The following is a 72,089-nucleotide window of genomic DNA, read 5'->3' on the forward strand; positions in this document are numbered from 1 at the left end:
CTCATGCATTCACTTTGCAGCCAGTCAAACCATGGACAATGTGATACAGGATGATCAGTTAATCTATTTGTTGATGAAGGAATATTGACTCCAGGACACCGGGAACTCTTCTTCCAATATTGCTGTGGGATTTTTCACATCCATCTGAAGAGGTGGATAGGGCCACACCTCTCTTGAAAGATGAGACTTCTGACAGTACCGCACTCCCTCAGTACTGCAGTGGAGCACCAGCCTCAATAACATGCTCTCATCCTGGGGTGAGACTTGCAGTGTGTAGCATATAGAGGAGGCACTGATATGATAACAGCCATCCCAGGAGATCTACAACTGAACAAATGGATTTGATGCCATTTGCAATGAAGCCCTACACAGGCCTTAAAAGATCAAAAGCAATAAATTGTCTGGGATGAGCATTTTATAGAAAAGGTTAATTGAATGCATTTATGTAGCATCTCCCATGACCTTAGGACACCCAAAAACACTTTATAGCCAGTGTAATGCTATCACTGTTGTAATGCAAGAAACCTGACAGCTGATTTGCCCACAGCAAGGTCCCACAAACAACAATGTGATGATCTGTTTTAGTGATGTTGGCGATGGGGGATAAATATTGGCTAGAGCACTGTGGAGAACTGCCATGTTCTACCCTCAAAATAGTGCATCCACCTGAGAGGACATGCTGGGAGTTCTTTTAATGTCCCCTCTGAAAGACAGTGCCCAGTCTCTGGAAGGTATCAGGCTACATTTTGTACTCAAGTCATTGGTTTGGAGATTGAACCTTGTGACACAGGAAAGAGTTCTATCTACTGAGCCGCAGGTGTGCTTTCTGAGCTCTTTTCTGTCTCTGATGTAGAAATTAAGCCTACAAAGTGCTGCATGTTTTTATGAGAGATTTGGTGAGTACAGGGAAGGTGTCACTGGCTTGGACAGAAGCTATTTTTAGAATTCCGTTACTAGACTATAGTAATCCAGAGGCTTGAACTAATGAATTGGAAATCAGGAGTTCAAATCATAGCACCAGGGAATTTAAATTCAATTAATGAAAAAATCTGGAATAAAAAGGTAGTCTCAGTAATGGCAAACAAGATACTCCCAGATTGTCATAAAAACCCATTTGGTTCACTAGCGTCCTTTAGAAAAGGAACTCTGTCACCAGTTCTGTCGAAGGGTCATGAGGACTCGAAATGTCAACTCTTTTCTTCTCCGCCGATGCTGCCAGACCTGCTGAGTTTTTCCAGGTAATTCTGTTTTTGTTCTGTCACCCTTACCCGGTCTGGCCTATACAGTATCTGACTCCAGATTCACCATGACGTGATTGACTCTCAACTACCATATAAAATGATCTAACAAGCCACTCATTTGTGAAGAAAGCAGCTCATCACAACCTCCCAAAGGCCAGTTAGGAATGGGCTATAAATGCTGACCTCACCAGCGACGTCCACATCTCCTGAATCAATAAAAAATGGCAACAAAACTCAAACAGCCAACAATTATACATCAATAATTGGCAAAACATTGGCATTGTTCTTCAGGAACAAATGTGATATTTATAAGTGCCAGTCACTGTGATTTCAGGAGAAGAGATCCTTCCTTGAGTTTTCTGGGGAAGTGAAGTTCCAGGTAAACACTGGAAAACCTTGAGTTATGCCAACTGAGCCTTCCAGAAAGCTTTCAATAAAACTCTGCATGAAAAGCTTTTAGAAAGGTATATGTCCAGGTATAAAAAGAGAAAGACTTGCATTAATATAGCACTTTTCACAAGCTTTGGACAGCTCAAAGCACTTTACAGCCAATGAAGTACTTTTGAAGTGCAGTCACTGTTGTAATGCAGGAAATGCAGCAGCCAATATACAATCAGCAAACTCCCACAAACAGCAATGTGATACGAGCAGATAATCTGTGGTTTTCATTGGGGATAACTCCTCTGCTCTTCTTCAAAAATAGTGCCATGGGATCATCTACATCCACCTGAGCAGGCAAATGGGGCTTTGGTTTAACATCTCACCTGAAAAATGGTTCCCCAAACGGTGCAGCGGTCCCCCAGGGGGATAATGTTGTAAGGTGGCCAAGTTGTGCTAATAGTGATGGAGTTGATCTGCAGACACTTCTTGGGTGGAAAAAATTAAGTTTATTTACAGTGTACTCAGCAGCAACTACACACGTGCTTCCAACTCCAACTCTATCTCCACACTGTTGAGGTAGCCCGCGCTATTCTCCTATTGGTTACTACAGAACATGTGATCTTCCTTAACCAGTATTATTCTTAAAGGTACATTGCACACTAAATAAAGCCATAATTACTACAGATAAGGAATTGATTGAGAGAGAGAACAATGGGCATTAGCTGGAGAAGTGGTAGCATATTAAATGTACTGACAAGAGGAGCTGCTACTTAACTTTGCTGCAGCAAAATCCTGAAACTCTGGAGCTGATTTATTTTATTTTCATGTTTTATTTTAGCATGTGCAGCTCACTCATATGACATTTTCATCTGTGACCATAAATAACAAAAATTAATCCTCTGTTTCGTGTGCACCTGCAGTTCTCTTGTCTTAACCTTCTCTTTCAAGGCTGAGTGATCTATCATTGTTATGTCTCTTTCTCCCCATCCTTGATTATTCAAACTTCCTTTTAACTGTGTGTCTGACCTCTCCTTTTGGTTGAACTTCTCTCTGTCTAAACATCTCTCTTTTTTGTCCTTCCTTTCTCTGAACCTATTTTGCACTCTATCTTCTGAAGTTCTTTCTGCCTGTTTAAACCTTTCCTCTCTATCTCACGATCTGAACTTCTATATCTCCCCTGTGTTCCTGCAATTGTTATTTATCCCCATATGATGAAGTCCTTTTGGCTTCAGTCGCTCTCTGTGTAGAACCAGATACAGATGAGCTGAGTAGGGGACACTGGTGGCAACAGCAAACATCAGAACCGATGCAAAACTCTGCTGGCTACTAAAACAAAGAATTTGCATTATATAGCGCCTTTCACAACCTCTGGATGTCCCAAAGCATTTTACAACTAATGGCATTGCGCAAGTGTCAAATTATCACAAAAACCCAACAGGCTCTCTTATATCTTTTAGGGAAGGGAGCATTTCATCCTCTGGCCTGGATGGGACTCCAGCAATCAGGTGATTGTTTCTTAACTGCCCTCTGAAATGGGCTAGCAAACAACTTATTAAGCAGAAGGCTTCCCATCCCTCTCAAGGCACTACAGGGAGGGGCAATAAATATCAGCCTTGCAGCAATGCTTATTTCCCACATCACCCCTATTATAAGAAGACAAACTTTGATGGATCAAAACGTGCAGGATTTGAATATTCCAAGCCATGAAACTATCCCGGGAAATTCTCATGGGCCCCACTTTGAGAAAGGAGAATACTGTTTGCTTCTTTTTAATTTATTTTTTCTTTGGATATGGGAGTCTCTGGGTAAGGCCAGCATTTGTAGCCCATCCCCAATTGCCCTTCAATGGAGTGGCTTCCTCGGCCTTTTCAGGGGGCAGTTAAGAGTCAACCACACCACTGGGGAGGTAAGGATGGCAGATTTCCTTCCTATTGGGCATGAGTGAACCAGATGGGTTTTTATGACAATCAATGATAGTTTCACGGTCACCATTACTGAGACTCACTTTAAGATTTTTATCCATCGAGTTTCAATCCCACCAGCTGCCAAGGTGGGATTGAATCCACATCACCAGGGCATTAGCCTAGGCTCCGGATTACTAGCCCAGTGACATTATCACTATGCCACCGTCTCCCTCTTGTCTTTTATTTTAATTAATTGTGATGCCAACCCTCAATCTAATCCTAAAACCGATTTATCCCTAAATCGAACTCTTCATCTAACTCTGAACCTAACTCAGCCTCACGCTAAACCAAGCCCACAACCTGCTCCTGAACCTAACCCCTTACAACAATCTCAATCTAATCCTAAATTCTACTGTCTGTAAATGATGGAAATTTCAGTTTAAAATAAAATCACTAAACTTTTCTATGTGGTGGGGTGGGTGGATGCAGTGTGTGTGGAGGTGAGGGGGGGCTGAAAAATGCACTTATTTCACAACACCCTTTACCTCGTGAAACCCGCTCCTTTTCCGCCCCATTCTGCACTGGGTGTAGTCATTATTTCTTCCGCTGGCTGTTATCACTCACTGAATCTCCCTCTGGGTGAACTCAGTGCTTCCCCCAAAGGCTGAACTCAGTACTACTTCAGCATGATGTTGATCCAATCTAGACCTGCAACTTTTCACAAAGTGTTTCTCACTTCCATACTACGGAAACAATGCACTCCACAAGCAGTTACAGATGTTCGCTCTATATGTTTCCTTAAATGATGGACACAGGTGATCTTGTTGGTACTAAATTCTTAACTTTCTAAAATGATTATTTTTGGCATGATCGCAGGTTCTTTCAGTATCCCCCTTTAGTAAGTCATTGGATGCAAAATGGATGACATTTCTGTCAGAATCCTATGCAGTTGATCATCTCTAAGATCTGTCGTAATTAAGTTGATACTCCTGCAGGCATGAAATGGGCATGGATTTAGGATTCATCCACAAATATCTGTGCAAGCAACAACTCCAAACCTCCAGACTGAGGAATTCAACTTGTTAAAACCTTTGCAGTGAGGAATAGATGCAGGACTGCGTACAACCACAGTCTGTAACCTCAAGGCCCGGCATATCCCTCCACTCTACCATTACCATCAAGCCGGGGATCAACCCTGGTTCAATGAAGAGTGCAGGAGGGCATGTCAGGAGCAGCACCAGGCATACCTAAAAATGAGGTGTCAACTTGGTGAAGCTACAACACAGGATTATTTGCATGTCAAACAGCATAAGCAGCAAGTGATAGACTGAGCTAAGTGATCCCATGACCAACGGATCAGATCTAAGCTCTGCAATCCTGCCACATCCAGTCATGAATGGTGGTGGACAATTAAACATTTCACTGGAGGAGGAGGCTCCACAAATATCCCCATCCTCAATGATGAAGGAGTCCAGCACATCAGTGCAAAAGATAAGGCTGAAGCATTTGCTACAATCTTCAGCCAGAAGTACTGAGTGGATGATCCATCTCGGCCTCTTCCAGAGGTCCCCAGCATCACAGATACCAGTCTTCAGCCAATTTAATTCACTCCATGTGATATCAAGAAATGGTTGAAGGCACTGGATACTGCAAAGGCTTTGGGCCCTGACAATATTCCGGCAATAGTACTGAAGACTTGTGCTCCAGAACTTGCCGCGCCCCTAGCCAAGCTGTTCCAGTACAGTTACAGCACTGACATCTACCTGGCAATGTGGAAAATTGCCCAGGTATGTCCTGTACATAAAAAGCAGGACAAATCCAACCCGGCCTGTTACCGACCCATCAGTCTACTCTCGATCATCAGTAAAGTAATGGAAGGAGTCATGGACAGTATTATCAAGCAGCTCTCACTCAGCAATAACCTGCTCACTGACGATTAGTTTGGGGTCCACCAGGGCTACTCAGCTCCTGACCTCATTACAGCCTTGTTCCAAAAATGGGCAAAAGAGCTGAACTCCCGAGACGAGGTGAGAGTGACTGCCCCTGACATCAAGGCAGCAATTGATCGAGTGTGGCATCAAGGAGCCCTAACAAAACTGGAGTCAATGGGAATCTGGGAAAAAACTCTCCACTGGTTGGAATCATACCTACCAGAAAGAAAGATGGTTGTGGTTGTTGGAGGATAATCATCTCAGCTCCAGGACATCACTGCAGGAGTTCCTCAGGGTAGTGTCCTCGGCCCAACCATCTTCAGCTGCTTCATCAATGACTTTCCTTCTATCATAAGGTCAGAAGTGGGGATGTTCGCTGATAATTGCACAATGTTCAGCACCATTCACAATTCCTCAGTTACTGAAGAAGTCCATGTCCAAATGCAGCAAGACCTGGACAATATCCAGGCTTGGGCTGACAAGTGGCAAGTAACATTTGCACCACAGATGTACCAAACAATGACCATCTCCAACAAGAGAGCATCTAACCATCGCCCCTTGACGTTCAATGGCATTGCTATCGCTGAATCCACTATCAACATCCTGGGAGTTACCATTGACCAGAAACTGAACTGGACGAGCCATATAAATACTGTGGCTACAAGAGCAGGTCAGAGGCTGGGGATTTTTCAGCAAGTAACTCACCTCCTGACCCCCCAAATCCTGTCCACCATCTACAAGGTACAAGTCAGGAGTGTGATGGAATACTCTCCACTTGCCTGGATGAGTGCAGCTCCCACGACATTCAAGAAGCTCGATACCATCCAGGACAAAGCAGCCCCGCTTGATTGGCACCACATCCACAAACATTCACTCCCTCCACCACCGCTGCAGAGTCTACAAGATGCACTGCAGGAATTCACTAAGGCTCCTTCAACAGAACCTTCCAAACCCACAACCACTACCATCTAGAAGGACAAGGGCAACAGACACATGGGAACATGGAAGTTCCCCTCTAAGTCACTGACAATCCTGAATTGGAAATATATCAGCTGTACCTTCGCTGTTGCTAAGTCAAAATCCTGGAACTCCCTCCCTAACAGCACTGTGGGTGTACCTACACCACATGGACTGCAGCGGTTCAAGAAGGCAGCTCACCACCACCTTCTCAAGGACAATTAGGGATGGGCAATAAATGCTGGCCCAGCCAGCGACTCCCACATCCCATGAAAGGATTTTAAAAAGTAAGCACTGCTGTACAAGGATGCAAATTTGCATTTTAAATTTACTTGCTTGCAAAAAAAAAGCAAACTTGCAGCCAATTGCTCCTATCCGACTGAACACTGTGCCCCAGCAATCAGAGTTGGGATCTCTACAGCTTCTAATCTACATGAAATATTAGAAACAGTAAACTTGCTGCCAGTCATGCAGCTCAGTATGTAACATTCTCGCCTCTGAGTTAAAAGGTTCTCCACCGCTCTAAAGACATGAGTGAATAATCTAGGCCAACACTCCCAGTACCTGCGCTGTCAGCAAGTCATAGAGTCATAGTCATTACAACAACATCTTATATTTATGTGTGGCACAGAAGGAGACCATTTGGCCTGTCGAGTCCATGCCAGCTCTCTGTAGAGGGTGTTCCATTCAGTTCCATTCCCCCGCTTTGCCCCCACAGCCCCTGTAAATTTATTTCCCCAAAGTGCGTATGCAATATCCTTTTGAAATCATAGATCTTCTCCACTTTCACTATCCTTGTAGGCAGTGAGTTCCAAGTTATTGACACTCGCTGCGTAAAAAAAACTTTCTTCCTCACATATCCCTTGTAACTCTTTCCCAAAACCTTCAACCCTTGTCCTTGTACCGCGGTGCCGTGTTTTGGATGGGATGTTAAGTTGAGGCCCTGTCTGCCCCCTTGGATGAATTTGGAAGATCCCATGACACTTTTTAAGAAGATGCAGGAAGTTCATGCTGGTGTTCTGGTAAATGGAAAGGATCAACAGGCTGGGTCTCTTTTCGCTTGAATGAACAGGCTGAGGGGTGACCTAACAAATTCTTTAAAATGATGAAAGGTTTTGATAGAGTGGATACAGAGAGAATTTTTCCTCTTGGGGAAGAGCATAACTAGAGGCTTCAATATAAAATAGTCACCTAGAAACCCAATAGGGAATTCAGGAGAAACTTCTTTACCCACAGAGTGGTGAGAATGTGGAATTCGCTACAGCAGGGAATGATTGAAGCAAATAGTATAGATACATTTAAGGGGAAGCTAGAAAAGCAAATGAAGGGGAAGGAAATAGAAGGTTACGATAGTAGATTTAGATGAGGAAAGTTGGGAGGAGGTGCGAGCAGAAACATCAGTATGGACTAGTTGGGACAATTGCCTTGTTTCTGTTCCAAATATCCTATGTAATCCAACATTTATCCCTCAACCAACAGCACTAAAAGAGATTACCTGATAATTATCACATTGCTGTTTGTAGGAATTTGCTCTGTGCAAATGGGCAGTTGCATTCCCTCTATCACAACAGTGACTACACTTCAAAAATATATAAAGCTCTTCGGGATGTCCCACAGTTGTGAAATTTGTTGCATTATGCAGAGTTGCTGCTTTCATTAAAGGCTTGGAACTGGGTTTTCAAAGCAGGATCAGGAACCTGATATCTTAATGAATTCTGGGTCCCGACACCACACCTGAAGTGTGTCACACTCACTATGCTACTTTTAAATCTAAGTGGGCTGATTGGATAGCAGGCGAGCCCTGTACTCAGTGAGAGGTGCCAAGCACCTAGAGGAGGTGGGAGCTGTCAGCCTGGCGCCATATTGGAAAGGAAGGCAGCAGCCATATTGGGGACCGACATGTACCAGACTGTTCAGCTTTGTCCAGAAAAGTTATTGAAAACCCCATTCTGCCCTGGATGGCTGCCTTAACAAGCTCCTTAAGGAACTTAAGAGACCATTAATTGGCATCGAGCTGGTTTCCCATTCCCTCCCTCCTCTGGGCCCTTCAAAATTATGTTTCTGGAGACAGTGGGATCCAGTGCCACCCTCCAGCAATGCAATTTTCAAATTGCACCTACAACCATTCCTGCCCCCACTGGCAAATGAAAACCCAGCTCTGGGATTTAAAAACTGCAAATTATATTAAATTCCAGAGGGTAGGGGAAGGAGGGCCTAAGTTAATATGCAGGGCAGCTAAGAAATTACAGGAGGCCGAAGACAACATTTACAAGTGGGCAAAACCACAGAAAACTTTAACTGAATGACAGAAAGATGCCAGTCTTACACTGGAAGAAAAACCATGGACATAATTAGTCAGTGAATGATGTTGAACCATCAGGAGAGAGATGATGGATTGACAGTACACTCACCACATAGCCAAATGGAGCACTCATTTCACCAAATCAATAGAGTATCATTCTGAAGCTGCATCCAACTCTAGCCAACGACACCTCAAGCACTGAAAGAAGAGACAGAATACCCCTAAGTGCCTCACAGCCAATTAAGTACTTTTGAAGCGTAGTCGCTGTCGTAATGTAGAAAATGTGGCAGCCAGTTTGAGCAGAGCAACGTCACAGAAACAGCATTGAGATAATGGCTAGATAAGGTGAGGGATCAATATTAGCTGGGACACTGTGCTTTATTCTGGTCAACTCAGCACAAAGGATATATCTCATCCGTGGAACTGATAGAGAGAAGGGCCTTAAGGTTGACCCCTGTAAGACTGACTTACAGGGAAAGGTTAGAAGAGATGAGACTCTTACCCACATTTAAATAAGACAATGAGAGGCTAGCTCACGGAGATGTATAAGATATTATGTGAACCGGAAAAGGTTCATTCTGAGCACGAGAGAAGCTGTGACTGTAAAACAAAAGGAATACGCTGAAGGCTAAGTTTAAGACTGCTGTCAGGAAGCACTTCTTTACAAAAAGAGTGATCTTTATCTGGCATGGCCCTCAGCTAAGAGAGGGGGCAGTAACTCAAATCATTGCAGAATCAGAGGCTGTGATGGGAAACCAGAGTTTTCAAAGGTAGATAAAAACAAAAAAACTGAGGATGCTGGAAATCCAAAACAAAAACAGAATTACCTGGAAAAACTCAGCCGGTCTGGCAGCATCGGCGGAGAAGAAAAGAGTTGACGTTTCGAGTCCTCATGACCCTTCGACAGAACTTCAGTTCAACTTCAGTTCTGTCGAAGGGTCATGAGGACTCGAAACGTCAACTCTTTTCTTCTCCGCCGATGTTGCCAGACCTGCTGAGTTTTTCCAGGTAATTCTGTTTTTGTCTTCAATGGTAGGCTGAGTTTGCTGGACTGAATGGCCTCTCATTTCACAGGGGATCTCTCTATCCCTTCATTTTACAGTGAATCTTCTGTCCCTTTACATGCCTCGTTTTTCAACTTCACTCTCTCAACATGTCTATCAGCAACAGCTTTCATTTATATAGAGCCTTTAATGTAGTACAATGTTGCAAAATGCTTCACAGGGACTTTATCGAACAAAATTTTGCACTGAGCCATTTGAGTGACGTGACCTAAAGTTGGTCAAAAAGGTAAATTTTAAAGGTATCTTGAAGGCAGAGAAAGAGGCAGAGGGGGAGAAGGAGGAAATTCCAGAGCTTAAGACCCAGGCAGCTGAAGGCAAGGCTACCAAAGGTGGGGCGATTAAAATCTCAGATACCCAGAATTGAGACACCCCAGCAGAGAATATGTAGAAGATGGTAGGTCAATAGAATCCCAAAGCAGTGATTTTTAAATTAAGCCTGATTCTCTGATGGAATTTTTCACTCTAATTCCCCCAGCTTGTTGGGGCCCCCCCCCTTCCACAGAAACCACTCGGAGCTGCACACCAGAACTCTAGGCCCAACCTCCCTCTGAGTTTTCCCAATGGGGAAAGCACCTGAGGCTGGTCCCTGTCACCTGCCCACAGATACACACCTGAGCTGAGTAAACAGGTGACAAAAAGCACAGGCACAAAACTCATCATTCCCGTCCAGACACCCAAACTCAAATACCAGCCTGAAATAACCTTTCGCTTTAAAATACTGGCCTCCTCCCCTGTTTACCTGAGGGCATTAACTCCTTGCTGAGGTATACAATTCCAAAGGTAGTTCCTCAAGTTGGTGTCTTGGACACTGATTGTGGGCAGGGTGTTTCATAGGGGTGGGGTAACAACATCATGTTTCAGCCTGGTTCTGTCTTCACCTCATGTCTGTACAGGTGTAAGGGTGCAGGGATTGGCTGGGGGAGGGAGAGACCCTCATTGACTTTCTTCTCTCCCCACCCACTAGCCCAAAAGGTACTGAGGCCAGGTGCAATCCTCCTCACTGTTCCTCACCTGGAAATACCTGGAAACCCTCTTGATTTTTTTTTTTGTCTGTGTTGCACACTTTTAAATCAGCCCAGATGCGAAATATTTTTTTTTAAAGTGTGACTGTAAGAAAAAAACTGTGATTTAATTTACTGCGGCTGGTTGGCTGGCTCCACAACGATAAAATCCAACCCGATTTACGCGTGAGGAACCTGTCTGCATCTCGGGTGTGTATTTTTCTCTTTTTACTTTGGCAAATAAAATCTGTCTTTTGTATATATGTGTGTGTGTGTGTGTGTGTGTGTTTGTCTTTTTAGTTTTCTCTTTTGGAAGAGGTGCAAACAGAAAGGGGGCTGCACATGATAACCAATGTGAGCTTGGATCAGAAGGGGAGGGTTAAGAAGTTTACAGCAAACATTGCAAAGGCGATTGGCCAAAAGTGGGTCAACTCCGCCTTTTTCATATGACTTGGCTTCAGATCCCCTGCAGTCCCAGAGTGACAGAGAGGGAGAGAGAGAGAAAGAGAGCGAGAAAAGGCGTCAATGTGCTCACTGGCTGGCAGAGACGATTAGTACAGAGGGAGAGAAGAGCAAAATATTATTCTCCCAGATCCTTGACGTCAGGTTTTTTTTTGGGGGGGGGAGACACAGGGAGGGAGGGGTGCGAATGGAAGCGGATTGAAGAAACCATCAGATTGAGTCAACCTCGGAGACTCAGCACTTTTATATACCTCCTTTTTTTTGTTCTTTCCGTTTGCAGTTTTATTGAACCTTTTCATTATTTTTTTTTTAAAAAAATACATTTTATTTCGTGCATTCTGGATAAGGTCTTTTTTTAAAAAAAAATATATATATAAAAAAATGTCCCGGCCGATCTCTTTAAATTCCCGTTTTCTGCCTCCAACCCACGGAGTTCTGAAATCTCTCCTGGAAAATCCAGTGAAACTGCCGCTGCGTGAGGAGGAAGGTAAACGGGCTCACACTGGAGAGGGGTGGGGGGGGGGTGGTGGTGGTGGAGGGAGAGAAAGAGAGAGGAGACAGTGAGGCAATAGATGGGGAGATGTACGGGAGACAGGGAGTGGGAGAAGGACATGTTGGGGTTGGGGGGGGGGATTGGAGAGAATATAGAGTTAAGATCGAGGGGAAGAGAAAGGGGGACAGGGAGAGACACCAAGGTAGAGAGAGGGATGGAGGGAGAGAGAGAGCTGGGGGAAGGGGAGAAACAAGGTAGAGAGGGAGAGGTAAGGGGGAGAGATGGGGAGAGGGATGGGGATAGAGATGGGGGGGGTGAGATAGAGATGGGGTAGATTGAGGAGGATGGGGTTACGGAGAAAGGGAGGGCTGAGTGAAGGAAGAAGAGGGGATGGGAGGGAGAGGGAGGGAGGGCTATCTGTGTCTGAGTGTTTAAATGAGCTGGCATGGTTTGTATGTAGAGATGCATTGAAGCAACTGACCCACAACTCATCTACTGGTAGCACAGCCCAAGGATGAGGCTCTGGCAGAAAGATGCCAGTCCTATAAGTAGCTGAATACTGGGCAGGCAGTGGGCCTCAGCCTGAGAGATGGTGCGGGGAATGTCTGCTACCAGCTGTGGCAAAACCTCTGGGCATGAGAATACAGGACAGTGACTGTATGATATGGTGTGACCCTCAGAGAGAACTGTCATCCTGTAATATATATAGTGTGATTCTAATACAGGACCATGTTCCTAATAATATATTGTGATCCTAACACTGTCCCAGCAATATATTGTGGGATGATTTTCACTGAATATTTTAGGTGATGAAGAAGTGCCCAAGGTAGAATCTTAAGCTAAAACACCATTTTTTCCTGTTTAGTGTTAAGATAGCATCTTGATAAAGGATTTGAAACCAGTGTCAGTCATGGTGCCCAGAAACTTGTTAATCAGTTGATTTTCACTTAAAATGCCTGCTCGTGCTCATTAAAGAAGCTACAAAGCATTTTGGTGGCTAATGCTTCAACTTATGCCCTTTCCTAACAGTGACCAGCTGTTTGGGGATAAACTGTGTTGATGTCAGTTTTGAACGCTATTTAAAGGGATACTCACCATTCCACGGTTACTACTGCTGGAGCTGTGAGGAGAACCTTGAAACACATCGGGAGACTTTCTGGGACACTTTACTTCACCAATAGATCAGCAACGTTTATTCTGGAAAATCCTCCGAGGAACTCGCCTAAAAAGATGTGCTACTCCATCTTACAGGAGTCACTAGGGGAAAGTGAACACTTAGTCATGGACATCTTCCACAGGTCCCATTTGGTTTGGATGAGAAATGGGAGGAGGATAAGAAGCCAGGTAATGCAGCACCGGGTGCTGCAGGAGAGAGGGACAGGAGGGTAAGGTGGACCCCTTCCCCACTGCGGCTACTGGACATTGTCCTTTCCCCCCCGCCAAGTGCAGCATCTGACAATTTGTACCCTCTCCCTTGACCCCTGAGCTGGTCTCTGTCAGCCAGAGCACTCCATACCTTCAGCGCAAGTGCATTTGAAGAGTCCACATGTACTGCACCATGAAAAATTGCAACTTATCAGCACTCAATGCTAAATCTGCAGGTTCCTGGTTTAGCATCTCCAGACAACATCAACTCAGACCAAAATTGTGATCTAAATTCGGGTTTTTAAACAAATGTGTCTTATTAGCGCTGTATCCATTTAGTGCCTGTTATTATTCTTTGGCTAAAATTAGCCCCTGTGATCCTAGTATAGGACCATCACCCTAAAACATAGTGTGATCCCACTACAAAACCTATGGGTAAGAACATAATCATGATCCACTGTTAAGCCTGATCCAGTCAGAGAACCTGCCAGGAATCTTGCCTTTTTGGCGCTTTCTGTTATGATAAAACTCCACAAAACACTGTTCTGCCTCAACTGGAGTATTGCATCCAATTCCAGGCACCACACTTTAGCAAGGTTGTGAAGTTATTGGGGAGGGTGCAGAAGAGATTTACAAGAATGGCTTCAGGGAATGAGGAACTTCAGTAACCTGGATGAATTGGAGAAGCTGGGGCTGCTCTCTTTGGAGAAGAGGAGATTGAGAGGAGATTTGAATAGAGGTGTCCACAAATGTAAGGGGTCTAGACAGCATATATGGAGAGAAGCCGTTCCCATTGGTGGATGGATCAAGAACCAGAGGGCACCGATTTGAGGTGAAAGACAAAAGAAGCAACAGCAACATGAGAAACTCTTTGACGCAGCAAGTGTTTAGGATCCAGAATGCACTGCCTGAGAGTGTGGGGGAGACAGGGTCAATCGAGTGGTTAGGATCCAGAATGCACTGCCTGAGTGTGAGGGACACAGGGTCAATCGAGTGGTTAGGATCCAGAATGCACTGTCTGAGAGTGTGAGGGACACAGGGTCAATCGCGTGGTTAGGATCTGAAACGCTCTGTCTGAGAGTGTGAGGGACACAGGGTCAATCGCGTGGTTAGGATCTGAAACGCTCTGTCTGAGAGTGTGAGGGACACAGGGTCAATCGCGTGGTTAGGATCTGAAACGCTCTGTCTGAGAGTGTGGGGGACACAGGGTCAATCGTGTGGTTAGGATCTGAAACGCTCTGTCTGAGAGTGTGGGGGAGACAGGGTCAATCGCGTGGTTAGGATCTGAAACGCTCTGTCTGAGAGTGTGGGGGAGACAGGGTCAATCGCGTGGTTAGGATCTGAAACGCTCTGTCTGAGAGTGTGAGGGAGACAGGGTCAATCGAGTGGTTAGGATCCAGAATGCACTGTCTGAGAGTGTGAGGGACACAGGGTCAATCGTGTGGTTAGGATCTGAAACGCTCTGTCTGAGAGTGTGGGGGAGACAGGGTCAATCGCGTGGTTAGGATCCAGAATGCACTGTCTGAGAGTGTGAGGGACACAGGGTCAATCGTGTGGTTAGGATCTGAAACGCTCTGTCTGAGAGTGTGGGGGAGACAGGGTCAATCGCGTGGTTAGGATCTGAAACGCTCTGTCTGAGAGTGTGGGGGAGACAGGGTCAATCGCGTGGTTAGGATCCAGAATGCACTGCCTGAGAGTGCGGTGGAGACAGGGTCAATCGCGTGGTTAGGATCTGAAACGCTCTGTCTGAGAGTGTGAGGGACACAGGGTCAATCGCGTGGTTAGGATCTGAAACGCTCTGTCTGAGAGTGTGAGGGACACAGGGTCAATCGCGTGGTTAGGATCTGAAACGCTCTGTCTGAGAGTGTGAGGGACACAGGGTCAATCGCGTGGTTAGGATCCAGAATGCACTGTCTGAGAGTGTGAGGGACACAGGGTCAATCGCGTGGTTAGGATCTGAAACGCTTTGTCTGAGAGTGTGAGGGAGACAGGGTCAATCGCGTGGTTAGGATCTGAAACGCTCTGTCTGAGAGTGTGGGGGAGACAGGGTCAATCGCGTGGTTAGGATCTGAAACGCTCTGTCTGAGAGTGTTGGGGAGACAGGGTCAATCGCGTGGTTAGGATCTGAAACGCTCTGTCTGAGAGTGTGGGGGAGACAGGGTCAATCGCGTGGTTAGGATCTGAAACGCTCTGAGAGTGTGGTGGAGACAGGGTCAATCGCGTGGTTAGGATCTGAAACGCTCTGTCTGAGAGTGTGGGGGAGACAGGGTCCATCGCGTGGTTAGGATCTGAAACGCTCTGTCTGAGAGTGTGGTGGAGACAGGGTCAATCGCGTGGTTAGGATCTGAAACGCTCTGTCTGAGAGTGTGGGGGAGACAGGGTCCATCGCGTGGTTAGGATCTGAAACGCTCTGTCTGAGAGTGTGGGGGAGACAGGGTCAATCGCGTGGTTAGGATCTGAAACGCTCTGTCTGAGAGTGTGGGGGAGACAGGGTCAATCGCGTGGTTAGGATCTGAAACGCTCTGAGAGTGTGGTGGAGACAGGGTCAATCGCGTGGTTAGGATCTGAAACGCTCTGTCTGAGAGTGTGAGGGACACAGGGTCAATCGCGTGGTTAGGATCCAGAATGCACTGTCTGAGAGTGTGAGGGACACAGGGTCAATCGCGTGGTTAGGATCTGAAACGCTCTGTCTGAGAGTGTGGGGGACACAGGGTCAATCGCGTGGTTAGGATCTGAAACGCTCTGTCTGAGAGTGTGGGGGAGGTAGATTCAATTGTGGCTTTCAAAAGAGAATTGGATAATTTTGCAAAGAGAGAAGATTTGCAGGGCTTTGAGGAAAAGGTGGAGTGAAACTAGCACGGACACGGACATGATGGGCCAAACAGGCTGCTGTGCTGTAACCATTCTGTGATTCTGTGTTTATTTCAGAGTTCCTAAGCAACCAGTGCCCCTGCAATCACCTCACAGTACGCAGGGGCAGTACAATGGGAGGGCAGTGAGGGGGGTACGTGATTCATTATTTTGCAATTCGAGTTATTTCTTTTGTGACCAAGATTCCAATTTTTGATCTTTTGAAGGTTTCAACAAAGAAGAGAAGGAAAAGCAGTTGGAGGATGAAGCAGCAGGCAGCACGGTCCCACAGTTGGCCTTCCTGGGACCCACGCTGTGGGACAAGACTCTGCCTTATGATGGGGACACTTTCCAGCTGGAGTATATGGATCTGGAGGAGTTCCTGTCGGAGAATGGAATCCCCCCTAGTCCATCACAGCAGCAGGAGCCCAGTCAGCACCCACCCCTGCAGCAGCCAGCGGCCTCCCAAGGACCACCCATGGACCTCAGTAAGGCGAGCACATCCGTGCACCTGGGCCTCACCCCTCAGAACCTCCTCCAGAGCCCTGTCAGAGCAGGTAACCCCCCACCTCCCCCAGTCCCTCAGCAATCCATAAATACCCTCCTCTCCTCCTCCTCCTCCTCCCCCCACCCCCCCCCCCAGCTCTTAATCTGATCAAACGTAAGAGAAAGATTTATTGCTTTTGTGTCTATCACAATCTCAGGATGTCCCAAAACACTTTACAGCAATGAAATACTTGTAGAAGTGTAGTCACTGTTGTACTGTGAAACACAGCAGACAATTTGTGCACAGCAAGCTCCCACAAATTGCACTGTGATAATGACCAGATAATCTGTTTTTAATTATGTTGATTGATGGATAAGTATTGGCCCAAAACACTGGGGAGAACCCTGCAGGTTTTAAAACATTATTGGGATCTTTTATGTCAGCTTGAGGGGGCAAATGAGGTTTAATCTCACATTTGAAAGCACCTCTGACAGTGCAGCACTCCCTCAGTAATGCACCGGAATGTGGATTATGTACTCAAGTCTCTAGAGTGAGTTTGAACCCCACCACCTGTTGACTGACAGGTGAGAGTACTTGAGCCATGGCCGACACACATTGGCCCTGCTCCCTGTACCACTAGTAAACTACTGGACTGAAGCAAATTGCCTTAAACACCGGCTGTGAATGTAGACCACAGACTAGGACATGTAACCTTTGTGTTTCTAAAAATGTGCATATAGCTTCATCCCTTTCTCCGCTCATCGGCATTAGGAAGCGGACTGTTAATTTTGTAGATTTCAGACTAGATCTCCTTTGTTGTCTTAGGGATCACACAGGTAGAGATGCCCATGTAATGTCATCAGAATATAGTAAGTGTCTTGAAATTGAAGGAAATTGTTTTGTTACAAGATACCTATGGAGTTATTGGTGTTTGCATTTTGATTTATTTATGCAGGATGTAATTTCCTCCCTGTTTTCTCATCTGAAATAGGATTTTACTGCAGTTAAATCCTGGGCAAATCCACAGCTAAAGCTGCCTCCGAATTTCACAAGACCTGTGTTAGCAGGAGCAGGAACAGCTCCCCCAGCCTCCAAATCGATTTTTGCAGTTTTGGCTTTGGGCTTCAGTTTATGTGCCAGTCAGGGGACAGCACCACTAACACAGGTCTCTGGTGAAACCATTGGAAGTGCAGGCCATGTGCAGGATGCTTGTTAACTAAGCTTAATGTAGCTGATGTGCACCTTCCTTTCTTCTACTTGATATGTCATGTGAATCTACCCAATCACTCCTAGAATGATATAGTATTTTTTATTTATTTACTTATTCATTCATGGGATGTGGGCATCACTAACGAGGCCAGTACTTCCACAGTGATGTTAGGAAGGCATTGCCAGTATTTTGACCAAATGACAGTGAATGAACAGTCCAAGTCAGGATGGTGTGCGGCTCGGGGGGAACTTGTAGGTGGTAGTGTTCCCATGCATAAATTGCCCTTGTTCTTCTAGATGGTAGAGGTCATACTAACATAAATTAGGAGCAGGAGTAGGCCACTCAGCCCCTCGATCCTTCCCCACCATTCAATAAGATCATGGCTGATCTGATTGTGGCCTCAACTCCATATTCCCACCTTCCCCGATAACCTTTGACTCCCTTGTTAGTCAAAGATCTATCTAACTCTGCTTTAAAAATATTCACTGACCCTGCCTCCACTGCTCTCTGGGGAAGAGAGTTCCAAAGTCTCTCAAGACTCTGAGAGAAAAAATAATTTCCTCATCTCTGTGTTAAATGAGAGATCCCTTACTTTTAAACTGTGTCCCCTAGTTCTCGTCTCTCCCATAAAGGGAAACATCCTCTCAACATCCACCCTATTAAGTCCCTTCAGGATTTTATATGTTTCAATAAAATCACTTCTCATTCTTCTAAACTCCAGTGTATACAGGCCCAGCTTGTCCAACCATTCCTCATAAGATAATCTCCTCATCCCAGGTAGCAGTTGAGTGAACTTCCTCTAAACTGTTTCTAACACATTTATACCCTTTCTTAAATAAGGAAGCCAAAACTGTACACAGTGCTCCAGATGTGGTCTCACCAGTGCCCTGTAGAACTATAGCAAAACATTCCTACTTTTATATTCCATTCTTACTGCAATAAACAACATTCCATTGTGCCTTTCTAATCATTTGCTGTTCCTGCACACTAACTCTTTGTATTCATGTATCAGGACACCCAGATCCCTCGGTACCTCAGAGTTCTGCAACCTCTCTCCATTTAAATAATTTGCTGCTTTTCTATTCTTCCTGCCAAAGTGGACAACTTTACATTTCCCCACATTATACTCCAGCTGCCAGATTGTTTCCCACTCACTTAACCTATCAATGTCCCTTATGCAGACACCCTCATGTCCTGTTCACAGCTTACTTTCCTACCTATCTTTGTGTCATTGGCAAATTTAGTTCCATACATTCAGTCCCTTCATCCAAATCATTGATATAAATTGTAAATAGTTGAGGCTGCAGCACTAATCCCTGTGGCATTCCACTAGTCACATCTTGACAACCCAAAAAAGACCCATTTGACCCTACTTTCTGCTTCCTGGTAGCTAATCAATCCTCTATCCATGCTAATATCTCACCCCTTATACTATGAGCTCTTATTTTGCATAGTGACCTTTGATGTGGCACCTTGTCAAATGCCTTCTGGAAATCGAAGTACAGCACATCCATAAGTTCCCCTTTATCCACCTTGCTCATTACTTCCTCAAAGAACTCCGTAAAACATGATTTCCCTTTCACAAAACCATGTTGACTCTGCCTGATTGCATTGAGATTTTCTAAGTGCCCTGCTATAACATTCTTAATAATAGATTCTACTGTTTTCCCTATGACAAATAAGCTAACGGGCCTGTAGTTTCCTGCTTTCTGTCTCCTTCCTTTCTTGAATAGAGCAGTCACATTCGCTATTTTCCAATTTGATGGGACCTTTCCAGAATTTATGGAATTTTAGAAAATTAAAACCAACGCAGCCACATCTTTTAAGATCCTAGGATGAAGTCCTTCAGGACCTGGAGACTTATCAGCTTTTAGTTCTAATAATTTTTTCAGTACACTTTCCCTGGTGATTGTTTTAAGTTACTCACTCCCTTTTGTATCTACAGTGAAGGCAGACACAAAATATCTGTCAATTCATCTGCCAAGTCCTTATTTTCAATTATTAATTTCCTATTCTCACTCTCTAGAGGACCAACACTCACTCCTTTCGTTTTCAAATACCTGTAGAAACGCTTACTATCTTTTTATATTTCTAGCTAGCTTTCTCTCTTACTCTAATTCCTCCCTCCTTATTCATCTTTTAGCCATTCTTTGCTGTTCCTTCTATTCTGTCCAATCTTCTGACCTGCCACTCATTTTTGTGGAATTACATGCTTTTTATTTCAATTTGGTATTATCTTTAACTTCTTTAGTTAGCCACAGGATGGTGCGTCCTTCCCTTAGAGTCTTTCTTTCTCACTGGAATGTATCTTTTCTGAGTATTCTGAAATATTTCCTTAGACGTTTGCCACTTAAGCCAGCTCTGACTTCATGCCCTCATAATTGCCCTTATTTAAGTTTAAAACACTAGTCTTAGATCCATTCCTCTCTCCTTCAAACTGAATGTGAAATTCAATCATATTATGATCACTGCTACCTAGGGACACCATCATCATGAGGTCATTAATTAATCTTGTCTAATAGCCTGCTCTCTTGTTGATGCTAAAATGTGCTGCTCTAAGAAACTTTCCCAAAAACGCTCTTGTGAGCTCAACATCCAGGTACCTTTGCCAATCTGATTTGTCCAATCTATATGTAGATTAAAATCACCCATGATTATCACCGTACCTTTCTCACAAGCCCCCATTATTTCTTCCTGTATACCCCGTCTTACAGTGTGGTTGCTGTTAGGGAGCCTATAAACCACCCCCACAAGTTCTCATCTCTGCCCAAACTGATTCTACATCCTGATCTCCAGAACTAAGGTTATCTCTCTCTATTGTACCAATGTCATATTTAATTAACAAAGCTACCCCTCCACCTTTTCCTAGCTTCCTGACCTCCCCAAATGTTGTGCACCCTTCAATATTCAGGTCCCAATCTTTGCCATCCTGCAGCCATGTCTCTGTAATAGCTGTCAGATCATACATATTTATTTCTAGTTGTACTTTCAATTCATCTGCTTTGTTATGATTACTATGTGTATTCAGATACAGAGCCTTAAGCTCTCTCTCTTCACATTTTTGTAACCTCTAAGCTTTGTCTGCTGGTGCTCTCTTAGGTTTGAACACTGTCCCTTCCGGCCACATTCTGATCATCATTTCCCTTATTCCTACCTTGCTCTTTTGCCTTGTCTGCTCTGTTTAATTCATCACTTGGTCCCTTGCCCCCACTATTTAGTTTAAAGCCCTCTCTACTGCCCTAGTTATATGATTCGCCTTGAATGCTCATCTCAGCACGGTTCAGGTAAAGACCATCCCAATGGTACAGCTCCCACTTGCCCCAGTACTGGTGCCAGTGCCCCATGAATCAAAACCCATTTCTCCCACACCAATTTTTGAGCCATGCATTTAACTCTCTAATCTGATTTACCCTACTCCAATTTGCTCATGTAGTAATTGTTACCTTTTGAAGTTCTGCTTTTTAATTTAGCCCCTAGCTGCTCATGTTCCCTCAGCAGAACCTCTCTCCTAGTTCTACATGTGTCCAGAGGAATCCTAATTAAGTTGATGAAATAGACGCTAAGAGTTATGATGGGGGTACCTACGTAGACCTCAACAACTGGATCCTTCCCCTTCTAGTACCTCTCTGGCCTAAAGCAGATGCCCCAAACCCTGGCCCTGGGCAGGCAACACAGCCCTCTGGACCCCTCTTGGCTGCAGGGAATTATGTCTATCCCCTGACTATACTGTCCCCAGTTACCACCACACTCCTATTAATACTCCCCATTTGAAATGCTTCCTGTACCATGATGCTGTGTTCAGTTTGCTCTTCCACCCTGCAGCCACCATACAGACGGCAAGAACATTGAACCTGTCGGACAATTGCAAAGGCTGAGGCTCCTCCATTTCTACCTCTGGGTCCCCGGTACCTGCCTCACCTACAGTCACACCCTCCTGTCCCTGACCACTGATCAAATCAGAAGACCCTGTCCTAAGGGGTGTGACTGCCTCCAGGTACAAAGTGTCTGGGGAACTTTCCTCGTGTTTGCCCTGGATTAACCCGGTTTCCAAGAACTTACACATTCTGCAGTCACAACACATCACCTGCCCTGCCATCTTCATTATGTGTTAATTAATTTATTCCTAATTTGTAAATAATAAACACTGCTACTCCCAGTAACCTTTACCACTGGTGTAAGCCTGGAAGGTTTACAATGCAGAAACTGACCATTGGGCCAACTGATCCAGGCCAGTGTTGATGCTCCACATTGAGCCTCCTTTCCACCCCTGCCCTATCAAAATATCCTTCTAATCCTTTCTACCTCATGTAGTTATCTAGCTTCCCTTAAAATGCATCTGTGTGATTTTCCTCAACTACTCCATGTGGTAGTGAGTTCCAGAACCTCACGACTCGTTTGATAAAGAAGGTTCTCCTGAATTTCCTGTTTGATTTATAAGTGACTTTTAATGTTTATGGCCACTAGTTCTGGACTCTCCCAAAAGTGAAAACATCTTCCCTATAAAACCCTTTGATAATCTTAATCTTTATCAGATCACCCCGAGCCTTCTCTTTTCTAGAGAAAAAAAAGCCCCAGCCTATTCCATCTTTCTGGTTACATATAATCTCTCTGTTCTCCTGTCTGGTTTGTGAGGTGCCTGATCTTTCCCTGACGATGACGATAGACTTTTGTTGGGTAAGGATATGGTGCAAAGGCAGGATGGAGTTGAGGTACAGACCAGCCGTGACCTAGTTTAAAGTTTGAGAAAAGGTCCAGAGGAATCCTAATTAAGTTGATGAAATAGACACTAAGAGTTATGATGGGGGTAGAGTGGGGCTGAAGTGAGATGGGTCAGATAGCAACTTTTTCTTGAATATGTTTCCGGGAAATGGTGCAAGCATCTAAACTAAAGTTTCTTTTCAAAGAGTCTCGTCAATGGGACAGTTTTTAGAAAGGGAATCTTGGCTTCAAGACTCCTTTTAAAATGGAATTCAAAGAGCTTAAACAGACCTGTAATTAACTGATAAAGTCACCATAGCGACAATTTATAATTAGTGATCAATGATGTAACCAAATGAATCAGTTGCACCTTTCCGTTAAGCAATGGCACATTTCCACCTGCACTGTTACAGTACTTGCCCCCTTTTCTCTTCTGCTGCAGAGTATCTACAAGCTGGGCCCAGATTCCTGCTGGATGACTGTCCAAATTCACCCTTTGGGTGAGTTACAGAAAGGAACACTTCTTTCATGGCAAGGAACCTTTCTGCACTAGTTACGTACAGAACAACAACTTGCATTTACGTGTTATAGTTAGGTACACTCTATAGGAGATGGGCCAAACCAGAATGAATAAGAATGGCAGATTCTCTTCCCTGGTCAACATTGGTGAACGAGTTGGGTTGTTGGGACAATCCAGCAGTTTACAGGGTCAGTTTTTCTGCCATCTCCAGTTTATCGCTGACATCAATTTCACAATTTGCCATGGACTGTTGAATTCATGAATTCAGTATGAAAACTGTGGCACTCCTGTGCCCATCTAGTGATGTTACAGAGCTTAATTCTCAAGTGTGAAACACATATAATTCACAAGTACCAGCGACACAAGCAGTTTGAGAGGAATGAGAATGGTAGTGGATGTTGTATATTAAACATGCACATTTAATGTGTTGCTGTGAATTTAGCAATCCAAAATTTTATTTGTGCTGTGTAAGCATGCAATTCAATCTGGCGCTGTGGTTAATGCTGAGGAAGGTGGTGACAAAATGCAAGAAGACTAATAACTTGGCAGAATGGTTGTGGTGTTAATGACAGATTAACTTCAACGCAGAACAATGTGAGGTAATATATTTCCATAGGAAGAATAAGGAGGCCAAACACTTGTTGGAATTTAAATGGGGTTCAGGAGCAGAGGGATCTGGAGGTCCAGATACACAACCCCATTAAAAAGTTGCAACACATGTTAACAAGGCCAAACAGTTATAAACAAAGCTCTGGGGTTTATTTCCAGCGGAGTAGAGTTGGTATATTGCTATGTTATAGTACCTTAATTAGAGCACACTTGGATTACCGTGCACTGTCTTGGTCTCCGTATTACAAAAAGGATATAGAGGCTACGACAAAGGTGTAAAAAAGACTTACAAGGATCATAACAGATCTGAGAGGTTATATCAAGAATGTTTGAACAGGCCATGGCTCTTTTCTCTAGAACAGAGAAGGTTGAGGGTGAGTGGATGGAGTTCTTCAAGATTTGAAGGAGTTCAATAAGGTAAAGATGTTGGAGTTTGTGGGGAGTTCAAAAGTAGAGGTCATAAATATAAGTTAATTACAAATAAATCCAATAAGGAATTCAGCAGAAACCTCTGTGCCTCGGGACTGATTAGAATCTGGAACTCACTACCACAAGAAGTAATTGAGGTGAACAGCATAGATGCATTTAAAGGAAAGCTGGATAACTACATGAAGGAACAAGCAATAGAGGGTTATGCGGATGGGGTGAGATGAAGTAAAGTGAAACTACGCTTGTGTGGAGCATAAGCACAAGTATAGACCTGTTGGGCTGTGTTGTACAACCTTTGCAGTACTATGTAGTGAGGCCTTGGGATCTGCTTAATGATTGGTAATATCCTGGTCTGGTGATGTAAGGTGTGGAGAATTACTTTGCTTTGTAAGTAAGTTGGACAAATCTGGATGGGGCAGGGGACCTTGTAGAGACATGGCACACTGTGTGGAGGGTGTGACGCATGACAGCTGTTGTTCATCTGTTATTGCTTCTATTTCAAGTTAATAGAACAACACTAAATGAATGTTCAATAAGGCAAATGGTGCCTGATTCTCATGAGTTATGTTCAGTTTTCTAGTTTCCCAAATTTTCAATTCGGGACTGAGTGGCTCATATCATAATTGGCATCAGGTCCCATTCACACATCACTTCCATGCTCGCCAATCTAATCTGGGTCCTGGTCCAGCAATGCCTCAATTTTGAAATGCTCCTCAGAGTGTTCAGGTACCCCGTGACCCCATCCTTCCCTACATTCGTAACCACCTCCAGTCTGCGAGAACTCTGTGCTCCTCCAGTGTTTGCCTCTTGTGCATCCCTGATTTTCAAAGCTCCACCCACCATTGGTGGCAGTGCTTTCAGCTGCCTTAGCCCTAAATTATGGAATTCCCTCCCAAAAATATGTTAAAGGTGCTATGCAAATGCAAGTTGTTGGGAAAAATCAGCCAAGGTTCTGACTTCAGATTGTATAGCTGGGTGTTGGTTGAGCACAGGATCAGTTTGAATGCCCTACTGACCTCTCCTCATGTCAGCGAACACATGCTACCCTGGCAGCAGCTCTGATGCCTTTCCCCTGGGACAGTCGAGGTTTGTGCTGTCTCTGGGCAACCGAGAGGAACCAGAGGCCCAGTTGCTGGAGGGCATGGGCACAGGCTGTACTAGAGTGGCCTACCCTTAGGTAATCATCCCTTCGTCTCCACTGCTCCATTATTCCCCACCTTCCCATCCATTTGGGATGCCCCATCACGGTGTCCTCTTGGCCAAGTTCCTGCAATAAAAGGCAGCAACAAAACCTTTCCATAACAACTTTATAATAATGCATCCAGTGAACAATTCACCCTTGTGCGTTCCCTCAATCTGTGTCTTGTGGGTGCCTTTACCTAGCCTCGTGACCCTTTGTGACGCTACCCTAATGGATGATGTATGACTTGTGGAAGGCTGCTGACTTCCACTGGGTGGTGGGGGGAACTGCAGGAGGTCTTGTGGGGTGCCCTTGAACAACTTTGGGCCTTGAAGGCCTGACTCTGCGCTGCGTCAGCTCAGCATGGCTGCCATTAGTGTGGGCAGTCTGGCTGACCGGCAACAGCAGCATCACTGGAGGTGTGGCAGTGGTGGGATCACGATTGCTGTCACCCTGAGAAAACAGCTGGTTCACGCACCACGGAACCATTGCCACTCTCTGGGGCAAGGCTTCAGCAATCCTTGTAACCTATTGGGAGGGCAGGTTGCTGCACTGCCTGGGAGTTTGCATGTAGCTTTTGAACACTGAGACCCACGGCTGTGAGGGCAGCAGGCATGAAACTTATGGCATCCGCTGGCTTCTGAGGCATCGGAATTTCCACTGCAGCCCTGTGGTGTTGGGTGACTCCTGACTGTACTGCAGTGGAAGCTGTGGCAGTGACTACCAGATCACCGCTAGCTATGCAAGTGCTGGTATGGGGTTTGTCAGCCTTGCCATGGTGGAATGGGTGGGCTCTGAGCTCTGCATGATGCCCTGTGCCAGGCTGGAGCATGGACTCCTCCGTGCTCCTCGATGGTGATGACAGGCTGTCTATCAGGCCCGCCGAAACTCCAAGCATCTTTATGCGCATCTTTATCGGCATTCTCCTGTACACCGTCCCCTTGGTGATGCCTGAGGCATCAGGCTTTATTGCAGCTGATCCCTGATGCGGAGACTCATCTCCTCAGTAGGGGGTAATGAAATGCAGTGGGTACGAGATGCCCTTTGAAGATGCATTCACTGTCCTGGACCACCAGGGTGAGATTATTGAGTTTCTTATGGTACTGCTGTCAGGACTTCGGAGCCAGACTTCGGGAGCTGATCTCCCTGGTCACCTCTTTCCGCCCCCCCACCCAACCACACCACCCCCTTTCCGTTAAGATAATGTTCCTTGAGTGCCTCCTGGCCTATGGCCTCCCCCCACCTGTGGAAATAGGGCTTTTTTTCTCCTGTCAACCTCCATCATTAAGGCTTTCAGCACCGAACTTTGGATCCCTCTCTCTTCCCTGGTTCTCCATTTGTTGTGCTCAACTTGCAACTAATTCCACTACAGTCAACAGCAGCTTTGAACCAAGCAGTCTCTTTTAGGAGGTGCAGGCTTCCTTTAAGAGCTGGAGGCTAGCTGGAACACGTGCTAGCCTTGTAAACTGCTGGGTCTGTTGTTGAGCTGTACAGGTCATGCTCAGATGACTGCTTCATTCATGGAAGTGAGGAAGCAGCTGAAGATTGCATGTTGCCTGCCACAGGCAGATCGCAAAGTTCAACCCCACCTCCTTTTCCCCTCCCCCACTCTCGCCCCCACTTCAAAATGCGGGGCTGAGATTTTTTTAACCTTAACGATATAGGCTGGAACTTGCTGGGAAAGTAACAGCATGCAAACAACGCCCGGTTATATCAACCTTCAAATTGATCAATAAGTTCAGGGGATTAAATGAAATGACACAAGTTGCAAATTTCTAAAACTTGCAGATCACTCCCAGCATCTGCTTTGCACAGGTGACATCTTGCTCTTACCCTCCCTCTCGTCTTTTAAAGAAGTGGCTGCCTTTGCACATTAATTCCCCATTAAACTCACCACAGAGAGTCTAGTAATTAATAACGTAAGTACCCTGTTAATGACATGAAGATTGTTAACGATTGCCTAGAGAGGGAAGAATGTAAGCTGTGGAGTTTCATTCTTTCTGGTAGTGAATTGTTGTTGGAGATGTCAAATTCAGAAAAGTCCTTACTTTTCATCTGATGTCTCTTGTTTTTCTCTCTCGATTCAATCTTTCTTTTTCTTTCTGTGCCTGATTTTTTGACTCTCTTTCACCACCCCTTTCTCCCTCCACGATTCTGTATTTTTCTCCATCCCTAAATGCTATTGGTGAAGGCAACACGCCTTTGGTCCTGTCATTCGCCGAGGTCCCAGATGCCCCCCCGCCTCCCCCCGCCCCCCCCCCCCGTTGCCCTTGTTGTGCTGTTATCACCTCGCACTCCAGCTAACCACCACGCAAAAAACCTCTTCAACTCAGGGCGCAGGGAAAAAATCCAACTACCTAAAGACACATGCCACATGATGCCTCACTCCACAGAGTTCGAGCCCATTTACTTAAGAGAAGCACTGGCCAAACTCAAAGACCTTTTGTTTTTTTAAAAAGTTTTAACTGGAAACGAAAATGCTCCTAAACGCACACATACGAAGAACGATGAAATGAGAACCTCGTGTTTCACTCAGTGACCACTGTAGTTACTGCTTTGCAGAAAAAAAACCCTGTGCCTTTAAATGGTAACTTTAAAATCTTGTTGTGTTTCATTTACTGCTTTTAAGATACAAGTGGACTGAACAATCAGCACAAGGTTTCTGCCTCTGGGTTAAACATTGAGAAGTATTTTTAATCTATCTTGTGACCCAGGGAGAAAAAAAAAATGGGTCGCTGTCTAATCCTTTTTTAACAGCAGTTCTGTGATCTTGTTTTCTGTGGTTATGTGTTTTGTATTTATTACCCCTTGGTTTTCAATGCAGTAAGCTCTGCACCACCTCATTACTACAAGGGAGAGGTGCAGAATGAGATCGTCCCTTCCCTGTTCCAGTTCTCTCTGTCTTCCCATATCCCTGTCGTTTCTCCGTGTTCCACCCTTCGCTCCTTCCTGCAGAAGAAGGTGCCGGGAATAATCTATTCACCCAAAGAATAATCAGCACTATGAGCAGACTGGGGGGGCATAAGACCATAAGACATAGGAGCAGAAATTAGGCCATTCAGCCCATTGAGTCTGCTCTGCCATTCAATCATGGCTGATAAGTTTCTCAACCCCATTCTTCCGCCTTCTCCCCGTAATCTTTGATCCCCTTACCAATCAAGAACCTATCTATCTCGGTCTTAAATACACTCAATGACCTGGCCTCCACAGCCTTCTGTGGCAATGAATTCCATAGATTCACCACTCTCTGGCTAAAGAAGTTTCTCCTCATCTCTGTTCTAAAAGGTCTTCCCTTTACTCTGAGGCTGTGCCCTCGGGTCCTAGTCTCTCCTACTAATGGAAACATCGTCCCCACATCCACTCTATCCAGGCCTTTCAGTATTCTGTAAGTTCCAATCAGATCCCCCCTCATCCTTCTAAACCCCATCGAGTATAGACCCAGAGTCCTCAAACATTCCTCATATGTTAAGCCTTTCATTCCTGGGAACCTCCTCTGGACCCTCTCCAGATCCAGCACATCCTTCCTGAGAGACGGGGCCCAAAATTGCTCACAATATTCTAAATGTGGTCTGACCAGAGCCTTATAAAGCCTCAGCAGCACATCCCTACTTTTATATTCTTGTCCTCTCGAAATAAGTGCCAACATTGCATTTGCCTTCCTAGCTACCGACTCAACCTGCAAGTTAACCTTAAGAGAATCCTGGACTAGGACTCCCAAGTCCCTTTGCACTCCAGATTTCTGAATTCTGTCCCCATTTAGAAAATAGTCTATGTTCTATTCTTCCTACCGGGAGGGTTAGGAAGGATGCTGTGAGGTGGGGTGTGGAGGGAGCTGTAGGTTTTGCTTTCTGCATGGGCAAGTTAACGTGCCAGAAGCAGGCCTTATCCATATGTATCTTGTGTTCGGAGCCTTTGTCTGCTCAAGTGCGTTGAGGGTGATCAATAGCTCCTGCTCCGTGAAGTGCCACCTACCAGTCAGTACCGAGTTGTGTATGGAAGGAGGTTTCTCGCACCATGCCCCCAAATGGTGCACTGCCACACCTACCAAGCCCCATCACAGTCTAAATGAGAATTAACTTGAAAGATTTCACACTTTAAAAAGTGACCTCAGTCCTGGTAAATCCAGTGTCACCCAGTTGCAGGGAACTGACTAAAGCTACTTGTGGGAGAGAGGCATTACAGCCAAAGTAATACACTACGTTTGTGAATTGTAGTTTAATATAGGAAACACGGCAGCCAATTTGCACACAGCAAGATCCCACAAACAGCAATGACCAGTTGATTTGTTTTTCGTCATATTGGTTCTCGGACAAAAACATGGCCAGGCTCTTGGCCCCTGCTCTGCGGATGGAGCCAAGGGATCTTTTATACCAACCTGAGAGGGCATAGGGAGCCTTAGGTTAACATCTCGCCTGAAAAGCGGCACCTTCAGTAGTGCAGCACTCACTGAGTGGTGCGCTGGAGTGTTTGCTGGGATTTTGTGCTGACGTGTCTAGAGTGGGGTTTGAACGCACAAACGACCTTCTGACTCTGAAGCGTTGAGAGTGTTACCCACTGAGCCATGGTTGAGACCTGTGGACTTAAAGATAAATGAGGAGCTTGTCAGCAATACAGGAGAGAAATTGGTGGGGGGGGGATTGCTGTTTGCCTGAGTTAAGCTATACCTGGAGTAAGTTCAAAGGGAGTAAGGGGTTGCCTTTGTGGTCAATGATCAATAGGTTCAGACACACACAGCCTTGAATTTAGCCTGGATGTTAAAACTAAAGTTTGAGATTCAGCATTATATTTGGGGGAAGGCTGCATGGGAGGGGGAGTGGGGAGGAGAGAGGAGGTGTTCTCCCTGTTTCCACCCCACCCCCACCCCAAAGATATTAACTTTAGGTGGAGCTTTTGACCACATGTCAATGGCTGGTCCTTGTCAGTGATTCCCCCCCCCGCACCGCCCCCCACCACCAAACCTCTGGACAATGTTTTGATTGGCCACTCAACTATGGAAGACCTCACCAATGAGTCAAAACTCAATTGAGTCAGCTGATCCCATTCCTGCCTCGCACACTTTCCTCTTTGTGCTGACCATCCTCTGAGCCAGTTGATGTAACAATTGCAGAATCAGCTGCTATCCCAGGATTCGGTGGCAGGTCTTTCCAATGGAGCACAAATTAATTGATGAAATATTAGTCGAGGCCCGGCAAGGCGAGCGTGAAGGAGTACAGATTGAGAGCTGTCAGATGCGCATCCGAATATTAGGAGCCTTCCTTGTGGTCTGCTGTAAAGAAGAGAAAAGTACTCAGATTCCAAGTGTGTAAACAACATGGCAAATTGATAACTTCAAGTGAGCTTGGGAGAGGGGGTCTACTTTGTGGCCAAATTTTAGTGGGGGAAGGTGTGGGGAAAGTTTGGTTCATTGTGGCTGTAACACAGATTGCCTGTGTTGCTCTGCATTACTACAGCACATCTTTAGCTGGTAGGATAGTACAACTGAAATGAGTCACAGAATCCACAGAAGCAAATTCTAAATCACACTGATGTGCAAACAACTCAAAGTCCTGCAGTATCTGTCAGTCATAAAACAGAGAGGGAGGAAAGGTTTTAACCCCTCACCTCTCAATGGGAGTTCCTCCATTTCTTTTGCTCTCCTGCTGGCTTGGACCCTTTTCAGTGTCTTTCTCTATCTCTCCTCTGTGCTCCCTTTGCGAGTTCCCCTCTTGGTATGTTTGTTCCTTGAACTCTCATCTGTGCACGAGTTTGTCTATTTTTTTAAATCTCTGACATAGGAGGCATGGGGGAGGAAATCATCCAGGATTTCTGTGCCTACCCATGATGCAGAAAGTCATGTGTGTGGATGATGGGTGAAGGTAGGACTGGGCTTGACTTTGATGCATCTTGTGGCTGAATAGCCTTCCAGCTCCCAGGTTAGCAAGCCTTGTCCTTCTATTAAGGATAGACCATAACTAGATGTTAAATGTCGTACAGCCAGTTGGTGAAGGAGACTAAAAGACAATCTTTACTCAACTTTTAGATTTAGTCACAAAGTGAGCCATTACAAATCTCTAGCTCTTAACTCTATAACCCACTACCAGTGTCAATAAGTGTCCCCTTATACCTGTCTTTAGCACCAATAACCAATTGAGTGCCACATGTGAAAGGGGCACTATTAACTAACCGTGATAAAAACAAAACTCAAGATGAGATTTCTGGTGACGGTGATGCACTGCAGTACCCACCAGTTGCAGAAGGCCCCAAGTGTACCGATGAACACCATGTGCACCCTCTCCAGGGACACCCCGGTGTAGCTGTTGCCACGGGAGTGAGACAGGCAGTCGGGCTGTATGAGCCCCTAGACCACTTGCTGCCTGGGCCTGGTAATGGCCACCCACCTTGGCCAGGCCCCCACCCCACACACATTCACTCTCTCTGCATAAACATGGAACACTGGCTCCTCCAGGCCAGAGAAATTACAGGCAGCCCGAAGAGTCTGTGAAGCGACTGAACCATCTATTGCATGGGGACTGCTGAGTGCAGCACTCTCCACGCCAAATCCCCAGTGGAGATCCCTCAACCCAGGGCCACTGCCTCCTCCTGACAGCAGGAGGGAATGGCACCGTGTGTCCGGATGGGTATGTGGAGGGTGTGCAGCAGCAGCAACCCATTCAGGAAGCCCATCCGTGTGGAGTGGGATGGCATGGAATGGATTCCTGAGATATGGGGCTGAGGCTCCCCAGGGAGGTTTTGGGGCCCTGGATCAATGAGAAATTCCGTTGAAACGTGGGTCAGCTCGGACAGGGAGTGCTCCACACACCTGAGTGTGGCACTGAGAAGTGTCTCCTTATATCCCTTTTGATATCAATTAGGTGCCCATGTGAAAGGGGCACAGATAACTCATTGTAACAATAGCAATAATTTTAAAGGAAACTTATTCAATTAGAATGTCATTCTTGGTGTTGATGAGGTACTCCCAGCCCCCCGGGGTCCACCAGTCATGGAAGGAGTCCAGTGAGTGCCCCCCACCTCTATACACTTAACATTCATTTATATAACTAACACTAGGCACCATCAATATGAGACGGTCACTAATAAATCCAATCGGGAATTCAGGAGAAACGTCTTTACCTGGAGAGTGGTGGGAATGTGGGACTCACTCCCACAGGGAGTGGTTGAAGTGAATAGAATGGAAGCATTTCAGGGGGAGCTAGGTAAGTACATAAGGGTGAAAAGAATAGAAGGGTTTGCTAATCTGAGATGAAGAGGGATGGGAGGAGGCTTGTGTGGGCTATAAACACTGGCATAAATGAGTTGGGCTGAGTGGCCTGTTCATTTTGTGTAATTTCGTTGTTAATCTTTCCTGAATTGTTGAAGCAGAATGGTGGACCCTGTTGAAATAATGATGCTTTATTGGAGATGATGATTCTTTCCAACTCCTCTTTTTGACCCTCCCTACCTCTGACCTCATTCCTTCCTGGCCTGGCGAGTGCTCTCCGATTGGCTCTCCGATTGGCTCTCCGATTGGCTCTCCGATTGGCTCTCCGATTGGCTCTCCGATTGGCTCTCCGATTGGCTTTCTGTTTCCTGTAAGCTCAGCAGCAGCCCCCAGGTCACTGTGTACGATTTGGCCCCTCAGGCTTACTGAGCATGTGCAGCTGGGCAAAGGTGCAAACACTCAAATACATCAACCACACACTCCCCCAAAAAAAAATCATCGGAGGGTACATTGCTCCAATCCTCTGCCTGGAGTACTAGATGCTTAGCTCTGTCCTCACTGATACCCGTGGTGACATTGCTGAGATTACTTGCGTGAAAATGCCAATCCCATTGTTTCACAGCACGTGGTATTGATGCTGGCAAAGTTGGCATAAGTTTTTGTTTTTAGTTGTCTTCCTACCCCGCTGTAACATTTTTGCCTCAGTTGCTATTCCCGGCCCTCAGCAGGTGCCCAATGGCCAGTGACCAGCAGCTGAAGGTCACACCAGCATTTAATCCCATTCCTTCCCTCCTTCAACCACCCAACTCATTCCCTTTCCATCACCTGAAAGTCCATTGCAGATCACCAAAACAACTTGCATTTATACAGGACCTTTTAACGTAGAAAAATGTCCCTAGGTTTTTCACAAGAGTGTGATCAAATAAAATTTGGCACTGAGCCACATAGGGAGATATTGGACATGTGACCAAAAGCTTAGTCAACAAGGTGTGTCTTAAACAGCGTCTTAAAGGAGTACAGAGGCAGTGAGGCTTAGGGAGGGAATTCCAAATCTTTGGACTCAGGCAGCTGAAGACACGGTTGCTAATGGTAGAGTGAAGGGATTTGGGGGTGTGCATCAACCTAGAATTGGAGGAACACATTAGAAACACTTTTTAAAAACGTAATATTTAATATACGTTTCACTAATATAACCCACAAGACCAGCGAATCAGCTCACAGTAAGCTAAGACCCGGATTATAACTCGGATTTTCTCCGGAGAGGGACATTCTTTTCTGGTTTTTTTTTCACTTCTAAATTCCTGATTGTTGTGCTTGAATGTTTTAAGCAGAAAGCTTCTGAGAAAGTTCTGGAAAGAGTAAAAATCCCTCTGATTTTATGTTATAAACTTACTTTATATATTGATGCTCAGTCTCTCAAACCCCCCACCCTCCTACATTTCAAAAACTAGTCACCACCCTCTGACACCACAGGAAAGCTGTGACACCATTTCAAAATCTGCAAACAAATGGATCCGGAAAGTATTCGCAGGCCTTTGCTGGGTTTTGTCCTGTTTCCAGCACGTTTTTATTACTTTGCTTTTCTCCTCTCCTGTGAGTGCGGCTTCCCAGAAACTGGGTTGGTTGTGTGAAATCCAAAGCCTTCGTGCTGAAGCAAAAGTGTTTTTTAGCGCTTTGGAGGGAGGCAGCAAGGCATTGGGAGCAAGCAGAAACGAGAGAAGTTGTTTGTATTAGGAGAGTGAGTGAGAGAGTTGGTTACGTGGCCCTGGCATGTGAGGTGTGTTGAGTGTGTGGAAAATTACCGGAACACCAGGCTCCACGTTCAGTGCCAACACGAGAGTTCAGTCAAGTGACCACTGTCCTGTCTGGGAAGCTGCTTACGTCCATGTGTCACAGAGGTACCGTTCATTCTACACGTTTTGACATTGTGAGAATTATGACCCCTTCCCATTTTTCTAGGGGGTGGAGGGAGGGAGCAGGGAGATGGTATGGGCTTTCCTTCCCAAGGTGGCCCTTTTAATGGATTTATTTGATGCCCAGGTAATATACGTGGCCACTAAACAATGGCTGCGCTGTGCTGAACAGACACCCGGTGTTAGAGTCATCGATTGCATTGATTAAATATAAACAGCGAGGGAGGATCGGAGGTTGAAGTTGGAGACTGTTCATTTCACCTGAGGTTCAAGGGACTAATTGTTCAAGAAAGCACCTGAGGAAGGGGGTGCACGCTGAATATAACATACCGAGATAAAAACAAAAAAACTGCGGATGCTGGAAACTGCGGATGCTGGAAATCCAAAACAAAAACAAAAACAGAATTACCTGGAAAAACTCAGCAGGTCTGGCAGCATCGGCAGAGAAGAAAAGAGTTGACGTTTCGAGTCCTCATGACCCTTCAACAGAACTTGAGTTCGAGTCCAAGAAAGAGTTGAAATATAAGTTGGTTTAAGGTGTGTGTGTGGGGGGCGGAGAGAGAGAGAGAGGTGGAGGGGGGGTTGTGGTTGTAGGGACAAACATACAGAGCCTGGTTTAAAGAAAAAAGATTGCGAGCAAGTCAAAATTCTTCCTCCCAATTCTGATAAGATGTTTCCCCAGTCCAGACAGCCCGTTCTCCCTCAGGTCAAGTGCCTGACAAGTGCTCTGTTAGAATGTATGCATCGTTCTTGGTCCTGAATCTCACTAATCTCATTCGTCCACCACTCCCCGGCCTACATTGCATCCTGGTCTCGTGATGTCTCAGATTTAAAATACTCACCCCCGTTATCAAATCCCTTCATGGCCTCACCCCTCACTATCACTGTAACCGTCTCTAGCCCTGCCACCTGCATTCCTTCAGTCTTGTGCGTCCCTGATTTTCATGACTCCATCCTAAACTCTGGAATTCCTTCCCCAAAGCCCTCTGCCTGTCTCCCCTTTAAGACCGTTTTTAAAACATAACTGACCACTTTGGGTCTTTATATCAAGCAAAATTTGACACCGAGCCACGTTAGGAGATATTTGGATAACTCCAATGAAGCACTTTGAGATGTTTTACTATATTAAAGGCACTATACAAATGCAAATTGTTGTTGAGTGCAAATCCGGACTCAGAAATCCAACCTAGCAGCTCGCTGCCCTCTGGGACTCGAGCTCCTGCTTTCTCCTCCCAGAGGAAAATTTCCATTTTAAAGCAGTAATTCAGAAAACAACAGTGCTCCAGAGAGGGGTGATTGTGTTTAAGACAAACACCAAACAGATCAACCAATAATAAGCTTTTTAATTCAAAAATGTCCCCACTGACTGACGTCATCAACTGTTGACTTGCGCAGGGATGTTCCCAAATGACCACCTTTTCTATCTTGTCTGTCTTTAGCTCAGTTTATGAATTGTTTCAGTGCTGCTTAGGCCAAAAGCAGGTTACAGTGGCCTATGGGCTAGGATCTGGCTGGGCAGTTCCCAGTATACAGATCCCAGACTTGATTCCCAGAGCATGTTGAGTTAGCTGATCGAGGCAGCAGTAGGGATAATGTAATTAGCCTTAATATCCATGTATTAGGGAGAGAAGGGGGGGGGGGGCAATCAGCCAGACTTCCTGCTGCCATTCTCTGACACCCTTTTCCGACTGGAATTGTGTGGGGGTGTGCGGGGGTGCGCGTGTGGGGGTGTGTGTACGTACTGTACAGGCATACATGTTCATAGAAGACAGAATGGCACTCATCTGTGATGCACTCCGAGTTGAATACTTTGCTGGAACTTGGGAACATTTTCAACTTGCCATCCAGGCATGAAAGCTGGGTAGCATTTGTAAGAAACAGACCAATCACAATGCAAGATTTACACCCAAGGAGCTAGTCATCTCTTGCTCTCCTGGTCCAAAGACTAGCTACTTAGGCTTGAGTATTTGAAACATGCCAATGCAAAAGTGCTGCATCAAAATATGTATTTGTAGGGTGCCTATAATGTAAAACTTCCCAAAGCACTCACAGGAGATTATCAAACAAAATTTGTCACCGACATGCAAGGAATTTAGGACAGATTTGGTCAAAGAGGTAAGTTTTAAGGAGTGTTTAAAGGAGGAGAGAGTTGTAGAGGTTTGGGGTTGGAATTCTAGAGCTTGGGCCCTGAGCAGCTGAAGTCACAGCCGCCAAAGGTGGAGCTTTTAAAATTGGGATTCATAAGAGGTCAGAATTGTAGGAGTGCGGATATCTCAGAAAGTAGTAGGCCCAGAGGAGTTTACAGAATTAGGAAGGGAAAGGCTGTAGGGAGCTATGAACACAGTTTTAAAATCGAGATGTTACCAGCACTGGAGCCAATTTAGATCAACAAGCACAGGGGTAAAGGGTCACAGGACTAGGTGTGAGTTAGGAAACAGGCAGTGAAGTTTAGGATTAACAGTCAGTAACTCAAATGCTGGGGGAGTGTTACTGATTGATAGTATGAGGCAGCATTATTTTGCTTTTGTGCTTGTGTGAGGGAGCTGGATCAATAGAGATGAAGTCACTAACAGAGTGCTAAGAGGAGGAGTTACTGAGTGACAGTGTCAGGATATGGGACCATAATCCAGAGTGTTTCAGCTTCAACCATGTGTGTACTAATCCAGCTCCAGCATGGCTGGCTGAATCTTATTTCTGTCATCCCTCTGTGTCTGGTGATATCCCACGCTGAACAGTTAATCAGTGATCAAGCCAGTTGCAATTGTTCTAGACCTACTCCCTCACGTGGCGAGACTTTGTAATGTCTGGTGCAGTCAATTAACTAAGATGGGACACAAGGAATAAAAACAAAAAAACTGCGGATGCTGGAAATCCAAAACAAAAACAGAATTACCTGGAAAAACTCAGCAGGTCTGGCAGCATCGGCGGAGAAGAAAAGAGTTGACGTTTCGAGTCCTCATGACCCTTCAACAGAACTTGAGCTGGGACACAAGGAACACTAGTCAGCATCGGCTGTAATTACAGAGATTTGCATAGAATGTAAAGCACAGAAACCCAACAATCTTTTATTTATAGCCCCTGGTTTTCGAATCTCCTACAAATGAGAATATCTTTTCTATGTGAACTCCATTCAACACTTACATAATCTTAAAGACCTCTATCAGATCACATTATTGAAAGGAGAGCCAGCGTTCTTTGAGCCTCCCCTCCCACACTACTCACTGAAGTTGACCCTTCTAGAGTTCCTCACTGCTTTTTCATGCATCTGGTCTGATTGCTGGTTGCTCCCAGTTCTTGTTACCTAGTTGCTCACACCCTTGCTGGTTATAGCAGGAGAAGGAAGGTATGACTTGTTCAGTCCCACACCACAATCCATGGTTGCCTTGGAACAAGTTGGGTCCATTTCTCAATGATAAAGGTACCAGTGTACAGCGTCAAACTGGGTCGTATGTGATTTGAGATTTAATTTGGAAGGGAGCCTCTGTTCTGCCCAGAGTAGTGGCAGAATTTTTTAAAAATCATTCATGGAATGAGAGTTGTTGGCAAGGCTGACATTTGTTATCTGTCCCAGGTTGCCTGGAGAAGATGGAGGTTGGCTGCCTCGATCCATTAGTAGCAATTTGATACAATTGAGTGGCTTGCTTTGGCTGCTTCACAGGGAAGCGGAGAACCAGCCACATTGGGGTGGGACTGGAATCACATATAGACCAGTCTGGGTCAGGACTGTAGGCCTTCTTCCTAAAAGGACATGTCTCAACCAGTTGAGTATGCACAACAATCCAACACTGTCACTTTACTGATACCAGCTTTCTATTGCAGATTTTTAAAACTGAATTCATGGCAATCACCGATTCCAGAGAATTTAATCCTGGTTGCTGTCAGTGGCTCTGTCTCCCATGTTGGGATTTGAACTCAATTTCTGGATTTAGTCCAATATCATAGAAACTTAGGAGCAAGAAGAGACCATCCAAACCGCGAGCCTGCTTCATTCAAACAGACCATGGCTGATCACCTACCTCAATGTCCCTTGCCCACACTACCTCCAGATCCCTTGATGTCATTAGTCTCCAAAAATCTATCGATTTCTGTCTTGAGCACATTCAATAACTGAGCTTCCACAGTCTCTGGAGCAGAGAATTCCAAAGATTCACCACCCTCTGAGTGAAGAAATCCCACCTCAGCTCAGTCCTAAATGGCCTGTCCCTTATCCTGAAACTGTGTCCCCTGGATCTATACTCACCAGCCAGGGGAAACATCCTATCCACATCTACCCTGTCACCCCTGTAAAACTGTTGTAAGTTTCAATGAGATTACCTCTCATTCTTTGAAACTCTAGAGAATACAGGCCCAGTTTCCTCTATCTTTCCTCATAAGATAATCCCGCCATTCCAGGAATCACTCTGATGGATCTCTGTTGCACTCCCTCTATGGCAAATACATCCTTCCTTAGATAAAGAGACCAAAACTGTACACACTACTCCAGATACAGTCTCACCAAGGCTCTACACAGTTGCTGCAAGACATCTTTACTCCTGCACTCAAATTCCCTTGTGATGAAGGCCAACATAGCACTTGCCTTCCCAATTACTTGCTGCACCTGCATGTTAGCTTTCAGTGACTCATGAACAAAAATACCCAGGTCACCTTGGGCATCAGCACTTCCCAACTCTCACCATATGAGAAATATTCTGCCTTCTGTTTTTTTCTACTGAAGTGGATAACTTCACACTTATCCACATTCTATTCCATCTGCCATGTTCTTGCCCACTCACTTAGATTTGTCCAAAATCCCTTGAAGCCTCTTTAATCCTCCTCACTACTCACATTCCCACCTAGTTTTGTGTCATCAGCAAACTTGGAAATATTATATTTGGTTCCCACATATAAATCATTGACACAGATTGTGAATTGCCCCACTACTATTCTTTGTGGTGTCTCACTAGTAACAGCCTTCCATCCTGAGAATGACCCATTTATTCCTACTCCCTGTTTTCTGTCCATTAACCAAATTTCAATCCATACCAGTATATTACCCCCAATCCCATGTGTTCTAATTTTATTTACTAACCTCCCGTGTGGGACCTTATCAAAAGCCTTCTGAAAATCCAAACACACCACATCCACTGGTTCTCCTTTATCTATGCTACAGGTTACATTCTCAAAAAAACGTTCTAACATGTTTGTTAAACATGATTGGCCCTTTCATAAATCCATGGTGACTCTGCCCAATCATATTATTTTCTAACTGTCCAGTTATCACATCCTTTATAATAGATTCTAACATTTCCCCTACCACTGACATCAGTATAGTGATTGTATAGCTCAGGTCTTTGCTGCTACCTATGGTGTGAGACATTCGTCATTCATTAGACTGGAGGGTCCAGTGCAGTTACTCCCTGCACCCTGATTACAAGGCTGTATACTTCCTGACAGCCACCTGCAATAAAGAGCTCCTGAGGGTGAGATTCCCTCTTTACTCCTTCCCAGTTTGTTTCTTCCCCTTCTGAAGGTGCCTTCTCTCATTCTTCATGGATGAAATTAGAGAGCGAGTGTCAGCAGGTGAACTCCACAGAGGTGTCAGCTGTGCTCAGTGGGCACCAGGCCTACCCTCTGAGACAGAAGGTCGTGGATTCAATCCTTGATTCTGAGACTTGAGCACATAATCCAGACAGGCACACCCGTGCAGTACTGAGAGTGGGTCGCACTGTCCGAAGTACTGTCTTTCAGATGAGACATTATTTCAAGGCCTCAGCTGCCCTTTCCGACAGACATATAAAATGTCCCATAGCGCTACTTTAAGAAGAGCAGTGGAGTTTACCCTAGTTAGGAAAGTAAGTTGTGAAGAGGACATGAGGCTACAAACAGATATAAACAGATAGGTGAGGTGAGCGGGCAAAGATCTGTCAAATGGATTATAATGTGGGAAAATGTGAAATTGTCCATTTTGCAGCAAGAATAAAAGAAGCATATTATCTCAATGGTGACAGATTGCAGAGCTCTGAGATGCAGAGGGATCTGGGTGTCTTAGTGCATGAATGACAAAAGGCAAGTATTGCAGGTACAGCCAGTAATTAGGAAAGTTAATAAAATGTTATCATTTATTGCGAAGGGAATCGAATATAAAAATAGGGAGGTTATGCTGCAGTTATACTGGGCATTGGTGAGACCACATCTGGTGTACTGTTTACAGTATTGGTCTCCTTATTTAAGGAAGGATGTAAGTGCATTGGAAGCAGTTCAGAGAGGGTTTACCAGACTAATACCAGGAATGGGTGGGTTGTTTTATGAGGAAAGGTTGGACAGGCCAGGCTTGTATCCGCTGAGTTTAGAACTGTAAAAGGTGACCTGATTGAAACATATAAGATCCTGAGGGGTCTTGACAGGGTGGATGTGGAGAGAATGTTTCCTCTTGTGGGACAATCTAGAACTAGGGGTCACTGTTTAAAAATAAGGGGTCGCCCACTTAAAACGGAGATGAGACGCAATTATTTCTCTTGGAGGGTTGTGAATCTTTGGAACTCTCTTCCTGAAAAGTGGATATTTTTAAGGCAGAGGTGGATAGATTCTTGGTAAGCAAGGGGGTGATAGGCTATCGGGGGTAGGCAGGATGCAGATTTGAGGTGGTTAGCAGATCAGCCATGGCAAGTTTGAGGGGACAAATGGCCTACTCCTGCCCCTTGCTCGTATGTATCCTGACCAATTTGCCCCTCAACCAACGTCACTCGAGCAGGTCATTTGGTCATTATCATATTGCTATTTGTGGGAGCTTGCTGTGCACAAATTCTTTGTTTCCTACGATACAACAGTTGCCCATCCGAAGTTGTGGAAAGCGCTATGTAAATACAAGTCTTTCTTTCTGTACTTTACGTCTGATCTCAGATACTTTCCAATGGGATCATCTGGAGTGGGAGCCTTGCCTGGCTCCTTGTTCCCTATGCACAGTCGGCGCAAATGGTTTTACCCCTAAATTAGGCCAAAATGTGAGCCTGGTTCAGCATCACACACACAGTGCCGAACTTTGCTGGCAGTCTTTCAAATGTCGGCAGGCTATTTTCAAACCATTATTGAGCAGAACAGAATGTGATGTTTAAAAAATACAGGATAATGGAGGATCAATGAGGTTCAGATTAACAAATTAAATTTCGAATAGATTCCCCGCAAAATAGACAAGTCTTCACCCCAGTCTGCATGAGTTATGAAAAAGACCAGCACCATGCGGCTGCTTTCTGCGTCACCGAAGGTTCACAGCTCAGGCTGGACCCAGTCAAATGCTCTGTCTTTTCTCAGAGTGCTGGAAATGTTCTTAAAACTTAAGAATAGAAATTTTGATTTATGGTTGTTTAAATAAAAGCTTCATTTGGGTGAAAAAGTAGCCCCCACCCCCACCCACCACCTGACCCGGGTTCCCCTCCCCTCTTGCAATGCCAGTGAGGAGGAGTCCGAGTTCATCCAGCCTGTGCTCAGTTGGCCAGGGGTCAGGGGTCAGGTTTCTGCCTGTTTCCACTGGTAATATTCACACCCAGGTAGATAGGGACAAACCAGTGCAAAGGATTATAGAATTTACTATGTGAGTTAGAGAATCACTTCACTTAGTGTAGGCCCTGCTGACAAAACTGAGTACACTTCTAAATCAAAATAGTGGGGACAGCAAGTTCCCACCGACTGTGTCTATGCAAGTGGGCTTGTCAAAGGGTGCTCATTCTTTATGGTGCTACCATTCAGACTTGTGTATTAATAAATCAAAATTCATTTAAATCGAATCAGATCAATACACTTAAGGCAAGGCAGGTGGCAGTAAAAGGTTTACAGTGAACGTAAACATTGTAAATCAATTTGCATATTACTCAGGTTGAAATGACTCACCATTAAAACTTCTGCATTAATGAATTAAAATTAATTTTAATTAATCAGATCAATGATCTTAAAACTGTAACGGTAAAGCACATGGCAGCAAAAGTTTACATAGAGAGAGCAGAATGTCCTTCCCTCCTTTATCTTCAGTAGTTCTGTAAGACTCTTCCCCAGACACTGGATTGGCCCTGTCCAATCTCTAGTTACCAACCATCTCCGCTCCGCTCTGTTGTGCAGAATTCTTATGTTTGGGATTATGCAAATCAGTTTGGGCAAAAATTTGAAACATGTCTTCAAATTGGAAAGACACCACCAGCACCTTCTCGAGGGCCAGTAGGGATAGGCTAGCCAGCGACGCCCACATCCTATGGATGAATTTTAAAAAAAGCCAGTGGAACGCAGAGCGGATTCGAGTGAAAGTTTTCTAATTGTGCTTAAGGCAGAAATTTGACCTCCTCATCAGAGCCAGGATGTCCTCGTCCCCTGGAGAAAGGATCAGGCAGGCCTCCTGCTCCCGAGCCCCAAGCAGTGAGGCCTCCTGAAAATCGAGCGTTTGTGTTGAGGCAGCTCAGTGTCAGGCCCAGCTGAGAGATCCTCCATGGCCGAATAGTTATTAACAGGGCTGTAAGTTTATATGGATCAGTCGTATGCACCGTAGATATGTAAAGGAACTGGTTGTGGTATTCTGCTCACGCTCAGATCGAATGCAAGTGTGTTCATGCACATATAAAAAGAGTGCGGGTGGGAGTGTGTGAAGGTCACCACTGACGTGAGCCTTCACTGTAATTAATGAACATTATTACTGCTACATAAAACATTAGGAAAATCTTTTTTAATTATTCATTCATGGAATGTGGAAATTTGATAAGGTGGTGGTGAAACTGAGTGACTTGCTTGGCCATTTCAGAGTCAACCTCTGGTCTGGAGTCACATGTGGGCCAGACCAGGTAAGGATGGTAGATTTCCTTCCTTAAAGAGTTTTATTGAGGGTTAGTTAAGGGTTTTACAACAATCAACAAGGTTTCATTAGACTTTTCATTCCAGATTTTTACTGAATTCAAATTCCACCATCTGCCATGGTGAGATTCGACCCTGGGTCTCTGGATTACTAGTCCAGTGACAATACCACTGTGCCATTGCCTCTGAACAGACTGGAGCTTTTAAGTGTTGGCCATGGATCAGTAGGTAGCACTCTTGCCTCTGAGTCAGAAGGTTTTTTTGCATTCAGATCCACAGCAGAGACTTGAGCACAAAATATTGTGTAGTACTGAGAAAGCGCTGCACTGTCAGAGGTACCATATTTCGGATGAGACGTTAAACCAAGGTCTGTCTGCTATTTCTGGTGAGCGTAAAAGATCCAATGGTACTATTTCAAAGAAGAGGAGGGGAATTATTCATAGCCAGTATTTATCCCTCAGTCAATATCACCAAGACCAATGCCCTGGTCATTTTAATCCTGTTTTTGGAGTTTGCTGGTGCACAAAGTAGCTGCTGCATTTTCTACGTTTCAATGGGAACCACACTTCCAAAGTATGTTTGGGACCTTCTGAGCTTGTGAATTACACGGTAGAAATGCAAGTCCTCCTTTCTCCTTTTCTTTAGTAAAGGCTGAGGGGTGACCTAATAGAGGTCTTTAAAATTATGAAGCAGTTTGATGGAGTAGATGTCGTTCTGATGTGTCCCATATGTAAGGGGGACCAAACTGGGAGCTATAAATATAAGATAAGCTGTTAATAAATCCAACAAGTAAATCGGGAGAAACTTCAATACCCAGATAGTGGCTATAATATACAACTGGCTTCCACAAGGAGCAGCTGAGGTGAATAACATAGATCCATTTAAGGGGAAGCGAGGTAATGACATGAAGGATATTGCAAGCATAACCCTGCTATTCATGAAAAGGAGAGAGAAAACAGGGAACTGTAAGCCTTTTAGCCTGACATCAGTCTTCAGGAAAATGCTAGAATTTATAATTAGGGGCAGGGTAACAGGGCACTTAGAAAATCATAATTGATAGGAAGGGTCAACATGGAGTAATGAGAGGGGTACTGTATTTGACAAATCTGTTCAGGGATTTTTGAGGTTGGAACTAGGAGGGTCGATAAGGGAAAACCAGTGAACGTAGCTTATTTGGATTTTCAAAAAAACATTCAGTAAGGTCCCAGCCATGGGAAACAACCTCTGTGTCATGTGGCACCTCAAACCTGCCTTGCTATTCAACACGATCACGGCTGATCATCTGGCTTCACCTCCACTTTACAGCACACTCCCATATCCCTTGATTGCTGAAGAGGTCAAAAATCTATCCATCTCAGCTTTGAACATGCAGATGGAGCACCAAAAAAAAACCCGTCTGTGTCTGAAAACTGGACATTTTATTCCCAGGCTCCAGCAAAACCCCACCCCACCCCACCCAACCCAGCTCGGCAAAGGTCGGGGAGTTGCTGAGTACTAATCGAGTTTGCAACCCTGACGTTTCCTGCGCTTCAGTGAACCTCGGCCCCAAGGCATTCCCATTTTTATCCTGAAAACCGAAAATCCAGGACAGACTCAGTCCCAAGGTTGCCGGGTTTAAGGTACTCTACTCGTACCTAATAATGGAAATCCACAATTGTGTGGAGTAGAGAATTCCAAAGGTTCGCAGCCCTCCAAGCAAAGAGATTTCTCCTCATCTCATCCTAATGATTGACCCCTTATCCTGAGGATGTGTCCCAGTGTTCCAGATTCCCCAGCCATGGGAAACAACCTCTGTGTCTACCCTGTCAAACCCCTTCAGAATCTTGTGTTTTCAATGCGATCAGGTAGGGAAGTATTCTGTGATGCAAAGAGACTGGAAAAGGATTTGGACAAGTTAAATGAGTGGAAAAGAGCGTGGCAGATGGAGTATACTGTGGAGAATTGTGAAACTATCCACTTTGGTGGGGGAAAATAGAAAAACAAAATATTTTTTAAATGGCGAGAGACTGGGAATTGTTGAGAGACCCAAGAGTCCTTGTACACAAATCACAGCAAGTTAACGTGCAGGTCCAGTAACCAATCAGGAAGGCAAATGGTATGTTAGCCATTATTATAAAGAAATCGGAACATATAAGTAAAGAAGTCTTAATACGATTATATGGGCCTTGGGAAGGCCACATCTGGAGTACTGTGTGCTGTTTTGGGCTCCTTAACTATGGAGGGATTATTCTTTCCTATGACAAAGGTTCACTAGTTTGATTTCTAGGAAGAGGGAGTTGTCTTGTAAGGGGAGATTGAGTAGATTAGATCTACATTCTCTAGAATTTAGAAGAATGAGGAATGATCTAATTGACGGAAACAAAATTCTTAACTTGATAGACTAGATGCTGGCAGGATGTTTCTCTTGGTTGGGGAGTCTAAAACTAGGGGTTACAGTCTCAGAGTAAAGGTTAAGCTATTTCAAACTGAGATGCGAGATTTCTTCACTCAAACGATTCTACTTCTCCACCCCAGAAAGCTGTGGATGCTCCTTCGTTGAGTATAATCATGACAGAGATCGATCGATTTTTGGATATAAAGGGATAGTGTGGGAAGGTGGAGTCGAGGCAGATCAGCCATGATCTCACTGAGTGGCAGAAGAGTCTCGAATGGCCCACTGTTGCTCCTGTTTTTATTTTATTTTTCCGATGCGTTGAGATTGGATGGGAGGAGGTTTGTGCAGAGCATAAACACCAGCATAGACTAGTTGGGCCAAATGACCTGTTTTGGTGCAATAAAATTCTATCTAATTCTATATCTGATCTTGTTTTTTGTGTATCTGCAGGACAGATACTGCCTCCAACCCGCAATACACCCAGTCCAATCGACCCTGAAAGCATTCAAGTGCCTGTCAGCTATGAGCCAGACCCTGCTGACCTGGCCCTGTCCAGTATCCCGGGCCAGGAAATATTTGATCCTCGCAAGCGCAAGTTCACAGACGAGGAACTGAAGCCTCAGCCAATGATTAAAAAAGCTCGCAAAGTCTTTGTGCCTGATGAAATGAAGGTAACTTGGAACTGGTTCAGCAAGTGCGGAGGGACTCACTAAACCTTTAAAGTTTCTCACTGTACCAAGGTTGGATTTTTTTTCTGTTTTTGTTTTGGATTTCCAGCATCCGCAGTTTTTTGTTTTCATCTCTGTGTTGGATTTTTTTTTTTGTTGTTCAACCGGTATTATTGCCCATTATAAGAGTCTCTACAGCCAATAGGATTCAAAGCGATGCAGCCGTGACATCATTGGGTCTGGTAGCTCGGCAGCTCCATGGGCTGCCCCTTATGGTACCGAATCCGATAGATCGGGAAGGCCCTGGGTTCAATCCTGGGTACATGCTAATAAATAGAACAGAATCTTACAGCATGGGAGGTGACCATTTGGCTGGTTGCACATGTGCCGGTTTTGAAGGAGCTATCTAGTTAGTCCCATTCCCATAGCCCAGTAAATCCTTCCCCTTCATGTCTAAATCCAATTCCTTTCGGGAGTCGCCATTGAACCTGCTTCCACCACCTTTTCAGACAGGAACATTCTGAATGTCAACAATTTGTTGCGGAACGTTTCCCCTCATCTCCCCTTTGGCACTTTTGCTAATTTATCTTTTGCCAAACCCGTGTCCTCTGGTTACTGACTCTCCTGCCAATAGAAACAGTTTCTCATTAGTTGCTTTATCAGAACTCCTCATAATTTTGAACACCTCTATTAAGCTTCGCCTTAGAGCAGAGAAGGTTAATCCCAGTTTCTCCGAACTTCCCACGTAACCAAAGTCCCTTTATCCCTGGTACCATTCTGGTAAATCTCTACTCCCTCCCAGAGTCCTTTTCATGTGCCTTTCTTACGTTGAAACCCAAGCTTTATTTCATGTTCACAGCCGAGGCGGTGGGGGGGGGTGGGGTTGGGTGGGTGGGGGGTGGTGGGGGGGCGGTGGTGGGGGGGTGGGTATGTGTGCTACAAATGGCACAATGACCCAGAAAGCTGCAAGACTATGTCCATGTCCCTGGTCCCGATTGCCATCCAGATGTAAGTTGAGAGTGTGCGTGTGTGATGAGGAAAGGTTTTGGCTCTGTCTCTGAATTTCCTCTACACCCATAACTGGCAGCACTCACTGTCTAATTTCAATGCTGAATATTGGCCTTTCTGGTGAGTTAGAGTCTAGTGTCCCTGGAACTATAGATAAGGAGTCATAAAACCTAGGCAGGATGGGGTGGGTGAAGAGAAAAGGATATGCAACAACCAGAGGGGCCTTTCACGGAGTGGTGTCTGTCACTGACTGCAGCAACAGATGATTAATATCAACAGCGAGCCAGATTTCATTTCCAGCCAGTACTCCCTCAGAGAGTTGCTGAGATGTGTAAGAAGATTACTGTGAGCTGCTGATTCTCTGATACATGTGATTCCCAAATACTCTGTTAAGTTTCCTTCAGGCTGGGATTAAGGGATTTTATCATTTCTATTTGGTGAAATGTGGAGATAAGTGGGCTGTCGGAGTGAAATGGATTAGGTCTGGGGGAAAAAAAGACTAAAATTGTACAGGAGTTATGGTGAGAACATGGGACTTGCTGCCATGTGGAGTGGTTTAAGGGAGTAGCGGGTTTGGGAGCAGGGTGTAGAGTAGGAGGAAGAGGCTTGTAGGGAGTATAAACACCGGCATTGACCAGTTGAGCCAAGTAGCCTGTTTCTGTGCTGTAGATTCTACGCAAAATTACAAGAAGTGAAACTGAATGAATAGAATAAAGCGGCTGAATTCAGTGTGATATACGGTTGTGATGTTTGTGTTTCAAGTTATCCTTAGTCTGCAAACACTCTGCTCAATTCACTCAGTGTGGTCTGTTTCATATACATAGGGTGTGAAAAATGACATATTGTGTGTGTGTGTGTGTGTGTGTGTGTGTGTGTGTGTGTGTGTGTGTGTGTGTTAGTCTCCGTCTCTGTACAGGTACAGGACACATAAGGCAAAAGGAAGCAATTTATTTGCCATCTGAGTCTTTATCTTTATCTGTGACTTGGTGCTGTGACCTGGGTAGATTTGTCATAGAGAGTCAGACCAGTGTTGTTGCAAATGGATGAGCCTGTGCTGATCTGCAGTCACACCTTAGACAGGCAGAGCAGACACATAAATGGTGTCAGTCGCCTGGGTAAATGTAGCATAGCCACCATTTGGGACAGAAGCTGCACACATGGACATTCACACACCCTCACGTTCACTCCTGTATATAATAGCTCAAGGGCACTCATGGTTCACCCACATACGGTGACTGTTACTCTCACTCGGTGGCTCACTGGGGGAGCCTCTCATTGAGGGAGAGTTTCATCTTAGGCGTGGGTGCGAAATGGGAGGGGTTGATCCGCCGGCCATCAGTCTGGAGGTAGAAAGTATCAGGCATGATCCACAACCACGGGCTTTCTGCTGGCAACGCAGAGCGGAAGTCACCTCCCCTACCCCTTCAGTGTCTCTTCCTCCTTTTTTACTAAGTCTAACATCCATCCCTGTTTAATTCAATCTACGAGCAGGATGAAAAATACTGGGCACGGCGCAGGAAAAATAACATGGCAGCCAAGCGATCACGGGACGCTCGCCGGCTCAAGGAGAACCAGATCGCCATTCGAGCAGCTTTCCTGGAGAAAGAGAACTCAGCCCTGCGCCAGGAAGTGGCCGACCTCCGGAAGGAGCTGAGCAGGTGCAAGAACATCCTGTCGAAGTACGATGCCTGATGTGAAACCCCCCACCCCCGTAGGCACTGGCACCGAACAGATGCAAGATGGACGAGTGCCCTCCTCTATCAGATGGCACTCGCCAACCACCCCCCCCCCACCTCCTACCCCCCAATCATTCCCTACCACTCCCACCCCTCAGTCCCCACACCTAATGTTCTGCCACTGAATAATGGAAGAGAGACTAATGGACTTTGTACATTTGATTCCGCACGAGCAAAGCCCTGCCTCACTTTTCGAAAAGGGCCCCTGTATTTTTACCTGAAAAGAAAAGTTGCATTAAGGTTTCTTGACGGCTGATCCACTTACCCATCCCTTCCTTTGGAATCTGACATTCTCTCCTGACCCCCCACCCCACCCAGGGCCTCCACCACCACCCCCCCCCAACATAGAAACGATTTATCAAATATTATATTTCTCATTTTTGAAAAGGACTCTTATCAGGATATCACTCAGTTTATCAATCACCAGAATGCAATTAACCAGCCCCTGACTATTGAACTATGGGCACCTCACCAGTTTCCTAGACCGCAGCTGAAGTTTCTGGAAAGCCAGTCCTGCCCCTTCTTACCCCCTCCCCCCTCCCCCCTGCCCCCCCCCTCCCCCTCCCCCTCCCCCTCCAAGATAATGCATCCTCTGAGATGATTATATATAATTTAAATTTTTTTGTTAATTGTATTTCCATTTTCTGTGATGTATTTCTAATGTGTTTCTTAGACTGGAACAGCAACTTTCATCCTTGTTGGTCCCGCCCTTTCTGATGCATGCTTGTTTATAAAAAGCTGATTAACTTCCTGTATTTTTTATTTCTGCCTCTCGACACAGCAAAGTTTCTAGTCTCCCTGAGTGCAGGGCATGGTGTGTTGGGTTTGGCTTTCTATGGTTTCTAACTGAAAGCAATAATTGTAATTTACTGTCAGTTAAGGCGAGTGATCTACGTGCAGACTGAGGCCCCGGGGGTATCTCAAGGCCTAGGTGCACCCTGAAGCCTGGGCGTTTCCTGAGAATGTGAAAGAGGACTACTTTCTGCCCAACTGAGAACATGCAAGATAAAGTTTGAGCTCTCCAATTGAATCTGCCGGTTGTTGTCACCTGGTGCATAACTAAGGGCTCCCAAGGCCGAATAGCCTACTGACAATCCACTGTGTAAGATCAGAGGTGGAAAGGTGACTAGTTGAGTGAGGTCAGCCTTGCCCTGAGAGCCTCAGGACCTCCAGCAAAGAATCAACACCAACTGGAGGATCAAAAAGATTTTTTTTCTTTTTTTTAATATATAACCAATCTGGATTTTGAAGGCCATTCAGTACGTGGATATTTTTTCCAATGAATGTAGTGGTGGTTAGTGCAGAATTACCAGAGGGGTAATGGTGTTGCCATTATATGGTGGTTAATCCCTGTTTATACTTGTTTTCTGGCCACCAAAATAAGACAGATTCTATATGATAATGATAACATTTATAGAGAGAATTATAAAGGTCCTTTTTTGTACAGTATTTTTGAATGGAATACTGACAAGTGTATTTTAAATAAAATTATATTATATATAGTGTATATTATAAAGAGACGTATAGATGACAGGACAGTATATTTCACATTTCAATAGATTGTGAGAGAGAGAGAGAGAGAGAGGGGTTTGAGATGAATGTTTGGATATTTGGGCAGGTGTTTGTATTTTTTAAAGTCAGAGCTGCTATTAATTATTTTCTTGACAGAAAAGTATTTTTAAAAAGCAGTTCCTCTTCAGCATGGGCCCTGCAGCACACATCCGATCTCTGTCAGAGCCTACAGCATGGCAACAAGGGTGCTAGGTTAATGTCGCACTGACACAGTAAAGGAGCTTTCCTGAGATTGGGTCAGTGTATCTAACCGCCCTTGGGAAGTGTTCGATGCGGACAGCGTAGAGGGAGATTTACTCTGTATCTAACCCCGTGCTGTACCTGTCCTGGGAGTGTTTGATGGGGACAGTGTACAGGGAGCTTTACTCTGTATCTAACCCTGTGCTGTACCTGTCCTGGGAGTGTTTGATGGGGACAGTGTAGAGAGAGCTTTACTCTGTATCTAACCCTGTGCTGTACCTGTCCTGGGAGTGTTTGATGGGGACGGTGTAGAGGGAGCTTTACTCTGTATCTAACACCGTGCTGTACCTGTCCTGAGGAAGTGCCTGAAAGTAACAAGAGTGGGAAAAGTAATGTGTACCATTCCCTGACATCGCTCACCTTGATTAATGCGGCAACAGTACTGCTTCTAGTCTTGTGCTATGGTTTGACTCCCTAAGAATGAATTTCAAAGGTTAAGCTTTGACTTGCACTCAAGTATTTGACTGAGTGTCTAGGTAGAATTGTACCATGACATAATGTTGGTCTTATGTTAACTACAGAAACAAATGGAACAAACTTATCATCTTCAACACGTGCGCCTAAACACATGATGAATTCTGAAATTAAAAGCATGTTGGGGACTTACAGCAGGTCAGTCAGCATTTAAAAGAGATGTTTGGCTGGAGCCCAGCATTAGAAATTGCACTGTCAAGCTGAGGAAACCCCAAGAACCACAGCAAAGGGTAAAACAGTGTTCAGCTATATCAACTGAGGCAAATAGGATCTGACGGAGGATTCCAAAACTTGAATCTGTCCTTTCTCTGTCAGATGCTGACCAGCCTGCGCTGCATTTCCAGCAATTTCTGTTTTCATTGCACAATATCAGGGGAGGCTGAGGGACGATGTTGGATTTTAACCTCCCTGATTAACCGGGCTGGGGATCTTGTGGCACAGTGGTGACTTCCCGACATCTGCGCCAGAGGTTCTGGGCTCAAATCCCGCTCCGGGACCGGATGTCCATGGAAGGTGTGTCCATAACGTGGCCAAACAGGTTGAATATCAGCCTGTAAATCCTTCCAACTTGCCTGATGGCAGAGGCGGTAAGAGTGGGAGAGTATCTTGGTCAGCCACCCCGCAAAAAAAAAGCAACGGCAAACCACTGCAGTACTTTGCCAAGCAATAATCATGGACTAATCCAATGAAAATCCATGCTCGCCAATGCCCTATCAGGGCAGGCTACCTGGAGGGGGAGGAGGATTAGCTAGGGAAATTTAGTCAACTGGAAATAAAAGTATATTTGCTTTCAATACAAAGTTTTTTTTTGTTTTAAGCCTTGTAGAAATGTATTTATGACTTCTACACTCCTTAAGCCCTGAAAGGTCTTTTCACAGTTTTGCACAGAATTGTCACTGAATTTCTCTGGTGGAAAATAATTTGTCTTACATGAAGATTGAGGTTTGATGATGCTACCTCGGTTAGTGGAGAAAGTTTGGGGAGGAGGGGGGGACGAGGTTCAGGATTTGTACAGGTGAGTGCAGAGACAGGCATTCTTTATATAAAAATAGGATTTGTATATTTTAGGAAATGAGAAATTGTGGTTGCTGAAGACATGAAATAAAAACAGAAAACACTGGAAATGCACAGCAAGTACATTGGCTTGTGAAAGCAATGGCAGTTTAGGCTGCAGCACCACAAAGGGGTTCCAGCTGCCTTTTCCTTATCACAGGTGACAGAGCTGTTGTGTTTAAGATGTTTTTATTGTGTATTTAGTAATCTGTCACAATAAATGAACACGTGTGAGAGAGGCTTTTAAAGAGCTTCCAATCTAAACATGAAGGCTCTCTAGTCCTTTGGCTTCAGGCTTACTAATTTTTAAATAATTTTACAAATTAAATGTTTAATTTTGCGGTGGAATGATTTTTTTTTCCAAAAGAGATCAACCATTGTATTACTGGCAACACGGTGAGGTGATTCAGCTAAAGGTGAGGAAATAGAATTTCTATCCGTTGTTTCCGACTGGATTGCATTTTACTGTGCAGCCCGATTCCAGCTATCTGTATTTGTAAAAGTGTTTAATAAATTCTTTTGCTGGCTTCATTGTTGCTAGTTTGCTGATTTCCTCTGTGGCTAACTGTTGTTTGCCTGACATGACCACTGACTTTTTCCCTTTTTTGCCCAGGGACATTTTAGGACATGGAAACACCCTGTAACGATTTCCCCAGACCAAGGCACTAACAACAACACCCTGTAACGATTTCCCCAGACCAAGGGCGGTAACAACAACACCCTGTAAAGATTTCCCCAGACCAAGGGCGGTAACAACAACACCCTGTAACGATTTCCCCAGACCAAGGGTGGTAACAACAACACCCTGTAACGATTTCCCCAGACCAAGGGCGGTAACAACAACACCCTGCAACGATTTCCCCAGACCAAGGGCGGTAACAACACCCTGTAACGATTTCTCCAGACTAAGGGCACTAACAACAACACCCCGTAACGATTTCCCCAGACCAAGGGGCAGTAACAACAACACCCTGTAATGATTTCCCCAGACCAAGGGCACTAACAACAACGCCCTGTAACGATTTCCACAGACTAAGGCACTAACAACAACGCCCTGTAATGATTTCCCCAGACCAAGGGCAGTAACAACAACACCCTGTAACGATTCTAACAACAACACCCCGTAATGATTTCCCCAGGCCAAGGGCGGTAACAACGCCCTGTAATGATTTCCCCAGACCTAGGGAACTAACAACAACACCCTGTAACGATTTCCCCAGACCAAGGGCAGTAACAACAACACCCGTAACGATTTCCCCAGACCAAGGGCACTAACAACAACACCCTGTAACAATTTCCCCAGACAAAGGTTGGTAACAACAACACCCTGTAACGATTTCCCCAGACTAAGGGGCACTAACAACAACACCCCGTAACGATTTCCCCAGAACTAGGGAACTAACAACAACACTCTGTAACGATTTCCCCAGACCAAGGGCAGTAACAACAACACCCGTAACGATTTCCTCAGACCGAGGGCACTAACAACAACATCCCGTAACGATTTCCCCAGACCAAGGGGCACTAACAACAACACCCTGTAACGATTTCCCCAGACCAAGGGGCAATAACAACAACACCCTGTAACGATTTCCCCAGACCAAGGGCACAAACAACAACACCATGTAACGATTTCCCCAGACAAAGGTTGGTAACAACAACACCCTGTAACGATTTCCCCAGACTAAGGGGCACTAACAACAACACCCTGTAACGATTTCCCCAGACCAAGGGGCAATAACAACAACACCCTGTAACGATTTCCCCAGACCAAGGGGCAATAATAACAACACCCTGTAACGATTTCCCCAGACCAAGGGCAGTAACAACAACACCCTGTAACGATTTCCCCAGACCAAGGGCTGTAACAACAACACCCTGTAACGATTTCCCCAGACCAAGGCACTAACAACCACACCCCGTAACGATTTCCCCAGACCAAGGGCACTAACAATAAGAACCGTAACGATTTCCCCAGACCAAGGCGGTAACAACACCCCATAACGATTTCCCCAGACCAAGGGCGGTAACAACAACGCCCTGTAACGATTTCCGCAGACCAAGGGCGGTAATAACGCCCTGTAACGATTTCCCCAGACCAAGGGCGGTAACAACACCACATAACGATTTCCCCAGACCAAGGGCGGTAACAACAACGCCCTGTAACGATTTCCGCAGAACAAGGGCGGTAACAACAACACCCTGTAACGATTTCCGCAGGCCAAGGGCGCCAACAACAACACCCTGTAATGATTTCCGCAGACCAAGGGCACTAACAACAACACCGTAACGATTTCCCCAGACCAAGGGCAGTAACAACAACACCCTGTAACGATTTCCCCAGACCAAGGGCGGTAACAAAAACACCCTGTAACGATTTCCCCCGACCAAAGGGCACTAACAACAACACCCGTAACGATTGCCCCAGACAAAGGTTGGTAACAACAACAGCCTGTAATGATTTCCCCAGACCAAGGGGCACTAACAACACCCTGTAACGATTTCCCCGGACCAAGGGGCACTAACAACAACACCCTGTAATGATTTCCCCAGACCAAGGGCACTAACAACAACACCCTGTAACGATTTCCCCAGACCAAGGGCACTAACAACAAGACCCGTAGCGATTTCCCCAGACCCAGGCGGTAACAACATGCTGTAACGATTTCCCCAGACCAAGGGCAGTAACAAAAACACCCCGTAACGATTTCCCCAGACAAAGGTTGGTAACAACAACACCCTGTAACGATTTCCCCAGACCAAGGGGCAATAACAACAGCACCCTGTAACGATTTCCCCAGACCAAGGGCACTAACAACAACACTGTAACGATTTCCCCAGACAAAGGTTGGTAACAACAACACCCTGTAACGATTTCCCCGGACCAAGGTGCACTAACAACAACACCCTGTAATGATTTCCCCAGACCAAGGCACTAACAACAACACCCTGTAACGATTTCCCCAGACCAAGGGCTGTAACAACAACACCCTGTAACGATTTCCCCAGACCAAGGGCACTAACAACCACACCCTGTAACGATTTCCCCAGACCAAGCGCACTAACAACAACACCCTGTAACGATTTCCCCAGACCAAGGGCACTAACACGACCCGTAACGATTTACCCAGACCAAGGCGGTAACAACACCCTGTAACGAATTCCCCAGACCAAGGGCGGTAACAACAACGCCCTGTAACGATTTCCGCAGACCAAGGGCGGTAACAACAACACCCTGTAACGATTTCTCCAGACCAAGGGCAGTAACAACAACACCCTGTAACGATTTCTCCAGACCAAGGGCACTAACAACAACACCGTAACGATTTCCCCAGACCAAGGGCAGTAACAACAACACCCTGTAACGATTTCCCCAGACCAAGGGCGGTAACAAAAACACCCTGTAACGATTTCCCCAGACCAAAGGGCACTAACAACAACACCCGTAACGATTTCCCCAGACCAAGGGCAGTAACAAAAACACCCCGTAACGACTTCCCCAGACCAAAGGGCACTAACAACAACACCCTGTAACGATTTCCCCAGACCAAGGGCGGTAACAACACCCTGTAACGATTTCCCCAGACCAAGGGTCACTAACAACAACACCGTAACGATTTCCCCAGACAAAGGGCACCAACAACAACACCCGGTAACGATTTCCCCAGACCAAGGGCGGGAACAACAACACCCTGTAACGATTTCCCCAGACCAAGAGGCACTAACAACAACATCTTGTGATGATTTCCCCAGACCAAGGGCAGTAACAACAACACCCTGTAATGATTTCCCCAGACCAAGGGCGGGAACAACAACACCCTGTAATGATTTCCCCAGACCAAGGGCACTAACAACAACACCCTGTAACGATTTCCCCAGACCAAGGGCGGGAACAACAACACCCTGTAACGATTTCCCCAGACCAAGGGACTAACAACAAAACCCTGTAACGATTTCCCCAGACCAAGACACTAACAACAACACCCTGTAACGATTTCCCCAGACCAAGGCACTAACAACAACACCGTGTAATGATTTCCCTAGACCAAGGGCACTAACAACAACACCCTGTAATGATATCCCCAGATCAAGGGCAGTAACAACAACACCCTGTAATGATGTCCCCAGGACAAGGCGGTAACAACAACGCCCTGTAATGATTTCCCCAGACCAAGGGTACTAACAACAACACCCTGTAACCATTTCCCCAGGCCAAGGGGCAATAACAACAACACCCTGTAACGATTTCCCCAGACCAAGGGCACTAACAATGCCTTGTAATGATTTCCCCAGACCAAGGGCACTAACAACAACTCCCTGTAACGATTTACCCAGACCAAGGCACTAACAACAACACCCTGTAACGATTTCCCCAGACCAAGGGCTGTAACAACAACACCCTGTAACGATTTCCCCAGACCAAGGGCACTAACAACCACACCCTGTAACGATTTCCCCAGACCAAGCGCACTAACAACCACACCCTGTAACGATTTCCCCAGACCAAGGGCACTAACAAGACCCGTAACGATTTACCCAGACCAAGGCGGTAACAACACCCTGTAACGAATTCCCCAGACCAAGGGCGGTAACAACAACGCCCTGTAACGATTTCCGCAGACCAAGGGCGGTAACAACAACACCCTGTAACGATTTCTCCAGACCAAGGGCAGTAACAACAACACCCTGTAACGATTTCCCCAGACCAAAGGGCAGTAACAAAAACACCCCGTAATGATTTCCCCAGACCAAGGGCAGTAACAAAAACACCCCGTAACGATTTCCCCAGACCAAACGGCACTAACAACAACACCCGTAACGATTTCCCCAGACCAAGGGCAGTAACAAAAACACCCCGTAACGACTTCCCCAGACCAAAGGGCACTAACAACAACACCCTGTAACGATTTCCCCAGACCAAGGGCGGTAACAACACCCTGTAACGATTTCCCCAGACCAAGGGTCACTAACAACAACACCCCGTAACGATTTCTCCAGAACAAGGCGGTAACAACTGCACCCTGTAACGATTTCCCCAGACCAAGGCACTAACAACAACACCCTGTAACGATTTCCCCAGATCAAGGCCACTAACAACAACACCCTGTAACGATATCCCCAGACCAAGGGGCACTAACAACAACACCGTAACGATTTCCCCAGACCAAGGTTGGTAACAACAACACCCTGTAACGATTTCCCCAGACCAAGTTTGGTAACAACAACACCCCATAACAATTTCCCCAGGCCAAGGGCACTAACAACAACACCCTGTAACGAATTCCCCAGACCAAGGGCACTAACAACAACACTGTAATGATTTCCCCAGACAAAGGTTGGTAACAACACCCTGTAACGATTTCCCCAGACCAAGGGGCACTAACAACAACACCCTGTAACGATTTCCCCGCACCAAGGGCAGTAACAACAACACCCTGTAACGATTTCCCCAGACCAAGGGCTGTAACAACAACACCCTGTAACGATTTCCCCAGACCAAGGGCACTAACAACCACACCCCGTAACGATTTCCCCAGACCAAGGGCACTAATAACAAGACCCGTAACGATTTCCCCAGACCAAGGCGGTAACAACACCCCATAACGATTTCCCCAGACCAAGGGCGGTAACAACAACGCCCTGTGACGATTTCCGCAGACCAAGGGCGGTAACAACAATGCCCTGTAACGATTTCCCCAGACCAAGGCACTAACAACACCACGTAACGATTTCCGCAGACCAAGGGTGGTAACAACAACACCCTGTAACGATTTCCCCAGACCAAGGGCACTAACAACAATGCCCTGTAACGATTTCCACAGACTAAGGCACTAACAACAACGCCCTGTAACGATTTCCCCAGACCAAGGGCACTAACAACAACGCCCTGTAACGATTTCCACAGACTAAGGCACTAACAACAACGCCCTGTAACGATTTCCCCAGACCAAGGGCAGTAACAACAACACCCTGTAATGATTCTAACAACAACACCCCGTAATGATTTCCCCAGGCCAAGGGCGGTAACAACAACGCCCTGTAATGATTTCCCCAGACCAAGGGCACTAACAACAACACCATGTAACGATTTCCCCAGACAAAGGTTGGTAACAACAACACCCTGTAACGATTTCCTCAGACCAAGGGGCAATAACAACAACACCCTGTAACGATTTCCCCAGACCAAGGGCACTAACAACAACACCATGTAACGATTTCCCCAGACAAAGGTTGGTAACAACAACACCCTGTAACGATTTCCCCAGACCAAGGGGCAATAACAACAACACCCTGTAACGATTTCCCCAGACCAAGGGCACTAACAACAACACCCTGTAACAATTTCCCCAGACTAAGGGGCACTAACAACAACGCACTGTAATGATTTCCCCAGACCAAGGGGCACTAACAACCACACCCCGTAACGATTTCCCCAGACCTAGGGAAATAACAACAACACTCTGTAACGATTTCCCCAGACCAAGGGCAGTAACAACAACACCCGTAACGATTTCCTCAGACCGAGGGCACTAACAACAACACCCCGTAACGATTTCCCCAGACCAAGGGGCACTAACAACAACACCCGTAACGATATCCCCAGACCAAAGGGCAGTAACAAAAACACACTGTAAAGATTTCCCCAGACCAAGGGGCACTAACAACAACACCCTGTAACGGTTTCCCCACACAAAGGGCACTAGCAACAACACCATGTAACGATTTCCCCAAACAAAGGTTGGTAACAACAACACCCTGTAACGATTTCCTCAGACCAAGGGGCAATAACAACAACACCCTGTAATGATTTCCCCAGACCAAGGGCACTAACAACAACACCATGTAATGATTTCCCCAGACAAAGGTTGGTAACAACAACACCCTGTAACGATTTCCCCAGACTAAGGGGCACTTACAACAACACCCTGTAACGATTTCCCCAGACCAAGGGGCAATAACAACAACACCCTGTAACGATTTCCCCAGACCAAGGGGCAATAACAACAACATCCTGTAACGATTTCCCCAGACCAAGGGCAGTAACAACAACACCCTGTAACGATTTCCACAGACCAAGGGCTGTAACAACAACACCCTGTAACGATTTCCCCAGACCAAGGCACTAACAACCACACCCCGTAACGATTTCCCCAGACCAAGGGCACTAACAATAAGAACCATAACGATTTCCCCAGACCAAGGCGGTAACAACACCCCATAACGATTTCCCCAGACCAAGGGCGGTAACAACAACGCCCTGTAACGATTTCCGCAGACCAAGGGCACTAACAACACCACGTAACGATTTCCGCAGACCAAGGGCGGTAACAACAACACCCTGTAACGATTTCCGCAGGCCAAGGGCACTAACAACAACACCCTGTAACGATTTCCCCAGAACAAGGGCGGTAACAACACCCTGTAACGATTTCTCCAGACTAAGTGCACTAACAACAACACCCCGTAACGATTTCCCCAGACCAAGGGGCAGTAACAACAACACCCTGCAACGATTTCCCCAGACAATGGGCACTAACAACAATGCCCTGTAACGATTTCCACAGAATAAGGCCCTAACAACAACGCCCTGTAACGATTTCCCCAGACCAAGGGCACTAACAACAACGCCCTGTAACGATTTCCACAGACTAAGGCACTAACAACAACGCCCTGTAACGATTTCCCCAGACCAAGGGCAGTAACAACAACACCCTGTAACGATTCTAACAACAACACCCCGTAATGATTTCCCCAGGCCAAGGGCGGTAACAACGCCCTGTAATGATTTCCCCAGACCTAGGGAACTAACAACAACACCCTGTAACGATTTCCCCAGACCAAGGGCAGTAACAACAACACCCGTAACGATTTCCTCAGACCTAGGGCACTAACAACAACACCCCGTAACGATTTCCCCAGACCAAGGGGCTCTAACAACAACACCCGTAACGATATCCCCAGACCAAAGGGCAGTAACAAAAACACACTGTAAAGATTTCCCCAGACCAAGGGGCACTAACAACAACACCCTGTAAGGGTTTCCCCAGACAAAGGGCACTAGCAACAACACCATGTAACGATTTCCCCAGACAAAGGTTGGTAACAACAACACCCTGTAACGATTTCCCCAGACCAAGGGGCAATAACAACAACACCCTGTAACGATTTCCCCAGACCAAGGGCACTAACAACAACACCATGTAACGATTCCCCCAGACAAAGGTTGGTAACAACAACACCCTGTAACGATTTCCCCAGACTAAGGGGCACTAACAACAACACCCCGTAACGATTTCCCCAGACCTAGGGAACTAACAACAACACTCTGTAATGATTTCCCCAGACCAAGGGCAGTAACAACAACACCCTGTAACGATTTCCTCAGACCGAGGGCATTAACAACAACACCCCGTAACGATTTCCCCAGACCAAGGGGCACTAACAACAACACCCGTAACGATATCCCCAGACCAAAGGGCAGTAACAAAAACACCCTGTAACGGTTTCCCCAGACAAAGGGCACTAGCAACAACACCATGTAACGATTTCCCCAAACAAAGGTTGGTAACAACAACACCCTGTAACGATTTCCTCAGACCAAGGGGCAATAACAACAACACCCTGTAACGATTTCCCCAGACCAAGGGCACTAACAACAACACCATGTAACGATTTCCCCAGACAAAGGTTGGTAACAACAACACCCTGTAACGATTTCCCCAGACCAAGGGGCAATAACAACAACACCCTGTAACGATTTCCCCAGACCAAGGGCACAAACAACAACACCATGTAACGATTTCCCCAGACAAAGGTTGGTAACAACAACACCCTGTAACGATTTCCCCAGACTAAGGGGCACTAACAACAACACCCTGTAATGATTTCCCCAGACCAAGGGGCAATAACAACAACACCCTGTAACGATTTCCCCAGACCAAGGGGCAATAATAACAACACCCTGTAACGATTTCCCCAGACCAAGGGCAGTAACAACAACACCCTGTAACGATTTCCCCAGACCAAGGGCTGTAACAACAACACCCTGTAACGATTTCCCCAGACCAAGGCACTAACAACCACACCCCGTAACGATTTCCCCAGACCAAGGGCACTAACAATAAGAACCGTAACGATTTCCCCAGACCAAGGCGGTAACAACACCCCATAACGACTTCCGCAGACCAAGGGCGGTAACAACGCCCTGTAACGATTTCCCCAGACCAAGGGCACTAACAACACCACGTAACGATTTCCGCAGACCAAGGGCGGTAACAACAACACCCTGTAACGATTTCCGCAGGCCAAGGGCGCTAACAACAACACCCTGTAATGATTTCCGCAGACCAAGGGCGGTAACCACAACACCCTGTAGCAAATTCTCCAGACCAAGGGCACTAACAACAACACCGTAACGATTTCCCCAGACCAAGGGCAGTAACAACAACACCCTGTAACGATTTCCCCAGACCAAGGGCGGTAACAAAAACACCCTGTAACGATTTCCCCAGACCAAAGGGCACTAACAACAACACCCGTAACGATTTCCCCAGACCAAGGGCAGTAACAAAAACACCCCGTAACGATTTCCCCAGACCAAGGGCAGTAACAAAAACACCCCGTAACGATTTCCCCAGACCAAAGGGCACTAACAACACCCGTAACGATTTCCCCAGACCAAGGGCAGTAACAAAAACACCCCGTAACGATTGCCCCAGACAAAGGTTGGTAACAACAACACCCTGTAACGATTTCCCCAGACCAAGGGCACTAACAACAACAGCCTGTAATGATTTCCCCAGACCAAGGGGCACTAACAACAACACCCTGTAACGATTTCCCCGGACCAAGGGGCGTTAACAACAACACCCTGTAACGATTTCCCCAGACCAAGGGCACTAACAACCACACCCCGTAACGATTTCCCCAGACCAAGGGCACTAACAACAACACCCTGTAACGATTTCCCCAGACCAAGGGCACTAACAACAAGACCCGTAACGATTTCCCCAGACCCAGGGCACTAACAACAACACCATGTAACGATTTCCCCAGACAAAGGTTGGTAACAACACCCTGTAACGATTTCCCCAGACCAAGGGGCAATAACAACAACACCCTGTAACGATTTCCCCAGACCAAGGGCACTAACAACAACACCCTGTAACAATTTCCCCAGACTAAGGGGCACTAACAACAACACACTGTAATGATTTCCCCAGACCAAGGGGCACTAACAACCACACCCCGTAACGATTTCCCCAGACCTAGGGAACTAACAACAACACTCTGTAACGATTTCCCCAGACCAAGGGCAGTAACAACAACACCCGTAACGATTTCCTCAGACCGAGGGCACTAACAACAACACCCCGTAACGATTTCCCCAGACCAAGGGGCACTAACAACAACACCCGTAACGATATCCCCAGACCAAAGGGCAGTAACAAAAACACACTGTAAAGATTTCCCCAGACCAAGGGGCACTAACAACAACACCCTGTAACGGTTTCCCCACACAAAGGGCACAAACAACACCGTAACGATTTCCCCAGACCAAGGGCAGTAAAAACAACACCCTGTAACGATTTCTCCAGACCAAGGGGCACTAACAACAACACCCTGTACCGATTTCTCCAGACCAAGGGCACTAACAACAACACCGTAACGATTTCCCCAGACCAAGGGCAGTAACAACAACACCCTGTAACGATTTCCCCAGACCAAGGGCGGTAACAAAAACACCCTGTAACGATTTCCCCAGACCAAAGGGCACTAACAACAACATGCGTAACGATTTCCCCACACCAAGGGCAGTAACAAAAACACCCCGTAATGATTTCCCCAGACCAAGGGCAGTAACAAAAACACCCCGTAACGATTTCCCCAGACCAAACGGCACTAACAACAACACCCGTAACGATTTCCCCAGACCAAGGGCAGTAACAAAAACACCCCGTAACGATTTCCCCAGACCAAAGGGCACTAACAACAACACCCTGTAACGATTTCCCCAGACCAAGGGCGGTAACAACACCCTGTAACGATTTCCCCAGACCAAGGGTCACTAACAACAACACCGTAACGATTTCCCCAGACAAAGGGCACCAACAACAACACCCGGTAACGATTTCCCCAGACCAAGGGCGGGAACAACAACACCCTGTAACGATTTCCCCAGACCAAGAGGCACTAACAACAACATCTTGTGATGATTTCCCCAGACCAAGGGCAGTAACAACAACACCCTGTAATGATTTCCCCAGACCAAGGGCGGGAACAACAACACCCTGTAATGATTTCCCCAGACCAAGGGCACTAACAACAACACCCTGTAACGATTTCCCCAGACCAAGGGCGGGAACAACAACACCCTGTAACGATTTCCCCAGACCAAGGGACTAACAACAACACCCTGTAACGATTTCCCCAGACCAAGATACTAACACCAACACCCTGTAATGATTTCCCCAGACCAAGGCACTAACAACAACACCGTGTAATGATTTCCCTAGACCAAGGGCACTAACAACAACACCCTGTAACGATTTCCCCAGATCAAGGGCAGTAACAACAACACCCTGTAATGATGTCCCTAGGACAAGGCGGTAACAACAACGCCCTGTAATGATTTCCCCAGACCAAGGGTACTAACAACAACACCCTGTAACCATTTCCCCAGGCCAAGGGGCAATAACAACAACACCCTGTAACGATTTCCCCAGACCAAGGGCACTAACAATGCCCTGTAATGATTTCCCCAGACCAAGGGCACTAACAACAACCCCCTGTAACGATTTACCCAGACCAAGGGCTGTAACAACAACACCCTGTAACGATTTCCCCAGACCAAGGGGCACTAACAACAACACCCCGTAACGATTTCTCCAGAACACGGCGGTAACAACTGCACCCTGTAACGATTTCCCCAGACCAAGGCACTAACAACAACACCCTGTAACGATTTCCCCAGATCAAGGCCACTAACAACAACACCCTGTAACGATATCCCCAGACCAAGGGGCACTAACAACAACACCGTAACGATTTCCCCAGACCAAGGTTGGTAACAACAACACCCTGTAACGATTTCCCCAGACCAAGGTTGGTAACAACAACACCCCATAACAATTTCCCCAGGCCAAGGGCACTAACAACAACACCCTGTAACGAATTCCCCAGACCAAGGGCACTAACAACAACACTGTAACGATTTCCCCAGACCAAGGGGCACTAACAACAACACCCTGTAACGATTTCCCCGCACCAAGGGCAGTAACAACAACACCCTGTAACGATTTCCCCAGACCAAGGGCTGTAACAACAACACCCTGTAACGATTTCCCCAGACCAAGGGCACTAACAACCACACCCCGTAATGATTTCCCCAGACCAAGGGCACTAATAACAAGACCCGTAACCATTTCCCCAGACCAAGGCGGTAACAACACCCCATAACGATTTCCCCAGACCAAGGGCGGTAACAACAACGCCCTGTAACGATTTCCGCAGACCAAGGGCGGTAACAACAATGCCCTGTAACGATTTCCCCAGACCAAGGGCACTAGCAACAACACCATGTAACGATTTCCCCAAACAAAGGTTGGTAACAACAACACCCTGTAACGATTTCCTCAGACCAAGGGGCAATAACAACAACACCCTGTAACAATTTCCCCAGACCAAGGGCACTAACAACAACACCATGTAACGATTTCTCCAGACAAAGGTTGGTAACAACAACACCCTGTAACGATTTCCCCAGACCAAGGGGCAATAACAACAACACCCTGTAATGATTTCCCCAGACCAAGGGCACTAACAACAACACCATGTAACGATTTCCCCAGACAAAGGTTGGTAACAACAACACCCTGTAACGATTTCCCCAGACCAAGGGGCAATAACAACAACACCCTGTAACGATTTCCCCAGACCAAGGGGCAATAACAACAACATCCTGTAATGATTTCCCCAGACCAAGGGCAGTAACCACAACACCCTGTAACGATTTCCACAGACCAAGGGCTGTAACAACAACACCCTGTAACGATTTCCCCAGACCAAGGCACTAACAACCACACCCCGTAACGATTTCCCCAGACCAAGGGCACTAACAATAAGAACCGTAACGATTTCCCCAGACCAAGGCGGTAACAACACCCCATAACGATTTCCCCAGACCAAGGGCGGTAACAACAACGCCCTGTAACGATTTCCTCAGACCAAGGGCGGTAACAACGCCCTGTAACGATTTCCCCAGACCAAGGGCACTAACAACACCACGTAACGATTTCCGCAAACCAAGGTGGTAACAACAACAACCTGTAACGATTTCCGCAGGCCAAGGGCGCTAACAACAACACCCTGTAATGATTTCCGCAGACCAAGGGCGGTAACAACAACACCCTGTAGCGATTTCTCCAGACCAAGGGCACTAACAACAACACCGTAACGATTTCCCCAGACCAAGGGCAGTAACAACAACACCCTGTAACGATGTCCCCAGACCAAGGGCGGTAACAAAAACACCCTGTAACGATTTCCCCAGACCAAAGGGCACTAACAACAACACCCGTAACGATTTCCCCAGACCAAGGGCAGTAACAAAAACACCCCGTAACGATTTCCCCAGACCAAGGGCAGTAACAAAAACACCCCGTAACGATTTCCCCAGACCAAAGGGCACTAACAACACCCGTAACGATTTCCCCAGACCAAGGGCAGTAACAAAAACACCCCGTAACGATTTCCCCAGACAAAGGTTGGTAACAACAACACCCTGTAACGATTTCCCCAGACCAAGGGCACTAACAACAACAGCCTGTAATGATTTCCCCAGACCAAGGGGCACTAAAAACAACACCCTGTAACGATTTCCCCGGACCAATGGGCACTAACAACAACACCCTGTAATGATTTCCCCAGACCAAGGCACTAACAACGACACCCTGTAACGATTTCCCCAGACCAAGGGCAGTAACAACAACACCCTGTAACGATTTCCTCAGACCAAGGGCACTAACAACCACACCCCGTAACGATTTCCCCAGAACAAGGGCACTAACAACAACACCCTGTAACGATTTCCCCAGACCAAGGACACTAACAACAAGACCCGTAACGATTTCCCCAGACCCAGGCGGTAACAACACGCTGTAACGATTTCCCCAGAACAAGGGCAGTAACAAAAACACCCTGTAACGATTTCCCCAGACCAAGCGCACTAACAACAACACCCTGTAACGATTTCCCCAGACCAAGGGCACTAACAAGACCCGTAACGATTTACCCAGACCAAGGTGGTAACAACACCCTGTAACGAATTCCCCAGACCAAGGGCGGTAACAACAACGCCCTGTAACGATTTCCGCAGACCAAGGGCGGTAACAACAACACCCTGTAACGATTTCTCCAGACCAAGGGCGGTAACAACAACACCCTGTAACGATTTCTCCTACCAAGGGCACAAACAACACCGTAACGATTTCCCCAGACCAAGGGCAGTAACAACAATACCCTGTACCGATGTCTCCAGACCAAGGGCACTAACAACAGCACCGTAACGATTTTCCCAGACCAAGGGCAGTAACAACAACACCCTGTATCGATTTCCCCAGACCAAGGGCGGTAACAAAAACATCCTGTAACGATTTCCCCAGACCAAAGGGCACTAACAACAACACGCGTAACAATTTCCCCACACCAAGGGCAGTAACAAAAACACCCCGTAATGATTTCCCCAGACCAAGGGCAGTAACAAAAACACCCCGTAACGATTTCCCCAGACCAAACGGCACGAACAACAACACCCGTAACGATTTCCCCAGACCAAGGGCAGTAACAAAAACACCCCGTAACGATTTCCCCAGACCAAGGGGCACTAACAACAACATCTTGTAATGATTTCCCCAGACCAAGGGCAGTAACAACAACACCCTGTAATGATTTCCCCAGACGAAGGGCGGGAACAACAACACCCTGTAATGATTTCCCCAGACGAAGGGCACTAACAACAACACCCTGTAATGATTTCTCCAGACCAAGGGCGGGAACAACAACACCCTGTAACGATTTCCCCAGACCAAGGGACTAACAACAACACCCTGTAACGATTTCCCCAGACCAAGACACTAACACCAACACCCTGTAACGATTTCCCCAGACCAAGGCACTAACAACAACACCGTGTAATGATTTCCCTAGACCAAGGGCACTAACAACAACACCCCGTAACGATTTCTCCAGATCAAGGGCAGTAACAACAACACCCTGTAATGATGTCCCCAGGACAAGGCGGTAACAACAACGCCCTGTAATGATTTCCCCAGACCAAGGGTACTAACAACAACACCCTGTAACCATTTCCCCAGGCCAAGGGGCAATAACAACAACACCCTGTAACGATTTCCCCAGTCCAAGGGCACTAACAACGCCCTGTAATGATTTCCCCAGACCAAGGGCACTAACATCAACCCCCAGTAATGATTTACCCAGACCAAGGGCTGTAACAACAACACCCTGTAACGATTTCCCCAGACCAAGGGGCACTAACAACAACACCCCGTAACCATTTCTCCAGAACAAGGCGGTAACAACTGCACCCTGTAACGATTTCCCCAGACCAAGGCACTAACAACAACACCCTGTAACGATTTCCCCAGATAAAGGCCACTAACAACAACACCCTGTAACGATATCCCCAGACTAAGGGGCACTAACAACAACACCGTAACGATTTCCCCAGACCAAGGTTGGTAACAACAACACCCCATAACAATTTCCCCAGGCCAAGGGCACTAACAACAACACCCTGTAACGAATTCCCCATACCAAGGGCACTAACAACAACACTGTAATGATTTCCCAAGACAAAGGTTGGTAACAACAACACCCTGTAACGATTTCCCCAGACCAAGGGGCACTAACAACAACACCCTGTAACGATTTCCCCGCACCAAGGGCAGTAACAACAACACCCTGTAACGATTTCCCCAGACCAAGGGCTGTAACAACAACACCCTGTAACGATTTCCCCAGACCAAGGGCACAAACAACCACAACCCGTAACGATTTCCCCAGACCAAGGGCACTAATAACAAGACCCGTAACGATTTCCCCAGACCAAGGCGGTAATAACACCCCATAACGATTTCCCCAGACCAAGGGCGGTAACAACAATGCCATGTAACGATTTCCCCAGACCAAGGCACTAAAAACACCACGTAACGATTTCCGCAGACCAAGGGCGGTAACAACAACACCCTGTAATGATTTCCGCAGACCAAGGGCGCTAACAACAACACCCTGTAACGATTTCCGCAGACCAAGGGCGGTAACAACAACACCCTGTAACGATTTCTCCAGACCAAGGGCAGTAACAACAACACCCTGTAACGATTTCCCCAGACCAAGGGCGGTAACAAAAACACCCCGTAACGATTTCCCCAGACCAAGGGCAGTAAAAACAACACCCTGTAACGATTTCTCCAGACCAAGGGGCACTAACAACAACACCCTGTAACGATTTCTCCAGACCAAGGGCACTAACAACAACACCGTAACGATTTCTCCAGTCCAAGGGCAGTAACAACAACACCCTGTAACGATTTCCCCAGATCAAGGGCGGTAACAAAAACACCATGTAACGATTTCCCCAGACCAAAGGGCACTAACAACAACACCCGTAACGATTTCCCCAGACCAAGGGCAGTAACAAAAACACCCCGTAACGATTTCCCCAGACCAAGGGCAGTAACAAAAACACCCCGTAACGATTTCCCAGACCAAAGGGCACTAACAACAACGCCCGTAACGATTTCCCCAGACCAAGGGCAATAAAAAAAACACCCCGTAACGATTTCCCCAGACAAAGGTTGGTAACAACAACACCATGTAACGATTTCCCCAGACCAAGGGGCAATAACAACAGCACCCTGTAACGATTTCCCCAGACCAAGGGCACTAACAACACCCTGTAACGAATTCCCCAGACCAAGGGCACTAACAACAACAGCCTGTAACGATTTCCCCAGACCAAGGTGCACTAACAACAACACCCTGTAACGATTTCCCCGGACCAAGGGGCACTAACAACAACACCCTGTAATGATTTCCCCAGACCAAGTGCACTAACAACAACACCCTGCAACCATTTCCCCAGACCAAGGGGCACTAACAACAACACCCTGTAATGATTACCCAGACCAAGAGCACTAACAACAACACCCTGTAACCATTTCCCCAGACCAAGGGGCAATAACAACAACACCCTGTAACCATTTCCCCAGACCAAGGGGCAATAACAACAACACCCTGTAACGATTTCCCCAGACCGAGGGCATTAACAACTCCCTGTAATGATTTCCCCAGACCAAGGGCACTAACAACAACCTCCGTAACGATTTACCCAGACCAAGGGCTGTAACAACAACACCCTGTAACAATTTCCCCAGACGAAGGGGCACTAAAAACAACACCCCGTAACGATTTCTCCAGAACAAGGCAGTAAAAACTGCACCCTGTAATGATTTCCCCAGATCAAGGCCACTAACAACACCCTGTAACGATATCCCCAGACCAAGGGGCACTAACAACAGCACCGTAACGATTTCCCCAGACCAAGGTTGGTAACAACAACACCGTAACGATTTCCCCAGACCAAGGTTGGTAACAACAACACCCCATAACGATTTCCCCAGGCAAAGGGCACAAACAATAGCACCCTGTAACGAATTCCCCAGACCAAGGGCACTAACAACAACACTGTAACGATTTCCCCAGACAAAGGTTGGTAACAACAACACCCTGTAACGATTTCCCCAGACCAAGGGGCACTAAAAACAACACCCTGTAACGATTTCCCCGCACCAAGGGCAGTAACAACAACACCCTGTAACGATTTCCCCAGATCAAGGGCAGTAACAACAACACCCTGTAATGATGTCCCCAGGACAAGGCGGTAACAACAACGCCCTGTAATGATTTCCCCAGACCAAGGGTACTAACAACAACACCCTGTAACCATTTCCCCAGGCCAAGGGGCAATAACAACAACACCCTGTAACGATTTCCACAGACCAAGGGCACTAACAACGCCCTGTAATGATTTCCCCAGACCAAGGCACTAACAACGACACCCTGTAACGATTTCCCCAGACCAAGGGCAGTAACAACAACACCCTGTAACGATTTCCCCAGACCAAGGGCACTAACAACCACACCCCGTAACGATTTCCCCAGACCAAGGACACTAACAACAAGACCCGTAACGATTTCCCCAGACCCAGGCGGTAACAACACGCTGTAACGATTTCCCCAAACCAAGGGCAGTAACAAAAACACCCTGTAACGATTTCCCCAGACCAAGCGCACTAACAACAACACCCTGTAACGATTTCCCCAGACCAAGGGCACTAACAAGACCCATAACGATTTACCCAGACCAAGGTGGTAACAACACCCTGTAACGAATTCCCCAGACCAAGGGCGGTAACAACAACGCCCTGTAACGATTTCCGCAGACCAAGGGCGGTAACAACAACACCCTGTAACGATTTCTCCAGACCAAGGGCAGTAACAACAACACCCTGTAACGATTTCCCCAGACCAAGGGCGGTAACAAAAACACCCCGTAACGATTTCCCCAGACCAAGGGCGGTAACAACAACACCCTGTAACGATTTCTCCTACCAAGGGCACAAACAACACCGTAACGATTTCCCCAGACCAAGGGCAGTAACAACAATACCCTGTACCGATGTCTCCAGACCAAGGGCACTAACAACAGCACCGTAACGATTTCCCCAGACCAAGGGCAGTAACAACAACACCCTGTATCGATTTCCGCAGACCAAGGGCGGTATCAAAAACACCCTGTAACGATTTCCCCAGACCAAAGGGCACTAACAACAACACGCGTAACGATTTCCCCACACCAAGGGCAGTAACAAAAACACCCCGTAATGATTTCCCCAGACCAAGGGCAGTAACAAAAACACCCCGTAACGATTTCCCCAGACCAAACGGCACGAACAACAACACCCGTAACGATTTCCCCAGACCAAGGGCAGTAACAAAAACACCCCGTAACGATTTCCCCAGACCAAGGGGCACTAACAACAACTTCTTGTAATGATTTCCCCAGACCAAGGGCAGTAACAACAACACCCTGTAATGATTTCCCCAGACCAAGGGCGGGAACAACAACACCCTGTAATGATTTCCCCAGACGAAGGGCACTAACAACAACACCCTGTAACGATTTCTCCAGACCAAGGGCGGGAACAACAACACCCTGTAACGATTTCCCCAGACCAAGGGACTAACAACACCCTGTAACGATTTCCCCAGACCAAGACACTAACACCAACACCCTGTAACGATTTCCCCAGACCAAGGCACTAACAACAACACCGTGTAATGATTTCCCTAGACCAAGGGCACTAACAACAACACCCCGTAACGATTTCCCCAGATCAAGGGCACTAACAACAACACCCTGTAATGATGTCCCCAGGACAAGGCGGTAACAACAACGCCCCGTAATGATTTCCCCAGACCAAGGGTACTAACAACAACACCCTGTAACCATTTCCCAAGGCCAAGGGGCAATAACAACAACACCCTGTAACGATTTCCCCAGTCCAAGGGCACTAACAACGCCCTGTAATGATTTCCCCAGACCAAGGGCACTAACAACAACCCCCAGTAACGATTTACCCAGACCAAGGGCTGTAACAACAACACCCTGTAACGATTTCCCCAGACCAAGGGGCACTAACAACAACACACCGTAACCATTTCTCCAGAACAAGGCGGTAACAACTGCACCCTGTAACGATTTCCCCAGACCAAGGCACTAACAACAACACCCTGTAACGATTTCCCCAGATAAAGGCCACTAACAACAACACCCTGTAACGATATCCCCAGACTAAGGGGCATTAACAACAACACCG

General features: G+C 46.2%; 1 protein-coding gene across 2 annotated transcripts; it reads left to right on the forward strand.

Annotated features, from left to right (window-relative positions):
• The first annotated feature begins 11,419 nt into the window (after window positions 1–11,419).
• LOC121293884 (hepatic leukemia factor-like) lies at window positions 11,420–49,331 on the forward strand. Of its 2 annotated transcripts, none has more exons than XM_041217329.1 (4): window positions 11,420–11,730; window positions 16,179–16,508; window positions 45,828–46,048; window positions 48,545–49,331. In XM_041217329.1, the coding sequence occupies exons 1-4, from the start codon at window positions 11,625–11,627 to the stop codon at window positions 48,743–48,745; spliced, it is 858 nt and encodes a 285-aa protein (XP_041073263.1). In that variant the 5' UTR covers window positions 11,420–11,624; the 3' UTR covers window positions 48,746–49,331. The 2 variants fall into 2 exon arrangements, with proteins under 2 accessions (XP_041073263.1, XP_041073262.1); XM_041217328.1 differs by having other exon boundaries at window positions 11,423–11,730; window positions 48,542–49,331.
• The last annotated feature ends 22,758 nt before the right edge of the window (window positions 49,332–72,089 follow it).

The sequence above is a fragment of the Carcharodon carcharias genome, chromosome 22, assembly GCF_017639515.1.
Source record: "Carcharodon carcharias isolate sCarCar2 chromosome 22, sCarCar2.pri, whole genome shotgun sequence".
Taxonomy (NCBI): domain Eukaryota; kingdom Metazoa; phylum Chordata; class Chondrichthyes; order Lamniformes; family Lamnidae; genus Carcharodon; species Carcharodon carcharias.

Excerpts from the sequence above, each read along its gene's own strand:
- LOC121293884 (XM_041217328.1), top strand. The coding sequence starts at position 11,625 with ATGTCCCGGCCGATCTCTTTAAATTCCCGTTTTCTGCCTCCAACCCAC. Across the intron at positions 11,731-16,178 it reads GCCGCTGCGTGAGGAGGAAG|GTTTCAACAAAGAAGAGAAG; the intron begins GTAAACGGGCTC and ends GATCTTTTGAAG. Across the intron at positions 46,049-48,541 it reads TTGTGCCTGATGAAATGAAG|CAGGATGAAAAATACTGGGC; the intron begins GTAACTTGGAAC and ends TCAATCTACGAG.